Here is a 72,089-nt window from a genome sequence, read left to right on the forward strand (position 1 = left end):
GGTAACAGTTCTCAATTGTCTGAGATAAATAGCAGTGGTGGATTGCCAACAACAATGTAACAATGCACGAGTAGACACTGTAACTTAAACACAGTCCCCTGTCTGTGATCATTAAGTATAGATCAGAGTCAAGCAAAACAATTGCTTTCCCCCTGTTATGATTTTATGTTTGAAGAATGTATTGTGTTGTAATTTCCTGCACTACATTGTTTGCTGGGTGAGTTGGTCATATAGTAATATACAGAAGTGCTAATATGTATCACCAGTACTTACATTTTCTGTCCACTGAATGAGATATTAATTCACAGAACAATAAGGACTCCTGCACATGGGACACACTTGCAAAATGCAAAATAAATCCCAGCATTTTCTGCTTCGCTTTTCAATTTTTTTCATACACCTGTACGCTATACTCATGTTTACACAAGTACTGCTGTATACATGGAGCACATTAATGTCTATGGGCGGCTGTATGCAGCATTTGGGCTGCCTGAACATGGTGGGGGAATGACGGGATTTATCTTGCAAATCTTCAAAATTTTAACAACAGAATAGGTTGCCAAATTTGCACTTAATTTTGCCGTGAATTTGCCACATCCCTGTATACATAGAAATTGTTGAGCAGCCCCCCAAAAGTGGGACTTTAAATTGACAAAACACTAATGAATTTCTTAAAAGATTAATTTTTCATACAAAAAAGAAAAACCAAACAAAAAAAATCATCCCATGATGATTACTAAAACATACACTGACATATAACACAGCTACACATAACATAATATCTTGCAAATAGAATGTGAAGGTACATATACAAAGTATTTTCTCTCCAGTATGGGATAATACTTTCCAGTAACCAACATGCGGGATAAGCTTAACGGTACCTTTTTTGTTTGGTTTTTCTTTTTTGTATAATAAAATTATCTTTTAAGAAATTCATTAGTGTTTTGCCAATTTAAAGTCCCACTTTTGGGGGGGGGGGGGTGCTCAACCATTTCAACTTGCACTACATAGCAGAAGTAGGTTGAATTGAGGATCATCTGAAGGTTTAATTGCATGATTCCTAAAAATCAGAAGCCAACATGAATCACCAGCTTTACTGGCACTGTGCAAAAAAAGCTGGAACCTCAAAGAAATGCAAGAATCACATTATAATTTTGATAAGCCTCCTTTGATGAATAGATGATTTCTACGTTCTTTATAATTGACAATTTTTCCTGCTTTAATCTGCTCCTAATCTTCTTGCAGTGTTGACCTTTGGGCTTGTTGTGATCCCTGGGAGATTACGGCGATATAGTAATCAGAAGATTTCAGTTAAATGCCATGTGAATTTTTACCTTGCTTTATTTGAAGACTAAAGACAGTTAGTTACTTTACTTATTTAAAAGTCAATAACATTCTATAAATATATATATATATATATATATATATATATATATATATATATATATATATATATATATATATATATATATATATATATATATATATAAAATACACCTAGTTCATTCAAATACATAAGAAGATCTCCTGGCACAGCTTTAGAAATGTTATATGTGTCAAGATATTTAAGAGCATTTCATTTACATGACTGGAAACATATCAGAATTTAAGAATTGCTCTTATTTTTGTTTTACAGAATGAAATATGTGACACATAAATGAAAACCTAATTTTGTTTTCCTTTCATGCTATTTTACAAAATATTTTTATTTGCTTTCTCATTATACATGTCTTTTAATACCATTCTTTCAGCAAAAAAAAAACACCTCAGCCTTCCATTAAATTTGTTAGCTCTTAATGGATAGGATTGCCACCAACTGAGATTATTCCTGAGTTGGAATAACTGAATGGTTGTGATACCATATCCCAAAACTACTAAGACTGATACCTGTGTATTAATATATACAAGAGACGTTAAATGTGCCAAATAATCAACTTCTCATATTGGTAAAAAAAATGTTTTATATAATTAAAAATTCTTCATATCAAATCCTCATGCACAAGGAAAGACTAACTTTTAGTGATGTATTATATGAGCATAGAAACCTATATATGACCTAATGACCCCTACATCCCCCCAACCCCCCCCAGTACATGTAACATCATGATGGTAGGCATGACCATTCATCTTTCCAATGCATCATTTGTCAAACCACATAAAGACATAAGAGGAGCGATCTTTTGCCTGAACTAGTTAGAAGAGGGTTTAAGATTAGACATGTGCACTGCCGAAAAATTCCTTTTTTTTTCATTTTCGTTTCATTATTTTTTTAGTTTTTTTTTAGAAATTCGGAAAAGTTGCCATTTTCGAATTTTAGATTTTCGGATTTTGCAATTTCGAATTTTCGAATCTCCAATTTTTGAAATTTCAAACTTACGAAATTCTGAAATTCGAAAATTCGGAAGTTCGAAAATTCAGAATTAAGGAAATCTGAAAATTGAAAAATGTTAAAATTCGGAAATTATGAAATCTCGGAATTAACAAATTTGTCAAAATTCTCTAAAAAAATTAATTCGACACTAAATGAATTGCACATGTCTACTTAAGATAAAATGGAGGATTCACAGACCAGTAATGTGTTTTTTTTGCTTTTTTTGGAAATTCAGGAAATTCGAAAATCCGGAAATTCCGAAAATCAAAAAATTTGGAATTCAGAAATTCAACTTTCCAAATTTCCCATTTTTTTATTTTAGATTTTCGAATTTTGCAATTTCAAATCTCCAATTTTTGAAATTTCGAATTTACGAAATTCCGAATTTACGAAATTCCGAATTTACGAAATTCCGAATTTACGAAAATTTTGAATTTCTGAAAATTCCTAATTTCGAAAATCCGAATTGACGAAATTCGAAAAATCGTAAATTCGGATATCGAAAAATGTGGAAATTATGAAATTTCGGAAATGATAAAAACACCTTTTGTGGATCAATGATTAACAGTGTTGTATCACTCTTGCTGGTGCCTTTATAATCAGTACTATTGGCCCAGCAAAACAGCCATTGATTGTCCTTTCTCTATGATACCAGTAATTGCATACAGCTTGATATCTCAAAGATTCTATCCCCATAGCTGGGACACAAAGCATCTTCCCCAGGATGCCCAAGTATCAATTCTGTGAGCATGCAAAATTGCACTGTTTAGTTAGGACTATTGTCGGAGTCCACGGTAGTATTTTGTGGAGAGCTGGAGCTCATTAGAACACTGTGTGGATAGAATCTATGAATATCATACTGGCACCTTGGAGATTGGAAGATCAATTGCCTCTTGGGAGGTTGTTTTGCTGGACCAAAGTACTGATTATAAAGGCACCAGCTAGAGTGATAGGCTCGTGAGCAGGGAACAACATGGTGTGCCAGCAGCAAAGAACACACAGAGGACAAATGAAATAGAGTATATATATATATATATATATATATATATATATATTGTAGAATGTTCCAACAGGTCACAACTAGGCCTGGCGGGTGAGCACAACCGTCCAGAGCCAATTACAGAGTCAGTAGCAGCAGTTCTGTAGCTTGAGACAATGGCAAAAGCTTCTGCAATGAGGAGTTAAAATGCAGCCTGGCCGGTCATACCCAACTGGGAGGCTTCCAAGGTGGGGATAGCATAGTACCTGCACTTTCCTTACTCCTCTGGAATCTCTTCCTATCACTAAGTGCTGTCCCTGACAGATGGGGAACTTGTCCCTACACTAACCACTTGCAGAATGTGTGCCAAATCAGGGGACCAGGGCCTAAAATAATCTTTTCCCTCACCCAAGATGGCAGTGGAGGTCATGAGGGGCACCAGCATCCAATCTGACAGCTGATCCCCTGGTGACCGCAGGAAATCATAGAGGAACCAAGTTCCCTACAACTTCCTTGCCCTTCTGCATTACTGCTTTGGTTGAGCTCCACCTACAATGGGGAGTATCAATGATTTTTATAAAAAGTATTTTTAATTAAGAAATAAAATTTGTGAGTTTGTTACCAAGAAGATAAGTTACCGTAAGCATTGACCATTGTAAAGTCCCCTGAATGTAAAATACACAATCAAAGTAACCAACTGAAACTAGTTGAATATTTTAAGGTCCAATTGAGGATAACTACGGTATATTCCTATATCTCACAGGAAGTCCAGCAGTAAAATTCGTTCACTGCAATTCCTGATTCTAACCCAAATCCACCAAACTCAGACATGCACCTATCCTAAAACACCTGCATTAAATAAAAATATATTGTGACGGGTATTCTCAACTTCCTAAAATGCATGGCTGTCCATAGCATCAGAACTTTCAGAATCACAGACCTGCATGCTCTTCCAGGTCAGTGACTTCTAAAATTTTTAAGCCCCATCCCCTAATGCACATACCTTAAAAAAATATAGAAAAAAATAGCCCTAAGGCAGACGCTGCGCTAAATATTAGAACGTGATACAATTAATGAGAAACAGCAGCTAGCACTAAAGTTCAGTACAATTTTTTTTAATAATATATAAAACACAATGGAGTGCAGCGCTAATAGTGAATAAATAAAAATGCAAAAAAAACAAATCAATGGTAAACCTGAATGAAATTAAACAAACACAGTGATAGTGCTGAACAAATGTAAGTAATTAATGATAAACACTCTAAAAGAAAAAGAAAAAAACACTCAAAAAAAGAAAAAAAATCAAAAAGAAAAAAATGAGTGTTAAGAATAGAAAACTAAGGCAGTGTCCCATTCATGAAAAGTCCACGTGAAGGGTTAACTTCAGAAGTAATATAGGTGATTCCAAAGAAAACAATGAATGAATACCAATCTTCCCAGAAGAACAAAAGTGTGTGTCTTCAAACACCCATAAGTGTGTTTGCCTGCTTACCAGAAGAAACGACTGTGTAAACCAGTCTCATCAAACACAGGGATATGGGTCTCCCAAAAACCAATCAGGTCAGCAGCTAATAAATCCAGGGATAGCACAAAGGATAAAAGACAAGATCTCTCATAGCGCAATATTTTGATAAAAAGCATTTAATGAAAGAAGTAATGCACTTACATCAACGATGAGTAATCCAGCATGTCAATAAATATAAATCTGCGGCGTCTCCATCTGCTAACTCTCACTTCCTATGTGTCTGTAACACCGCTGTCTCAATGGACAGAACGCAATGATGTCACCAGCACCCTACGCATGTTTCGTCTCAAGAGGACTTCTACGGGGGATTGGCCAAAAAAAACTATGCCATAAAAAAAGTTTTTGTATAAAACAAAAACCATCAGACCCAGCTTTCTATGCTTCCAATAACAGGGGTGACATCAATGATCCTTACAGGGTATAGAAATGACATAAGGATCAGCAGTACCTGGAATTGTTGCTTTCCCAGAGGACTTCAGAGGATAATTTCCCAGGATCAGAGCAGCATTCAGCATAATGGACAGTAAAAAGATGAATATTTACACTCATGTTTTACAGGTTTGCCTTTTCTCAGAAATTTTGAAATTCCAACAGGGACAGGTAAAAGGTATAGTATGGTCTTACGTCAGCCCAAAGCAAATGTAACTATGACTGGGACCCAGGGGCGGATCCAGGGGGGGGGCAACAGGGAAATTGCCACCCCCTAGTGGGGGAAATTTGCTAATTTCTAGTTGCAGAATTTGTGGGCGCCCGAGAGTCCACGGACGGGTGACAGTGTGGGCTGCTGGGTGCCTCGGTGTGTGGGTGGGCAGCGAGTGAGAGTTAGAGAGTGGGCGGTCAGCTGGTCGGCTCTGTGGGAGAGAGGCGGCTGGCCAATCAACAAGCCGGCGGCCGGGGAGCAGAGAGATTACATCATCTCTCCCCGCGCACACCCTGCATCCCTGCAGTAACTTCCGCCCTCACTGTGCAGGCAGCAGAGAGATTACATCATCTCTCTGCTGCCTGACTGACAAGCAAAATACCACCTTAGCACGTGACAATCTGCAAGGTGTGGCAGGTGAGGTGGCAAGTGACAATCTGCATCTGGTGGCAGGTGACGTGGCAAGTGACAATCTGCATCTGGTAGCAGGCAAGTGACATTCCACAATTTGTGGCAAATCACAATCCTCAACATGTGACAGGTGACGTGGCAATCCGAAACGTGTGGCAAGTGGCAATCCGCAACGTATGGCAGGCGACATGGCAAGTGACAAGCTGCATCTGGTGGCAGGTGGCGTGGCAAGTGACACTCTCGGGGCTCCCACTGATTCTGCATTATGGTGAGTTGAACCATTTAATTTTATATTACAATGTAATAATTAAATAATGCGCTTCAATCATCCTGATGCCATAACAACAATGGTGCCGTGATCATTGAAGCGCTAACACCAGTCATTTCCCTGATAAATTGCCCCCAAAAAAGTTTTTCGGGTAGTGCCCCTCCCGAGACTAGACTCTGGATCCGCCCCTGCTGGGACAACCAGACCCTAAGGGCCCAGGAGCAGTTGCACCCTCTAGCCCCCCCATGTTGTTACAAACAGGTTAAAAACTCTGCAGCATAATAGAAAAGGACCTACCTGGAAGCACACTCTGCATTCCTGTCCTTATGAAGCTGGTTTTTCAAGTCAGTAAGCCAAAAGTATATCACATCAAATATTATCCATAACAAAGGATTAAGACGTAAAATATATAATAACACAACGGTTTTCTTATCTTTTGTAAATGTGTAATGGGTATAATAGACAGTAAAATGTCTAAACCATCTGTGACATTAGAGTATATGATTTTTGTCCCTAATCTGTGTCTCAAATTATGCAAAAATAGCCATTAGATGTATCAAAGGACAGAAAAATGCCATTACTCAGATAAAGTGCTATGATAAGAAGATCTTTTGATGTCTTGTGATGGGTTTAGTAAAAGGAGAAAAGTATTTATTCATTATGCAACAGAAATGTGGCACCTCCAGTGCTCTTATTTTCATGGAGATCCATTATGGCATAGATCATAACTAATATAAAGCCATATGAAACCTCTGGTTAAACATTTCCTGTTTAGCTCAGCTGTAAAATATCATCGAAGCAGTCCTTTTTTCCCAGTGGTCAAGACAGTGTACACATGAGCACCAAAAAGCAGGGCTTAAAAAGTACCATTGATTCTCTCCCACCCCCTAGCTTGTGACTGAGTTGTAGAATTCTGCAACCACCACAAACCCACCATCACTACCACCATCCACAACCTTCCAGGAACACGCACATGTCCCAGGATGCAGCAAGCTGCAAGAGAAGTTTGCAGTGGGGAACTGGTTGTGATTCCAGCACCCAAAGTCAAGATGACGGTACCAGGGATTTGCAGCCTTGAGAAGATGTGGCTGCATGAAGACAGGAATCTATGGATCGGTAAGTACCTTATTTTTAGAAGTCAACAGCTCCATTATTTTTAGCTGCTACCTTTTAACCACTTCCCTACCGGCCCATAGTAAAAATGACGTCCACAAAGAACCTCTGCCGTTCAGAGTGGACGTCATATGACGTCCTGGGCTTTGTGGGGGGGATATCTGAATGATGCCTCTAGCTACAGGCATCATTCAGATATCCTTCTCTTGTGCCGGCGATTCTGCACAACGTAAGAACGATCATAGCGGCGGTTCCGCCGCTAGATCGTTCTTACAGGCGGCGGGAGGGGACATCCCCCCTCCCGCCGCCATCCGGTGCTTCTCCGGGCTCTCCCGTGCCATCGGGGGCCCGGAGAACGAATCGTCCGGCGCTCGCAGGAAGCATAGAGATGACTGGTGACCAGATGGTCACCAGTCATCTCTATGACCGTCGGAGGACCCGGGCGCGATGTGATGACGTCACGCCCGGGTCCCCGTAAGTAAACAAAGCCGCGATTGCGGCTGCTAAGCAACGGTAAACATGAGATCTGTGAATTTTTTTTCACGATCTCATGCTTTCAGGTCTGGAGGAGAGATGTGGGGTCTTATTGACCCCGCATCTCTCCATAAAGAGTACCTGTCACACCACATTCCTATTACAAGGGATGATTACATTCTTGTAATAGGAATAAAAGTGATAATAAAAAATAAATAATAAATAAAAAAGTGTAAAAAAATAAATAAATATGTAAAAAAAAAAAAAAAGAAATAAAACATTTTTTTTAACGCCCCTGTCCCAGTAGCTTGCGCGCAGAAGCGAACGCACACGCAAGTCCGCCGAAATATGTAAACGCCGTTTTAAACCACATATGTGAGGTATCGCCGCGTGCGCTAGAGTGCCAGCAACAATTCTAGCACTAGATCTCCTCTGTAAATCTAAACTGGTAACCTGTAAAAATTTTCAAAGCGTTGCCTATGGAGATTTTTAAGTACCAAAGTTTGGCGCCATTCCATGAGTGTGCGCAATTTTAAAGCGTGACATGTTAGGTATCTTATTTACTCGGTTTAACATAATCTTTCATATTTTACAAAAAAAATTGGGCTAACTTTACGGTTTTGTTATTTTTTTAATTCATGAAACAATTTTTTTCCAAAAAAAGGCGTTTGAAAAATTATTGCGCAAATACGTGCAGAATAAAAGGTTTCAATGACCGTCGTTTTATTCCCTAGGGTGTATGCTAAAAAAACATATATAATGTTTGGGGGTTCTGCGTAATTTTCTAGCAAAAAAATTATGATTTGTACATGTAGGAGAGAAGTGCCAGAATAGGCCCGGTATGGATGTGTGTATAAACTGCCCTGTATGGAAGAGGTTAATTTTTAAAAATCTTAGTGAAGTTCCTCTTAAAGCATGTACTTATTAGGTATCCTTTGTACAAAAGGTATGAAATGACCCTAATTCCCCCTAGAACAAAATCCCACCAAAACAAATATTTACCATCAGCCTTGACCAGCGATATACACTGTCTGGCCCTTTCTTCTAAAAGTGGTGCTTCATACTGCACATGCACCTTAGCTCCATTCATTGCTATGGGAAGCCATTCTCCAGGTGACCACTGGAGGCTGCCATGAGTACAGCTTTGCCATAAGAATGAGCACTAACAAAATACTAATGTAAGCGCCTGGCTATTTTCAGAGCTGCTGATCTGACGATATGGTTCCTCCTATCGATATGGTTCCAGTCTTGATTGCGCAGGCGCAATCCATGCCGACAGAAATCACAGAACCTCCAGGGTGACGTGGAATTTGAGGTAAGTGGCCAGTCTGGCTCTTTTTTTAACATCATCCAATCCACAGGGATGTTAAGGAATAAACCTGGATGCCGCCCGAGGTTCAGAGATTTCTGTGGGCTTCATCTGCGCCTGCGCAGTCAGGCAGGGAACCATCTCGATAGGGGAACTAGATCGACAAGACACCAGTGTGCTATTTAAAATTTAGAGGGAGTTCAGAGAGGTAGTTGGCTCTGAACCTGTTTATTTGGTTACATTTTGGGCCTCTGTTTCAGTTTGGCTGTGCTGTTTGTGCATACTGTCATTGTCTGGGGTACTGAGTTCCACCCCAGGTCGAAAGGTGGCAGCAGTAGGGTCAAGTGTAGTTGGATATCTCTTCCCAGCAGCCAATCAGGAGGGTTGATCACCTCGCTGTGCATGCTGGAAGGGTATTAAATGGCAGACGCCATTGGTTCGGGGTTTGCTGTGTTCCCACCCTTGAGCTGGACAGTCGTCCCACCACCCTGTGTGTGGCCCTTCTGGCCAGGGTGTGTGCGTCGCAGTGATCCTTGCTCGGAACCACATTGGTCCGGAGCGCATTCATCCAGATTGTGGATCCAGTGAGTCGACTGGGTCCCTAATTTTCCAGATGGTCCTGGGCTGTCCGTCCAATTGGAGGAAGCCGCCTGATGAGGAGCCTGTCCGGGGCATACCTAGCATGAGGCTGGTGTTTCAGGAGAGGCCTGTCCATTCATCAGAGGACACTGAGAGGCTGGACGCAGGTCGCCTATCAGCTGCTCATTTAACCAAAGCTATGTGAAGGAGAACCAGGTGCTAAATTCAGTCAAGAGGGATTTTGGACCGAAATTGTCTCCAATCTTCAGGAGGGTCTGTGGCAGAGACTTAATGCTATCCATCCGAGTGACACCCTGGCTGCCAGGCCGGTGAGAGGCCTGTCCAGATGCACTATACCCACTCCGTCTGGAGTGGCAAAGTAAAATTTGTCGTTGGAAGCAGGACTGTTTTCCATATCCAGTTACACCTGAATCTGCTGTCTTCTATTTTGCTATCCCTTCACCCTTCTACAGTTATCGTTTTTTACCCGGCTGGGTAATAAAAGCACAGAAAAGACACCTGTTGTGTGGACATTTCTTTACTGCAGCTCTCAACAAGTACCCTAGTGGCTGGGGATGATAGAGGGTAACATGCGCCCAAATCAAATCAGCAGCTCCTTTGGGGGTAGTCTTACACTAACAACAAACTGCAAAGCTATCCAAAATTCTTCCCCCAGAACTGTACATAGTTCTGAAGACAAAATGTTTTTACCTTAATGCAATCTCTGTATTAAGGTAAAAATCTTCCAATGTCTGTGCCCACCTTCAGCCATTCCTAACATTTACCTCTCTCTGCAGCAGTGTTGCTCTACTCCCTTCTGCTATCACAAGAATCTCTGAGAGCAGCTGGAGCCATTGACTTGGGCTGCTGTCAGATTTCGTGAGGATTGACTGGGACTGGGGCGTGGCTAAGCCATGCAGTGTGGGTCTAACGACACATATACAGCCCAGCTCAGGAGCACGCCCTCACAAGAGACAAGAGCACCTGCAGGGGGGCGCCAGAAGTAAGGGGCTACTCCCATACCATTGTACAGAGAAGGTAATTATAGCATGTTCATTATTTTAAGGTGCTTGTAATCTAAGGTCCTTACCTCACATGCATACATACTGTATTCTAGGACCAATGTAGACTTAATTCAGTTAACTTATGAGCAAGTATTTGGTTTGTGGAAATGAAAAGGAGTTCCCAGAGGAAACCCACGCAGGCATGGGAGAACATAGAGTGCTTGAGAAAACCTGGCTAGCCAGAGGAAGCCAATGCAAAGCACAGAGAGAACATGAAAACTCCATTCAGATAGTGTAATGACAGAATTTGAATTGGGGACCCTAGGCTTCAAGGCAAAAATGTTAACCACCAAGTCACTGTGCAACCCAATCACTTCCAGTTATAGGTTGTCAATGTCCTGTCCCTGTCTTCTACTTTTTTCCTGTTTTGTCACCCTGTCATTTGGGCTTCCAACGAGACTATAAGTATTAATTTTAACATACATCAAGCAGGCATTGCCATTCTTGCCAGAATTTGCAATTATGCCCCTCACAAATGTCAGACAGCCATTATAGAAGTGAATGATGCACTATCCACTCTCTATCTTTCAAACTCCACAGGGATTACGCATGCCACAGCCCACATTTTATGGCCCATTCATGATATAAGAGCTACACTGTGTAGCCTGTTGAAGCTCATCGAGTTCTCTCTTCTTCAATCAGTAGAGATAGCTCTGTGATTGAAGAAGAGCTAGTTATATTACTCTGAGAGGTCAAGCGACCATGCTCTCCCTATATTTTTCTACCTCTCTTTATATTCATTTATTTCTATTTATATAAATTGTGTTTTCTGCTAGTGGACCGTGACCTTTGTAAAAATACACCATTGACGTTTTTTTTTAATCAGTTACGAAACTAGATTCTGTTTATCAAGCTAGATTATCCATCTCCGTTTGTATTGTGATTATCAAATCTGACAAATATGGATGTTTAGAAAAGGTGCCAAACATCAATAGCATGCAAGGACATACTAAAGATTTTATGTGGGCTATATATGGCCCATCAACCTGGCTCTCTTGTGGCTACATCCTTTTATATGCTCTATTTAATATCTGACTGGGTGTTAACCTTGAAAATTTTTGGAGCGCATAATAAATACGGCTATAGGAAGAGAAGTTGATAACCAGTTAATCCATTGTTTTGTCCATTCAAGACCATTTTAAAATCTACTTCATCTGTTCATTATCAGCTTGTATATTGGTATCTTAGTGTAGTATCTCCAAAGTAGGAACAGAGTTTGAATCTGAACATTAATTATTCTTTAGAAATAGCATGCAATTCTCCACTGACATGCTTTAAAAATGATCCTTAATAGAATTACTTTTGACAAGCGAGCTTCAGGCCAGCAAAGGTCAATCAACACCAGAGGACTTTTGGACAGCAAATAATGGACATAATCAACCACCTGGAGACATCACTTCATGCTTCGCCTTTCCTGCTGTGTGTAACCGGGTATGACATGTTTGTGCAGAGCAGGAATAAGCAGACTCACCGCACAATAGGTGTTAATGGGAACCACTTTATTTTACGTCTTCTAAAAAACATCTGCCCAGTGAAAGAAGCTTTGAAGTCCCAGATTTTTGTCATTAACAATGCATCCAACAGCAAGCAATAAACCAAAAAGAGTTAACACATGGTGAAAACAGCTCATTGCAAAATAGAGATTAAAAACATTCTAAAATAACACAGAGGAGAGGGAAGCATGGTTGAGATAGTACAGATCTGTCGTCAGATGTCTCACAGACTTACAAGTCACCTAGTTACCTCTGTAATCTAGGATGTGCTGTAGTAATAAAATCATTTTATTTTATTTTTCTTAAATTTAGAGCACCTGATTTTCCTTGGTCAGAGCTCAAAGTAACATTTTTATGTTTTCATGTATTATATAATATTTAATGTATTTATTAATCAGATAACAATGAAATATTAGATATACATATTCTATGTTTAACACTTGTAATCAGAAAGTTACAAACTCTAAGCAAGACCATCAGCTTTCTGGAGGCCTGATAGTAAACAAAAAATGTAGCGCTAACAAACTGAGACTCCAAAAATGTATGATACCATGTGATACCACATGTATCACAGTTGTGAGGCAACAACTTTCACCTATTTAGATGAACTACTAGTATAGGTAGCTCAAATAGTGCTTGATAAAAAGAAAAAAGTCTATATTTTGAAGTTGAGTGAACATCAATTGGATAATTGGTGCAGAAAAACAGGTGAGCTGCTATCCATAATTGGGATACAACAGGTATACAAGTTGTCTGTAGAACTCTATGAAGATCACAATCACATCAAGGTATGGAGTGGATATAAACACGCTTACCAGATGGGTTAGACCTCTAATACTGTACAGCAAAGAGTCAGCCAGACATTGTGGTCTTTGGGAACCGGAAACCGGGACCACTGAAACCGGGATGGGACCATAAGCGGGACTGGAACTCCAAATGACATGGACAACAGGAACCAGCTGTGCTTGAATGGTGTGTTGGGTCAATACCAAGAGCTCTGAATATGATCCTTAGACCATCAGTCAGGAGGTGCAGGAAAGAATGTTGCTCAAGCTCCCAAGAAGTCATAGAATGGATGATATAAAATGGAAAAAAGGAACTCCAATAGTGCAGGTCAATTAAAACCAAAAAGGTTTATTGATAAAAGTCATAAACAGAATATGACATGGATAAAAGTGATCACGTACAAAAATAGCAATGTGGGGTGCTCAATAGCAATACCCTCTGGGGTATTGCTATTGAGCACCCCACATTGCTATTTTTGCACCTCCTGACTGATGGTCTAAGGATCGTATTCAGAGCTCTTGGTATTGACCAAACACACCATTCAAGCACAGCTGGTTCCTGTTGTCCATGTCATTTGGCGTTCCAGTTCCGCTTATGGTCCCATCCCGGTTTCAGTGGTCCCGGTTCCCAAAGACCACAATGTCTGGCTGACTCTTTGCTGTACAGTATTAGAGTCCAACCCATCTGTTAAGCCGTGTTTATATCCACTCCATACCTTGATGTGATTGTGATCTTCATAGAGTTCTACAGACAACTTGTATACCTGTTGTATCCCAATTATTGGATAGCAGCTCACCTGTATAGAATTTAAACTTTTTTCTTTTTATCAAGCACTATTTGAGCTACATTAACTAGTAGTTCATCTAAATTCACACATAGATGAAAGTTGTTGCCTCACATGGTATCATATATTTTTGGAGTCTCAGTTTGTTAGCGCTACATTTTTTGTTTACTATTTTTTACTGGCTTTGTTTGTTGGTATGTAGCAGCTAGGCACCTCTCTTTTTGAATTAGTGCGGTTTTTCCTTTATTGTATCTACTGATACGCCGGCGTACTTTCAAATTACCCGCATCGTATCTTTAGTTTGAATCCTCAAACCAAGATACGACGGCATCTGGGTTCGATCCGACAGGCGTACGGCTTCGTACGCCTTTCGGATCGTAGATGCAATACTTCGTGTCCGCTGGGTGGAGTTTGCGTCGTTTCCCGTGTCGGGTATGCAAATGAGCTTTTTCTGATGATCCAGGAACGTACGCGCGGCCGTCGCATTCTCTTACGTCGTCTCTAGTCTGCTTTTTTCGGCGTATAGTTAAAGCTGCTATTTTGCGGCGTATAGATAGACTTGCCATGTTAAGTAGGGCCGTCGTTCCCGCGTCCAAATTTGAATTTTTTTTATTTTTTGCGTAAGTCGTCCGTGAATAGGGATGGACGTAAGTCACGTCTAAGTTCAAAAAATGACGTTGTTGCGGACGTCATTTCGCGCAAAGCACGGCGGGAAATTTAGAAACGGAGCATGCGCAGTTCAAGCGGCGCGGGGAAGTGCTACATTTAAATGAATCATGCCCCCTAATCGCCAATTTGAATTTCGCCGCCAGAAATACCCTACGGCCGCCGTAACTTACGGCGCAAAATCTTCATGGATTCGACTTAAAGCCAGGTAAGATACGGCGGCGCACCTTATCTCTGATACGCTGCGCCTATCTAAATGTATGTCTGATGAAGGCGCCCTGCTTGGCTCTGAAACATTGCCATATGTGTACCGTGTGACCATGTAAACAATGCTTTGGATCCTTCTGAGAAATCCTTGGTGTTGATGATATTTTTCCATTTATTTGACACACATGATCTCATCCTATTTAATATAGGGCAATTAGACAAGTATGGAGTAGGCATTATTAGACAGAAATATAAAATGAAAATTTAGCTCCTCAAATACTGTATAAAAATGTAACAAATTTGATGTATAGAGCCACATATTTTTTAATCCAAGAACATTTCAGAAACTGGGAGAGTTTTTTCTAACCAAACCATAAGCATGAGACTGTTATTTTGTGAAAACACTAAATTAGAATGGTACTGACAGGTTGCAATAAATCTGCTTTTTTAATAGAAGAAAGTATTTCAGTAAAGCTATAATAAGATAATGTTTACAATAATATATTATAGGGACAGGTAGAAATTGTAAAGATTAAGTGTGGATTTAAAAAAGAAACAAAAACATATTCACCTAGGTGGACACAGCATTGGTCCACTGCTGCATCTGTCCCCGCTGCCGCTTAGACTGAGAGCTTGGTGATCAAAGACAACTGATTGTTCAGTTCATCGGTCTTCAGTGCTCAGAGAGCCGGTGATAGGCAGAATCCATCTTTATTTAAAAAAAAAAAAATTGTATTTGCCCTGGGGTCAAAAGGTGAAAAAATTAGAACAGTTGGTTTCTATTTAAAGACTCACTGTTAGGCTACACTACTATAAAGGCTAAGTTCACTTTTTTTTCTTAATTGCAGCTTCCATACATTCCAATCAACCGTCTATGTGGTTGTAAATCTGTACCAACCACTTTTAACTACAGGTAAGTTTATAATAATCCTTACCTGTAGTTTCCGGCGACCACAGCACCGGAGCCTGTGATACCCAGAAGTGACTCCAGGAACGATGTCGCCGGCCGGAGCTGTGTACTGGGACCGTTGCAGGGGCTTCAATTTAAGGTGAGTATTTCATAATTAGCTAGTCTAATGCTATGCATTCTAGCTCATTATGCCTTTGTCTTTCAGGTTTTTTTTGTGGATTTACAACCAATTTAATGTTTAATGTTGCAAAAAAGAAAATGCTTTCCCTATATTCTATGGCAGGCCATTATCAGCCTCCAGTTTCTTGTAAAGAAAACTCTCCATGACTTTCTGTTATCCATCCTTTGAGACTAAGGAAGTACTTCAGCAGCTGACCTTACTAACACACACCCAGCACATGCCATCATGGCCCACCTCTGTAGTTACATGCAGTCATTGTCAGTGAGCACCATTCTCTTTGAATACATACCCAGTGTTTTCCTCTCCTGATCAATTATGTGGTGCCTTACCTTTTTGCATAGATAATTTATTTGGCAGAGTGTGCAGGAGCTGAGCGATCACATATAAACCGTTGTGGAGAAGAGCTGTAGTATTAAAAACATGAGAAGTGTGTCCCTGGAAGTCTGGAAATATCTCACCATAAACTGTACACTCTACTTGTACAACATATTTTGGATCTGCAAGGCCATGTCTAAATGAATACAAAGTGATTTTATTTTTGTTTGTTTTTTTATATTCAACCAGCTGGTGTTCTTTAATTCACATAAAATAGCATGTAAAGCTGATAACATTGTTGTCAGATTTCAGTTTAGTGCACAAAAGTTGCAAGGACACTCCAATTAGAATCAACAAGATTTTTTCTGTACTTGCAGAAAATTTTCTGATTAAAAGAAAACAAATGGAGTCACCAAATCTAAGGACTGGTAAGCTTACATTTTTTGGTCTTGGGTTTAGATATCCATCTATAGTCATATTGACACTGATAAGCTACCAAGCATGCAGGCATTGCCTAGCTTTGCATGCTAAGTACCATAAATAAACCTTGAATGAAAAGTTTGCATGTATGTGATTAAATTATGGAAGAAATGTCAAAAACCCAAGTTTTACTTTGCAAAGGAGGACATTGTTCAGCTGTTGTGGCTTATTCGTTTTTATTTTTTAATCACGATGGTTTATTAATTACACTATTTTGCAATCATATCATTTTGAATATACAGTATCTCACAAAAGAAAGTGCACACATCCAATTTTTGTAAATATTTTATTATATCTTTTCATGTGACAACACTGAAGAAATTACACTTTGCTACAATGTAAAGTAGTGAGTGTACAGCTTGTATAACAGTGTAAATTTGCTGTCCCCTCAAAATAACTTAACACACAGCCATTAATGTCTAAACTGCTGGCAACAAAAGTGAGTACACCCCTAAGTAAAAATGTCCAAATTGTGTCCAAATTGTCAATATTTTGTGTGGTCACCATTAATTTCCAGCACTGCCTTAACCCTCTTGGCATGGAGTTCACCGTTGCCACTGGAGTCCCCTTCCACTCCTCCATGATGACATCACAGAGCTGGTGGATGTTAGAGACCTTGCGCTCCTCCACCTTTCCTTTGAGGATGCCCCACAGATGCTCAATAGGGGTTTAGGTCTGGGGTCATGCTTGGCCAATCCATCACCTTACCCTCAGCTTCTTTAGCAAGGCAGTGCTAGACTTGGAGGTGTGTTTTGGGGTCCTTATCATGTTGGATACTGCTCTCTTCAGTATTTACAGTACATGTTGGCATTTATGGTTCCCTCAATGAACTATGGCTCCCCAGTGCCGGCAGCACTCATGCAGCCCCAGACCATGACACTCCCACCACCATGCTTGACTGTAGGCAAGACACACTTGTCTTTGTACTCCTGACCTGGATGCTGCAACACACGACGCTTGACACCATTTGAACCAAATACGTTTATCTTGGTCTCATCAGACCACAGAAACATGGTTCCAGTAATTCATGTCCTTAGTCTGCATTGTCTTCAGCAAACTGTTTGCAGGCTTTCTTGTGCATCATTTTTAGAAGATGTTTTCCTTTTGGGACGACAGCCATGCAGACCAATTTGATGAGGTCTGTTCTGAGAAGAACCTGTCCTGAACTCCTGAACATTTGCCATGAGGCCATGTTGAACTTCCAGTGACCTATATGTTCAAGAGAGCGATATGTGACCTGTATTTGAGAGCGATAACACCAAATTTAATTTGCTCCCCATTCACACCTGAGACCTTGTAATGCTATCAGGTCACATACACTGGGTAAAGAAAAAAGCTAACTGATCCAATTTGGACATTAGGGGTGTACTTCACTTTTGTTGCCAGCAGTTTAGACATTAAGGGCTGTGTTGTATTTTGAGGGGGCAGCAAATTTACACTGTTATACAAGCTGTACACTCACTTCTTTACATTGTAGCAGTGTTGTCACAAGAAAAGATATTAAAATATTTCCAAAAATGGGAGGGGTGTACTCACTTTGGTGAAATACTGTATATATATATATATATATATATATATATATATATATATATATATATATATATATATATATATATATATATTATATATATTTTTTTTAAAGAGTCTGCATGTATCTATTTGTATGTCTATATTAAGAGGATCTTACATACTTTATCTGATATGTGGAAGTGCTTCTGCCCAGAATAATCAGTTTGAGGTGGTGGCTGGCCTGCTTGTCTTCTATCTCAAAATACAACATAAGAGATTAAATGAGCCTTTACTTTTTCTTAACTGTAAGTCAAATATGCTATTGATTTTGTGTATACTTGCTATCTCTTGCAATTAGACATGGAACAGTCCACGAAGAAATTACAATTCAGTCCAAAAACTCTTTGTTTCTAAAATAGTTTCTCTAATTATAATCAAAGCTTATTTGTTCTACCACCATCATGACATACTCAGATTGTCAGTCCCAAGATCAGATACATTCAAATAGAAATAGAAATACAATGATTGTCACAATTACCACCTCTTCAGAAAGATGGAAATTACAGTTTTTCTGACCAGCAGTTTCCAAAGTGATTTTTGGTGTTTACGCCATAAGAGAATATCTTGTCCAAGGATCTTGCAAGGAATTTCAAACTTTTACATTTCAAGTTAAACATATGTTATAATTCAATGTAAGTATTGCATGTTTCAAGCAGCTTAGTTTCAAGCCTTTAAAAAACTCAGTTCCATTTTAGGAAGTTAAATATAGATCTTACATAGATCTTAATGGAGCGTTGACTGTCACAATAAACAAGCAGCTATCACCTGAATGCAACTGAAGCCTGCTATCAGCTTATTAAAAATGACAGCCAGCACTCCCATTAAGATCTGTGTTTAACCTCCCAATGCAGAAGCTAACAGTGTCTTGAAAAAATCTTCATACCCCTTGAAATTTTCCACATTTTGTCATGTTACAACCAAAAACCTAAACTATTTATTAGGATTTTCCGTGATAGACCAACACAAAGTGGCACATAATTGTGAAGTGGAAGGAAAATGGTAAATGGTTTTCCAAATATTTTACAAATAAATATCTGAACAGTATGGCGTGCATTTATATTCAGCCCCCATTACTCTGATACCCCTAACTAGAATCCAGTGGAACCAATTGCCTTCAGCATTCTCCTAATTAGTAAATAGAGTCTACCTTGTGTAATTAATCTCAGTATAAATTCAGCTGTTCTGTGACACCCTCAGAGGTTTGTTAGAGAACTTTAGTGAACAAACAGCATCATGAAGGCCAAGGAACACACCAGACAGGTCAGGGATAAAAGTTGTGAAGAAGTTAAAAGCAGGGGTTAGGTTATAAAAAATATCCCAAGCTCTGAACATCTCGAGGAGCACTGTTTCAATCCATCATCCTGAAAATGGAAATAATATGGCACAACTGCAAACCTACCAAGACTTGGCGTGTCCACCTAAACTGACAGGCTGGGCAAGGAGAGCATTATTCAGAAAGCACCAACTGCTCCTCTCTGGAGGAGCTGCAGAGATCCACCGCTCAGGTAGGAGAATCTATCCACAAACAACATTTAATCATGCCTTCCACACATCTGGCCTTTATGGAAGAAGAGTGGCAAGAAGAAAACCATTGTTTGAAAGAAAGTCATAAGAAGTTCCGTTTGAAGTTTGTGAGAAGCCTTGTGGGGGACACAGCAAACATGTGGAAGAAGGTGCTCTGGTCAGATGAGACCAGAGCATCCCCACTGTTAAACATGGTGGTGGCAGCATCATGTTGTGGGAATGCATTTCTTCAGCAGGGACAGGAAATCTGGGTTAGAGTTGATGGGAAGATGATTGGAGATGATTGGAGTTGATGGAAGATGATTGGGGCAATCTAGAAAAAAAAACTGTTTAGAGTCAGCAAACGGCTTGAGACTGGGGCAGAGATTCACCTTCCCAGCAGACAACAACTCTGAACATACTGCCAAGCGAAAATGGAATGGTTTAGATCAAAGCATATTTATGTGTTTGAATGGCCCAGACCTAAATCCAATTGAGAATCTGTGGCAAGACTTGAAAATTGCTGTTCACAAGATGCTCTCCATCCAATTTGACAGATCTTGAAGCTTTTTTGCAAAGAAGAATGGGCAAAAATTTCACTCTCTAGATATGCAAAGCTGGTAGAGATATTCACAAACCAACTTGCAGCTGTAATTGCAGTGAAAACTGTTCTACAAAGTATTGAATCAGGGAGGCTGAATAAAAATGCACACCCCATTTTCACATTTTATTTGTAAAAATAATCATCTTTACCTTCCACTTCACAATTATGTGCCACTTTGTGTTGGTCTATCACATAACATCCCAATAAAATACATTTATGCTTTTGGTTGGTAAAATGACAGAATTTGGAAAATGCCAAGGGGTATGAATACTTTTTAAGGTACTGTACATGGTACTTAAACTGTAATTCCACTTTTCCAGTAAAATTTAAGAAAACTCCACTATATGTTTGTTATATGTTCCCTATTTCACAACATAAATAGTTTCTTACCTTGAGATGTTACTGAGCAGAAGCATTATGAACTGGCTAAAAAAAAATTTGAGCAGTCTCAACAGTGTTTCTGTCCCTACACAGACAAGGGACACTCTATCCTTCATTAACATACAACATAGAAGCTGTATATGTTTTACTTATCAGTTAGATCTCAACTTTACATACTGTACATACTTCAATATCTTTGTCCCAGTCGGCAAGAACGCTGTCAACCCTCGCCCACACATATCATGCCCTCCTTTGGTGTGGTCCTGCCTAGATCACACCCACTTCGCAGGCAGCCCTGCGTGACTCACATACACTTTCTGTGGGGCTCCCACTGCTAATTAGGAGGTACCAGGCACAGTATCCTGCATGGTACATGACCATAACTTCTGCTAGATCCAGCAGGAAACAAACTTTGACAGTTACGATGTATTACAGTTCCAATAGTCAATGATAAATAACCCAAGTAACACTTAAACCTAGGTCTAGAGACTCAATGCTTATGTTAAACACCTAGTTTGAGCAGGTTCCACCTTCAGGAACCAGTCTGAATATCACTTGCCTTATAGAGTGGACAAGATCAATTTAGCTTATTGCAGCCTGCCTGTAAAGTCCCTGGTGCAAGCATGCAAATTAGCAAAATTTTGGTGACAAACAGTCTAATATTAAGGTCCAGAACACACATCACTTGAGCTAACTGCCTTGATTTTCACTGCATAAAACCATCATGAACCTATTTCTAGCCAAAGTTATCTTTATTGCATATATGCAGTCAGAGCTTTAGGCCCTGTACACACGATCAGTCCTAACTGATGAAAACGGACTGAAGTTCAGTTTCATCGGTCCAAACGGACCGTGTGTGAGCCCCATCGGACAGTTGTCCTTCGGTCCAAAAAAAGAGAACTTGCTTTAAAATTGGACCGATGAACGTCTGACCGATAGGTCAAAACCGATGGTTAGTACGCAAAAGCATCGGTTCCAAACCCGAACATGCTCAGAATCAAGTGAACGCATGCTTGGAAGCATTGAACTTAATTTTTCTCTGCACGTCATTGTGTTTTACGTCACAGCCCGCGTTGGACTCGATCGTTTTTTGAACTGATGGTGTGTAGGCACATCAGACCATCAGTCAGCTTCATCGGTTTAATCGATGAAACGGACCTTCAGTCCGTTTTCGTCAATTTGGACTAATCGTGTGTACAGGGCCTTAGAATCCCCACACCTAGTCAGAGAAAGGGATAAAGAAGGATAAAGCTAAAGTCTCAGTTGCAAATGTCTCCAAAATAACCTTTTAAAGCCAGGACAAAGTCCTACCCAAACGATGCAAAGCACACAAAGTGCTGTATATTTGTATTCAGCTCCCGATTGGTTCTCTCAAACAAGTGCATCACTTTTTTTCACATAGTTCAAAATGGCCAATGTCATCCTCCTCAGCAAATTCATAAATGTAATCACCTACACCTTACACACACACACACACACACACACCTGTATGGCATCCCTAAGCACAGGTGTGTATAGTTGCCAGGGTCTGTTCAGGCAGTTAGTCCCTATAAGTCCACAAATTCAGGTTCTACAGAAGATATGGTTCCAAATAGGTTAAGAGACACTGGCAGGTACATTGTAAGCTAGCAAAAAATGTTATCTGAGCTCTAGGATTTTATTAATGTGCTGAAAAAGACTGGAGAGGAGGGCTACGTGGAGCTCTGTAAAATATTACTACTCATCCTAAAACTTATAGACCATTATTAAAGTATTATTTTTCATTATGGCATTTTAACTTTAAGAAATATTAATTATAGGTTTATGGGTTTAAATCTAACTCATCATACAGCAGCTAGCAGCATAAGCAGGCACTGTGTGCCAAAGATATCATCTAATGCTTTATTTCTAGTCATCTCAAAGACAAAAATGATTAATATCTCAAGGATATTACAGATGATGCCATAAATGAATCCGTATTGTGAGGATATAAAATTAAATTTGACATTATTGTGTATTAGTGGTACATTTCTTCCCACAAAGGTCTTTAGAATATTGGATGTTACAGTCTATTGAGTCACGAAAATTTTACTCAGCAAACGCTTTTTGAATCTCAGTAACATTGTATGACAACTTCTTAAGGATGTCGTTTTGTTGCTTAAAATATATTTCCTGTTATTAATTCACAGCCTCAAGCAGGATGTTTGCTGCATAACACAAACACACAGGGACTTGTATCTTATTGTGTTGAACAATAATTCTTCAATGCCATATAACACATACTGTATGACATCATTATTTTCTATCTACTGCTACCTCTGTAGGAGCTGCTTGGTATATTGGTTCTCTGTTCTTAGCCTCGACAGTGCACAACCTTGACCCCTATGAATGCACTTGGTTAACAAATAGTCATTGCAAGCATAAGGAATAAGAATATAATTATCCTGCACACAACTGTATCCCAATATCAAGAAACAGGCACCAGACTAACTGACTGTAAATTAAGTGCATATAATATCACAGTTTTAGAGTACAGTAAATGGCAACACTTACATATATGAGCAAATAAAGGAGAATCATTTCTCATAGTACACTGATCAGTGGAATTTCTAGGCTGTACCTATCACAAACAGTGATTGCAATGAATGAAATGATCCTGCAGAAAATCCTCTGCAACCAGTAGCCTATACCCACTTTAAAGTAGGTATCCAAGTAAAGACTATGATGGTATATGCAGCTACCTAAAGAGGTAACTCTGACTAGGGGCAACCAGGGCAAAGTTCCTGTAAAGCAGTGCTTGGTATACGCTCCTTAGCTCTGAGTCTTTAGCCGGCTAGTGTCGGGGTCCAGTCATTAAGTTGATGCACATAAGTATAGTCCTCTTTAAAGTCTGCATGCAGAGATTCAAACTGCTAGTTAGATGGTCAGCTCTCGCTAGTAGTGGTAGAACAATCACAGCCTGTCACCAGTTCCAGTGATGCAGCAAGTCTTGACCGAGGTTCTTAACAGAATTGTTTGTTGACAATTCTTCTTGCCATTGCACTCAGGGCACTCCAGTCACAACACCCTGCTCCTCATTGCCCCGGTCCTCTTTTCCTGGTCGCAGGGGGTAGCAGGCAAGTGTACACACAGTGATAAAGGTGTGCACTCCTCCGGTCTCCCCACAGCAAGATGACATCTTGTGGTCTACAGCCCGGGAAAATGCAACTCCTCTCACCTCCTTCTAGCAGTTATTTCTCCTGAGGATGTTTAGACAGAATACAGCTGTACACAGTCCTAATCTTCAAACAATGTTTTTTTTGGATAAAGATTATTCTATATGATAGCAGACTGTATTTGTCCACTGTTGTTTATCCACTAAAGTGATATCAACAATAACTTGTTTGGGTGAAGAATGCTACATTGTTCCAGCAGTCTCAAAACAGGCTTATAAAGTTTTAATGATTAGTGCATTGAGGACTTGGAAAACATGAGCTTAGGTGTTTTTTTTTAAAGGTTTTCCAAATAGCAATAGTTCATTTCATCTGTTTTTGAGGGCTAAGCAAACCTCACCTTTTTGCCAGTGAATTATATAATATATTGGGCTCAAATTCTCAAAAAAGCTGCCTAACTTAACTTTCAGCAGTTAAGTTACACTGACTTAAAATTTCTACCTAAGTGCCTGATCGTCAAAGCACTTACCTAGAAATTTCAGGCCGTGTAACTTAAGTGCCGCCGGTCGTAAGGCGGTCCTCCTCTCCTGGGGGCGTTTAAAATTTAAATGAGGCGCGCTCCCGCGCCGGCCGTACTGCGCATGCGTGTGACGTCATTTTCCCGACGTGCAGCGCGCGAACGTAATTAACGCCGGGCGGCTTTGAGAATTTCAACGGGACACTAAAGTTGCGACGGGTGAAAAAAAAAAGACGCGCCGGGAAAACAAATAATTATAAAAAAAATGACAGCGTCGCTCAGCATGCATTTCTGAGAGGGAGAACTCCATGCCAATTTTCAAAGAAAAAACCGGCATGGGTTCCCCCCCCCAGGAGCATACCAGGCCCTTAGGTCTGGTATGGGTTGTAAGGAGACCCCCCCTATGCCGAAAAATCGACGTAGGGGGTCCCCCTACAATCCATACCAGACCCGTATCCAAAGCACGCTACCCGGCCGGTCAGGAAGGGAGTGGGGACGAGCGAGCGCCCCCCCCCCCCTCCTGAGCCGTGCCAGGCCGCATGCCCTCAACATGGGGGGGTTGGGTGCTCTGGGGGCAGGGGGCGCACTGCGGGCCCCCCCACCCCAGAGCACCCTGTCCCCATGTTGATGAGGACAGGACCTCTTCCCGACAACCCTTGCCGTTGGTTGTCGGGGTCTGGCGGGCGGGGGCTTATCGGAATCTGGGAGTCCCCTTTAATAAGGGGCCCCCATATACCGGCCCCCCACCCTAAGTGAATGGATATGGGGTACATCGTACCCCTATCCATTCACCTGGAGGCAAAAAGTAAGTTAGTAAACACACAACACAAGGCTTTTTAAAATAATTTATTATTCTGCTCCGGATACCCCCCCTGTCTTCTTTATTAGCTCTTTTACCAGGGGGGGGCTTCTTCTTCCACTCTCCGGGGGTCTTCTTCCGCTCTCCGGGGGGGGGCTTCTCCGCTCTCCGGGGGTCTTCTTCCATCTTCTCCCCTCTTCCGCTGTTGACTCGGCGAACCCCAGTTCTTCTGCAGATGTCCGGTGCCTTCTTCTTCAGCGCTGGCTGCCTGCTATCTTTGTGTGTTAGCTCAATTAGTAACAGGCAGCCGGCGCGGTCTTCTGTGACGTCAGGGTCTTCTCTTCTGTTCTTCTCCCCTCTTCCGATGTTGCCTCGTCGCCTCTTGTCGCTGTAATGATGAAAGCGCGCCTTGCATCCCATTTATATAGCCATCACTGTCCCATCATGCTCCGGTAGGTACCCACGTGGGTAGGCACCCACCACGTGGGTACCTGCCGGAGCATGATGGGACGGTGATGCCTATAATAAATGGGATGCAAGGCGCGCTTCCATCATTACAGTGACAAGATGCGACAAGGCAACATCGGAAGAGGGGAGAAGAAGAACCTGACGTCACAGAAGACCGCGCCGGCTGCCTGCTAGAAATTGAGCTAACACACAAAGATAGCAGGCAGCCAGCGCTGAAGAAGAAGGCACCGGACATCTGCAGAAGAACCGGGGTTCGCCGAGTCAACAGCGGAAGAGGGGAGAAGATGGAAGAAGACCCCCGAGAGCGGAGAAGCCCCCCCCGGAGAGCGGAGAAGCCCCCCCCGGAGAGCGGAAGAAGAAACCCCCCCGGAGAGTGGAAGAAGACCCCCGGAGAGTGGAAGAAGAAGCCCCCCCTGGTAATAGAGCTATAAAGAAGACAGGGGGGCATCCGGAGCAGAATAATAAATTATTTTAAAAAGCCTTGTGTTGTGTGTTTACTAACTTACTTTTTTGCCTCCAGGTGAATGGATAGGGGTACGATGTACCCCATATCCATTCACTTAGGGTGGGGGGGCCGGTATCTGGGGGCCCCCTTATTTGAGGGGACTCCCAGATTCCCGATAAGCCCCCGCCCGCAGACCCGACAACCAAGCGGGCAAGGGTTGTCGGGAAGAGGTCCTGTCCTCATCAACATGGGGACAGGGTGCTCTGGGGTGGGGGGGGCCCGCAGTGCGCCCCCCTGCCCCAGGAGCATCCCAACCCCCCCATGTTGAGGGCATGCGCCTGGCACGGCTCAGAAGGGGGGGGGCGCTCGCTCGTCCCCACTCCCATTCCTGACCGGCCGGGTAGTCGTGCTTTGGATACGGGTCTGGTATGGATTGTAGGGGGACCCCCTACGTCGATTTTTCAGCGGTGGGGGGGTCTCCTTACAACCCTTACCAGACCTAAGGCCTGGTATGCTCCTGGGGGGGAACCCATGCCGGTTTTGAATTTAAAAATTGCCGTGGAGTTCTCCCTCAGGAATGCATACCAAATGCCGTCGCTTGAATGGGCCTTTACAAGGTTTGACTAACTTTCCACATTATAAAACCAGCCCTAGTTTGCGCAGAGGCAAATTCAGAACTTACACAGAAATCACAGTGATGAAATGCTTTGAAAATCTGCTTAAGTCCTCATTTGCATACGCAAAGCTGCATTTCAATGAGAAATGCCCCCAGTGGCGGATGCGTACTGCATCCTAAAATCTGACCGTGTAAGTGTCTTACACATGTCAGATTTTCTGCCTAACATTGGGAAAAAGCCATTTTGAGAATCGTTTCCAAAGTTAGCACAGGGATACGCAGGCTGAACAGCAGTTAAGTCTGCGTATCTCTTTTGAGAATCAGGCCCTATATTTCTTCACAACCCACGACAACTATCTTGCCATTGCTTAATGCTGACTCTAAAGCCCTGTACACACGATCGTCCCATCCGATGAAAACGTCTGATGGACCGTTTTCATCGGTTAACCGATGAAGCTGACTGATGATCAGTCGTGCCATACACACCATCGGTTAAAAATGTCAGAACGCGGTGGCGTAAAACCAACGACATGCTGAAAAAAAAGAAGTTCAATGCTTCCAAGCATGCGTCGACTTGATTCTGAGCATGCGTGGATTTTTAAAACCGATGGACGTGCCTACAAACGATCGGTATTTTTTTATCGGTTAGGTATCCATCATTAAATTAAAACAAGATTGCTTTTTTTTAACCTATGGATAATTAACCGATGGGGCCCACACACGATCGGTTTGGTCCGATGAAAACGGTTCATCAGAACATTCTCATCGGTTTGACCGATCGTGTGTACGTGGTATAAGGGGGTTCAGGTATAGATTAATTAAAACAATAAAGATCTAAACTGCTACAATATTGTCTAGAGTTTGTGTTTGTAACTCTTTTGTCTAGAGATTTGTGTTTGACTCATACTCTCTTTGTTTCTATATGTACATATTGCCATCTACTTTGATCCCTTACAATGCACTGATTATTTATATATTTTAAATATTTGTATTTCTGCTAGTAATAGCAGTGTAATATCCTCTTTGCATATCCTGGTGTGTCAGTCGGGCTGAGGTCAATCACTAAGTTAGGGCAAAGAACAGAGAATGCAATTTACCAAGTGGCTCCTGCAAGGGTAGTGCTACATATATTCAAGGATCCACCCATCAAAAACTACCACTTTGTTAATCTCATAGGGAATCTGGTAGAATCTGAGCCTGTTTTCACAGGTGTTGTATATGAAAGTATTATGCCTTATTCCATGTTTTGGGGTTAGTCAGAGGTTTAGGCCCCTTTCACACTGGGGCAGGATGTGCGGTGGCGGTATAGAGGCGCTATATCGTCGGAATTGCCACGGAATTGCCGTAGATGGTGCGGTATTACCCTCGCTAGCGGCCGAAAAAGGGTTAATACCACCTGCAATGCGCCTCTGCAGAGGCGCATTGCCGGCGGTATTACCGAAGTGTCCCATTGTTTTCAATGGGAAGGAGCGGTATAGACACCACTAATCTCACCACTCCAAAGATGCTGCTTGTAGGAGATTTTTTTTTTCATCCACCAGCGCATCGCCTCAGTGTGAAAGCCCTCGGGCTTTCAGATTGAGAATGCTGGGCAGGGAAGAGTATTTCAGGGCTTATTTATGCGCTATTTTTAGCGCTAAAATGCTGAATACGCCTCAGTGTGAAAGGCCTAGGTTGATTTTAAAGTGTATGTAAACCTTAAAAATAAACTTCACTTATTTGCTCCATATCTGGTCTTGTAAATATGCTATTGAAAGAATTTTCAGATATCTGTTTGATTAAAAGAAAAATGAATAACTGATCCTGCCACAAATATTGTGAGCAGCAGAAGTTTAAAACACCCTGTTCTTAACCCCCCTGGCGGTATCCCGAGTCTGACTCGGGGTTAGATTTTTATGCTAGGATCGGTAACCCTGAGTCAGACTCGGGCCTCGCCTCGCTGGATCCACAGGAAGTGTTTACTTACCTTGTCCCTGGATCCAGCGATGCCACCGCGCGCTGTGTGAGCGAGCGGGACCTCGCTCGATTCACACAGCGTCCTCCTGTGCCCGCCGATCTCTGTTCCCTGCAATGTTACGACGCACGGGAGCGGAGAATGGCGCCAAATTCAAAAAACAAAACACAATACACACAGTATACTGTAATATTATAGATTACAGTACTGTATGTAAAAATACACACCCCTTGTCCCTAGTGGTCTGCCCAGTGTCCTGTATGTACTTTTATATAATAAAAACTGTTCTTTCTCCCTGCAAACTGTAGATTGTCCATAGCAACCAAAAGTGTTTTTTTATGTCAAAAATGGTTTTAGAGCAGCTAGAAAACAGCGATAATAAATTATAATCACTTGCAGAATTGTGCGATAGCGATTTGTGGGGAAATTCGTCATAAAAAAATAAAAGTAATGACAGCAACAATTCTGCAACTGAGGAAATTTCAGTGATTTTGAGTTGATTACATTATTGAATAATTTTTATTATAATTATATTATTATTTGTTATAATTATTTATAATTATTTATTATATTATAATTTATCATTTTGTTTTAAAAAAAAATGTCATACCCGGGATGCCTACAAGACTCTTGTTTGGTCAGATTTAAGTGAGTTATTCCTAAAAATTACAGGCCTACAGTATAAAATGCCAAATTTCCTTGCAAATAATGGTACCGCTTTCAGCACCTTTTTTCTGAAAGAATCATACCACCAGGGAGTTTAATCAGAGGTAGAGCTCCTCTGCCAGAAAACTTATGTGCCCTGCTGATTAGAGAGCTCAGGAAGTGGAGGTTGGCTTCTCAGTCATGTGATCACTGTGACTGCAAGAGATATGTCACCAGTGCACTAGGGAACACCATAAGAGGGTCCAGTGATTTTTTTGCATGATCAAATCACAGTAGAAGATAGCAACGTCTGCTGTGATTTGATCATACAAAAAGGCGTAGGACCCTCTTATGGTGTTCCCTAGTGTGCTGGTGACATATTTCTTGCTTTGAAGTCTTTTCGGTCTCCATCCAGTGGTCGCTACAGCACCCACTCCCCCTTCAGCCATATTCAAGAACATGTGCGTTGGTAATATTGCTTTGGCTATCAAAGCAGTCACGTGATCAGGAGACCCTCCGACCACCCCCTCGTCGTAAATAGTTGCCAGGAGTTGTTGGTGCCATTTTGGTCACTATGCTGGGAGTGACTGACTTAAATCTAAAGTTAATACTGGACTACGAAGACATCAAAAAATGTGAGACTTCATTTGTGCCTAAGGCAATGGCATGTTCTTTAGCTGCACCAGACCTACATTTAGGACCTTCTTTTTTATAAAGAGGGTAACGTTACACAGGAAGCACAGTACATCTCTAGTATGGAAGTCCTTTACTTTATAAAAGATTGATAAAATATATATTTTTTTGTATCTGCTTTCATTTTTCCCCTGCAGACTTTATGCTAGAAAGAGAACATTTATTAAGCACTACTTTTACATTTGCATAATGTTTATTTCCATTTTTCTATCTGTTTGAAAGCATACTTTGCATTCTTAGTAATTTTAAAATAGCTATGTCTCTGCCTTCAGATTAAACCTGCTAGCAAACATACATCTTAATGTACAAAATAGCCTTGAAAAATACCATAGATATTTGTCATAATATTACAAATATTCATTTCTTTTTTTTGTGAATCAGCAAAAACATGATGCTGAGCATTGTTCCTGTGCTAGGTTAGGAATGCGATCGCTGGGTTTTGCAATTCACAAAGCACAATGTTTTACTTCTATTGGTTGCCATAGCAACTCACTTTTATCGTTTGTAACCTAAGTATAAGAAAAACACTTCACAAACACCTATGATACATTATCCCAGCGATTTCAACATGAACCCTCAAACCAGAGTCTGAACACTCCAGATTAATCATGATTCACAATCAATAATGAATATTTGCTACACAAAGAAAACATATTGGGGGTTATTTACGAAAGGCAAATCCACTTTGCACTACAAGTGTAAAGTGCACATGGAAGTGCAGTCACTGTAGATCCGAGGGGGACATGCAAGGAAAATAAGAAACAGCATTTTAGCTTGCACATGATTGGATGATAAACTCAGCAGAGCTTCCCCTCATTTCAGATCTTCCCCTCAGATTTACAGCGGCTGCACTTCCAAGTGCACTTTGCACTTGTAGTGCAAAGTGGATTTGCCTTTTGTAAATTACCCCCATGGTTTGTCAAGATATGTGCCTTCTACATACTGGGAGCTCTGATATTAAGCTGAATAGTGAGACCTGATAACTCCATACCTCCATACCTCCTAAACGTCCCTTATTTGGAGGGACTGTCCCTCTTTTAGAACCAAATCCTTCTCAGCTGGAGGTTAGGATTGTTATTCCTGGCAGGATGACGTGCACGCGCACGTGAGGAGATGGCGCGCTCGTAGGTGGGGGGTGTAAACAGCTGGGGGACGGCTGGGGATGAGGACGGACCGCGCCAAGTGAAGGAGGAGACGACAGCTTCCAGCCGTATGCCGCACGCCGCATACTGCACACTGCTTCCCGGAGGCTATCTCCTGGACAACATTGCGGCGCAGCGGTGGAATAGACCGTGGCACGGACCGGCCCGGCTTGTGCCGTCCCAGGATACCGATCCGCTCTGGAGTTCACAGCAGCTGGAGGGAAGGAGATGGACGGGAGAAGAGGGGAGCGGATCATGCGGCGGGAGGTTTGAAACAGGACGGAGCACTTGGAGGACGGTAGAGTACAACAACCCTCACCCACCGCCACGGGGGATAAGGTTGGCTGTTGTTTTCTTTTGCTTTCCCCAAAAGTATCTAGAGGAGTAAGATATGTAGAGGTAAGGCAAAAGCAACCCCCAAAAACGATGTTGATGTTGTAAAAGTGCTGTCAAAGGTCTGACTTCATTCAGAGACATAGCTCTATCTACCTATATAGAAAGTAAGGACATGTAAAGGATATTGCTAAGGTGCTCTCAGGAGGTGGTAAAACTAACCATAAGCCTAGCTGATAAACCCTTTTGCTTGACTCTGATGCACTAGAGCAAACGGGACCGTCCTATTCAATAGGTTTGGAGCACGGTGAGATATAGTGCGGCAGGGGGGGAGCGACGCAGCGGCTCAAGGGAGGGGAAAGGCTCTTCGGTGTCATCCCCTCTCTTGCACAAAAGGAAAAGTGAAGGACCCCTAAGGGAAGAGGGTCAAGCGTCTGCATGGTCAAATGAGGTAAAATACAGCGTGGGTCTGGGCAATGCGTAGCTGCTATTTTGATTACCAGGAGAAGTAATGTCTGTACAAAATGTTCACTGTACTAAAGGATAAACTGTAATTAATAACTCCCCATTTTACCATAAGAGACTGTCTTGGCTAAGGGATATCGCAAAAACTGGTGGAAAGGGGACTACATATCTTTATTGGAAGGGATACCCCTCATTGTATACAGAGGCATTTTATAAGTTACAGATAAGGGGACCTAAAGAAGCCGGACACCTATAGGAACGCCACACATACCCCATACCCCCGGCTGTACCACACTAAGTTGGACCGGGTTAGGGTCCACAGCAGCTGAAGACCTACAAATAAAGGGGTGAGGTGGAGAGTGGGACATGCGGCAGGAAGTTCTGAAACTTGAACAGACCACACGAAGGGCCGGTAAAACTTTTGTACATGAATAAATCCATCGCCACAGGGGATAAGGTCGGATCTCTTGTTATAGTCCCCTATTTTCTCGGAAGTATCTCTTGTAAAGAGAGTCCTATAGAACTTAGGCAGAAGAAACCCCTAGAGAGCCCTGATAAAAACCAATGTTGGAGGAGTGGGGGGTATCTCTCCTTTTTTCTTTTTCCTTTCCTTTGTTTCTTTAAGAATTATTAACCCTTCTCTGACCCTACAACCTCCGTTCACAGTGCACATATAGTGCTGGTAAAAATTGGATAAATACAGGACGAGATCCCAAATATCCAGAGGACTACCCCAAGATCCCTGGGAGGAGGCGGATAATTATACATACAACAACGTCAGGGATAGTTTTTCCCCTTGGGCGGAGGGAGATTTTAAGGCTTGACACCTTTCATATCAATCTCCACCCAGTATCTCGCCCCTCGCCATCTGGAAGGAAGGGGGGGACTGGGCGGAAAATTTAGAGAAGATCAAGGGATAGGAGGGAGGCAGTAGGCGATCAAACTGGGGAAAAGAATCAGGAAAAGAGAGAACAATATGAGCAGAATGACGAGTAGATCTACAAGGGGGGGGCCCCCGAGAACTCCGAGTAATATATCAACAACAAGCTCGATTAGACCTTTTATGACCAAAGGTGCTAGCCCACAAACACAAGGAGCCCAGGGAGGAACAAAACAGCAACAATCTAACAAAGATCCAAAGCCTGTAAACAAGAAACCCCAGGGAGGAAATACAAGTGAAACATTAATAGAGACAAGAGAAGAAAGCAATACAGAATACGGGCCTGAAGGTAATGGGGACAAGGGACATCGACCAGACATGCAGTACCCCTTAAACGGAGAAATCGCAGAGATGCTGCGAAGGATGGAAACGGCGATCAAGGAGGAAATTAAAGGGGAAATACAGAACCTACGCACAGACCTAGGACACTTTATGTCCAGAATTGCAACAATAGAAGAACGAACAGAGACGGTAGAACAAGAAGTTAAAGGAATAAAAGACCAAATAGACCAGACACAACGACAGCAGAGACTCATCCTCTATAAAATAGAAGATCAAGAAAATAGAAACCGTAGACAAAATCTCAGGAAAATAATGCGGAAGATTTTCAACCCCCTCCTGGAAAAACCAATAGAAGACCCCATCAGGATTGAAAGGGTACATAGAGTGGGGAACCCACAAAGAGCCAGTGCAGAGCGAACAAGAGATGTCATAGTCAGGTTCAGACTCTATGAGGACAACGAAAAAGTGTGGAAGAAACTGAGGGGCCAACCCCCGATAGTCCTCGAGGGGATAGAGTTACAGATATTCTCTGATCTATCGGCTGAGACTTTGGCAAGGCGACGAGTACTGAAACCACTGCTAAAGCAGATGATCGACCTAAACATAAAATACACTTGGGGTCACCCAGCATGCCTAATAGGCACAAAAGAAGGAAGATCGACGATACTTAGATTCCCGGAGGACCTAGAAGAATAGAGGAGAGGGAGTAGGGGAGAGAGAAAAGAGTAGAGAATTTACAATGACTCAGTTTCTAGAGAATTTAGTTCTCGATAGATTTTTTCTTTTTCTTTTTTTTCTCCTCCCTTTACCTTTTTGATTTTTTGGTTTTTCCCTGAGGGGATGCCCGGTGGTTTGGAACCTACCCGTCCCCCCTCTCCCCCGCTCCAGAACTGGAGCGGGGGGGAGGGTACCCCAGGACCCCACTTAGAGGAAACTGGACCAGACATAGAGGAAGGTCCAGTGGCCAACAATTGGCCGGAAGGGGAGAGAGGAGGGAGGGGGGGAGGGAGTAGAGGGGAATGGGAGGGGAGGGGGGGGAGGGGAATGGGAGGGGAAGGGGGGGAGGGGAATGGGAGGGGGGAGGGGAGGGGACCTATCTCACCAAAATAATCAGATAAAAGGAAAAGATCAAAGATGCCACAAATTAAATGTATATCTTATAATGTGAAAGGTCTCAATAGCCCAACCAAGAGACACAAGGTCCTCAAGGAACTGAAGGGATATAAAGCAGACATCGCCTTTCTTCAGGAAACACATATCACCCTGGGATCAAATATTAGACTATATGCTCCAGACCTCCCTACTTGGTACCACGGGGATACCATATCTAAAATAGCTAGAGGGATAGCAATTGGAATATCTAAAAGGATATGGTTTGATGTGACCGATAGACTGACAGACCCAGAGGGAAGATTCCTTTTCCTGAGAGAAAGACTGGAGGAACTGGAATGCACTCTAGTAAATATCTACGCCCCGAATGTCTTGCCTATAAAATTCATGTTGGGAATACTAGGGAAACTAACAGATTTTAGGAGAGGAAGAGTAATTATGGGAGGAGACTTAAACCTATGTCTCAACCCAAAAATAGATAAGACATCCCAGACATCGAGTATTCGGTGCACACAGTTAAGAAAGCTTAGGGATGCTTTGTTTAGGAGTCAGTTGATTGACACGTGGAGAGTCTTTAACCCTGACTTACGGGATTATACATTCTATTCCCCGGTCCATGGGACCTACTCAAGGATCGACCATATATTGGTGGACCACAGGACTTTAGATACAGTGGTAGAGACAAAAATAGAAACCATGACGATTTCTGACCATGCTCCAGTAAGTATTACAATAGACATCTCAGGAATCCTGAGACCTAAACAAAACTGGAGGCTAGATGAATACTTGTTGATAGAGGAGACCAGTTTAACAAGGGTAAAAAAGGAGCTGGAAGAGTATTTCATGTTAAACGATATAGAGGGACTCTCAGCGGCAACATTATGGGACGCCCACAAGGCAGTGATAAGAGGAACCTTGATCTCGGAAGGAGCAAGGAAAAAAAAAGAAAAGAATAGGAAAAAAGAAGAACTAATTAAAGAGATTTTCCTTATAGAACAGGAACACAAAAAAATAGGGAAACAACGCGATCTGTACTTGAAATTGGTCAACAAACGAAACGAATTAAAGGATATCATGGAACAAGAAACCCGAAAGGAATTTAAATTAATTGCTAGGGAAAGATATTTGTGGGGAAATAAAACCAATAAACATTTAGCAAGAATAGTCCAGAAAAAAAAATCAAAAAACTATATAGAAAAGATCAAAAATGAAAAAGGAGAGACGATGCATACAACAAAGGAAATTGCGGAAACCTTCAGGCTTTATTATGAGAGACTCTACTCGGTAGAACAAAAGAAGGAGCAGGAGGGAGAAAAAATAAAGAAAACTGTAAATTTCCTGAGGGAAGCTAGACTCCCAAAAATAAACAGAAGTGATGCATCTGTCATGGATAGACCAATATCGGAAAAAGAGATTAATACAGCTCTAACCGGCACTGCAACAGGCAAAAGTCCGGGGCCCGACGGCTTTACTATCTTGTATTATAAAAAATGCAGGGAGATTCTTCTTCCAAAACTATGTCAATACTTTAATGGCCTGGGTAAAGATTTTTTACTAAGCCGGGAGGCCTCAGAGGCTATTATAACAGTTATCCACAAGGAGGGTAAGGACAAAGGGGATTGTTCCAGGTATCGACCAATATCTCTGTTCAATACAGATGTGAAACTGTTCGCAAAGATATTGGCCGAGAGAATAAAACAAGAAATGGCAAAAATGATACATCCAGATCAGACAGGATTTATCCAGGGAAGAGAGGGGAAGGATAATGGAGTCAGAGCACTGTTGATAATGCAAAAAATGAAAATGACCGGATCCCCCAGTCTACTCCTGTCGATAGACGCGGAAAAGGCGTTCGACAGGGTAGACTGGGGTTTCATGCTACGTACCCTGGGGGAAATGGGGTTCGGACAAAGGATGAGAGAGTGGATAACAACCCTCTACCAGGAACCGAGGGCAAAAATAAAAATAAATGGTAGTTTATCACAAGATCTGATAATGAAAAATGGTACTAGGCAGGGATGCCCCCTGTCCCCACTCTTGTTTGTACTTTCTCTGGAGCCACTATTATCCAGGATACGCAGGTGCTCAGACATAAGAGGAATTAAAATAGGGGAGGACGAACACAAACTCTCGGCATTTGCCGATGACATCCTCTTCTATCTATCGGACCCTAAAACCTCAATACCAAATTTATTAGATCTATGCTCGCTATATGGGAAAATATCAAATTTCAAAATTAATGTAGCCAAAACCGAGATCTTAAGTTTCAATGTTGACGGACGTGAAGAAAGAGATCTAAAACTGAAATACCGATTCTCATGGGTAAAAGCACTCAGGTATCTGGGGATTTTCCTAGTAAAATCAACCAAAAAAATGTATGAGAAAAATTTTATCCCCTTGTTAAACGAAATCAGGGAGGAAATGGGGAGGATAAAAAATAGACCATTATCCTGGATAGGACAAATAAACTTCTGTAAAATGGTAATTCTACCAAAGATTACCTATAAGTTCCAGATGATACCTATAAGTTTGCCTAGGATACTCTTCTCAGCTCTCAAAAAATTGATTATGAATTTTATTTGGAGAAATAAAAAACACAGAATATCTTTCCAGATCCTAAGACAACCAAAAATAAAGGGAGGACTAGCAGTATCAGACATTAGAACATATTACGAGGCGGCGATCCTGTCAAGGGTTGTTGAGTGGGCTAGGGCCAGCAAGGAAAAGAGGTGGGTTAACATAGAAAATGAATTGTCAAAAGCAAGTCTTAATAAGATTATATGGAACCCCCCTCAATATAGGACACTTGATAAGAACACACATGAGATCACTAAAAATGCACTAAAAATTTGGGACATTAAGTATAAAAAAATTTGAAAAGGAATTTAATTCACCACTATTAGCACTAAAAAATAACGATTATTTTGCACCGGGTAAAGCACAGGTTGGAGGAAACTGGATAAAAAAAGACACGACCCAATTAAGAGACGTAATAAAAGATGGGCACATTGCAACTCTGCAAGAATTAAAAGAGAAAAAAAATCTATTTTTAGACATTGACGAGTGGAGATACCGTCAGCTGGCCCACTTTATACAAAGACTCCCGCACCCACTGAGGTCAGGGGAGCGGCTATCGGACCTGGAAAAATTATGTACATCAGAGAGGGTCAAGGGAACCATCTCAAAAGTATATAAGATCTTATTAAAGGTGGACGAGCCGATGGTCCCTCCTTTCGTCAAAAAATGGGAGAGGGAATTAGGATCAAAACGGGATAGGAACACAATAGAGAAAATGCTGACACTGACCCACTCCTCGGCAGTAGATTGCCGCACAGCTGAGATGAGTTATAAATCCTTGACTGGATGGTACATGACCCCGGATAAATTATCTAAATTCAAGGACGAACAAACGGGAGAATGTTGGAGGGGATGCAGGACTCTGGGAACTATGGCTCACCTGTGGTAGAAGTGCCCTAAAGTAGAGGAATTTTGGAGAAAATTTTTGGGATGCATTGAAGAGATCATTAAAGAGAAAATTAAATTTGATCCTTGGGTGGTACTGTTTCATGGGGGAGGGGAAAATATTAAAAATTACAAGAAAACCCTAGTTCCACATCTCTTAAATGCTGCCAAAAGGATTATACCGAGAAAATGGCAGGAGGTTGAAAAAAAAAAAAGACAAAAAAAAAAAAAATAGAACCAAATCCTTCTGTCTTTTTTCCTTTTCAGTCGTTTCCATAGTTGATCTGATGTATAAACCTCTATAGAAAATGCACCATTTACAGCCTAACTGTGGAAAAAATGAAAGTTCTCCCTTGATCTCTCATTTATTAAAGGAAAAAGGAAAAACACGGGGGTTGATTTACAAAAGGCAAATATACTGAGCAGTTTGCAAAGTGTAGTTGCACGCTGCAAGAGCAGTTGCACCAGAGCTTAGTAAATGAGCAGAAGCTCTGCTGACTTCCATCATCCAATCACGTGCAAGCAAAAATGCTGTTTTTTTTTTGTTGTTGTTTACCTTGCATGTGTTTGGGTATTCTTTGCAAAGTGAAACTTTACCTCATTTACTAAGCTCTGGAGCAACTGCACTTGCAAAGTGCATAGTCTATTTGCCTTTAGTAAACCAAACCCATTGACTCTCCCATTGATAGTTTTTGAGGATATTGATAACATGTCCAGAGTTCCTTATATAGGAAGGATGGTTTTAAACAACAGGCTAAAGTAACCGATCTATAGGTCCACCAGGGGGATTCAGGAGTGATTTGTGCACCTTTGGAAGGTGGTAAAAATATGGGATGCTACAGGGAGTAGGAGTTAGAAACTGCCTTTCCTTATTGCTCAGAATTCCATCTCTGGTGACACCAAGAACCAAGTTTTGGAGATCCAAATGGAACTCTGGGAGCGAATCTTCAGACAAAGCGCGATAGGTGTTCTTGTCAGATAGTAACCTACATGACTCATTGAGATATTCAGTCTGATCTTGAATAACAATGCTACCCCCTTATCAGCCTGTTTGATGATAATGTGAGGATTGGTTTTCAGGGCCTTAAGGGCAAGCCGTTCGGACAGTAATAAATTGGACTTGTGACTTAAACTATTATCACATAGTTGGACACAGTCTCTGTAAACCACTTGATAGTGAGTGTCCAAATATGAGCCTCGGGACTGAGTGGGATAGAAGTTGGAACAGGGTCGGAAGGGGTGTGTAAGAATGGAGGGTCGAAACACTCTTCCAAAGGTTGACTATCAATATGACCCTCCTCCCATAGGTCCCATGTCATGTTAGAACATGAATAATAAGAAGGAGCCAATAAAAATAAAAATAAATGCGTGAATATAAACATGATACTTAAACCTATACAAAACACAATTAGTAAATTAACTCAAAAATAAATTGTGCATAAACAGTCCATTAAGACAAGTGCAGGTAACTGGATTGATTGAACTGATGAACACCTGTCCTCTCGGGACCTTCACGCAATGACGTCAGCACACCACTCCTCTTGACGCACGTTTCATCACAAGCTGACATCGTCCAGGGGCACGGACAATGTCAGCTTGTGATGAAACGCGAGTCGGAAAAAAGTGCCATGCTGACGTCATCGCGTGGTGGTCCCGAGAGGACGGGTGTTCGCTAGCCGGCCAGCTTTTTATATTGATGGTACTTTTTTATGCTCCATATGTAAGTGCATTCTTTAAACCTCAATAAATCCTATGTGTTTCTGATTTACACTATGGTGAGATCTTCTCATTTTTGGGTATACTTGTCTGGTTCATACCTATAACCGTTGAACAATCGAGTTGCCTTGTTTTTTGGTGTGTGTCCTGTCTAATCACTTAAAGAAACCCTCTGCGAGCTGATATCCCAATATCCCCAAGATAAAGGCCCTGGCTGGGTTGATAGCTGCAAGCAAGATTAGCTTGCCTTCTGGTAAGCATGCACTCTATGTGGAGGAGGTGCACACATCTGTTGTGGCGTTTTGGAACTGTGCATCGGTTCAATCAATCCAGTTACCTGCACTTGTGTTAATGGACTGTTTATGCACAATTTATTTTTGAGTTCATACAGTATACAAATTGTGTTTTATATAGGTTTAAGTACCATGTATATATTCATGCATTTATTTTTAGCGCGGCTCCTTCTTATTATTTGTGTAACTGGGGTGTGTATCTCACTTTGAGCTGCTGGTTTTTTGTATAACTGTATTTATTTTTTCATTTATTCACTTAGCATGGTATCTTTTTAGATTCATTTTCATGTTAGAACATGACATGATGTGTTTTTATTTTTTCATGTTTTTTTTTATTTTTTTTTAATGATAATTAGTATCATATATTTCTCATTATTCATTTTTATTATTATATATTAATATCTATTATATTTTCCATTTATTGGGGGGGGGGTAAAAAAAACTGTCAGTATCTGGTGTGACCACCATTTTCCTCACGCATTGCAGCACATCTCCTTCGCATAGAGTTGATCAGGTTGGGTGACATGTCCGGTGAGTATGCTGGCCATAAAAGAACTGGGATGTTTTCAGCTTCCAGGAATTGTGTACAGATCCTTGCAACACGGGACCGTGCATTATCAGGCTGCAAAATGAGGTGATGGCCGTGGATGAATGGCACAACAATGTTCAAAATGCCATCAATAAAATGCACCTGTGTTCGTTGTCCATAGCATACGCCTCCCCATACTATAACCCCACCGCCACCATGGGCCCACAACGTTGACATCAGCAAACCTCTTACCCACACAACGCCATACACTCTGTCTGCCATCTGCCTTGTACAGTGAAAACCGGTATGGTTACACATGTCCTGCAGTTGTGAGGCCGGTTGGATGTACTGCCAAATTCTCTGAAATGCCTTTGGAGATGGCTTATGGTAGAGAAACTAACATTCAATTCAAGGACAACAGCTATGGTGGACATTCATGCAGTCAGCATGCCAATTGCCAATTGCATGCTCCCTCAAAACTTTCGAAATCTGTGGCATTGATCTGTGTGATAAAACTGCACATTTTAGAGTGCCCTTTTATTGTGGCCAGCCTAAGGCCCACCTGTGCGATAATCATGCTGTCTAATCAGCATCTTGATATGCCACACCTGTGAGGTGGATGTATTATCTCGGCAATAGAGAAGTGCTCACTAACACAGACTTAGACAGATTTGTGAACAATATTTGAGAGAAATAGGCCTTTTGTGTACATAGAAAAAGTCATTACAGATGACTAATTCCGCGTACACACGATCGGTCAATCCGATGAGAACGGTCTGATGGACCGTTTTCATCAGACCAAACCAATCGTGTGTAGGCCCCATCGGTTATTTATCCATCGGTTAAAAAATGTTAAACTTGTTTTAAAATTAACCGATGGATACCTAACCGATAGAAAAAAAACGATCGTTTGTAGGCACGTCCATCGGTTAGAAATCCACGCATGCTCAGAATCAAGTCGGCGCATTCTTGGAAGCATTGAACATTTTTTTCAGCACGTCATTGTGTTTTACGTCACCGCGTTCTGACACGATCTGTTTTTTAACTGATGTGTGTAGGCACGACTGATCATCAGTCAGCTTCATCGGTTAACTGATGGAAAAATCCATCAGACCATTCTCATTGGATTGACCGATCATGTGTACAGGGCATAAGAACATCTTGTACTGAAGTGTAATTTTCTACAATGAAAATTAGTATTGCAGCCATTTGCATTTTTATATACTGCTGGGGGACAAATGTATTAAAAAACAAAAACAAGAGTTAGGCTTTAACACCTCTTTAAAGTAATTTTTTTGTGAAAGCAACATTAATACCTGAAATTGAGCTGTTTTTTTAGCACTTTTATTCCTATTACAAGGAATGTAAACACCCCTTGTAATAGAAATAAGAATGACAGGTCCTCTTTATGGAGAGATCTTGGGTCAAAAAGACTCCAAATCTCTCCTCTACCTTGTATGCAGGTTCACACTAGCACGATGCAGGAACCAGAGCAAATCCGGTGCCGGTTCCCGCATTGCATAGGACTCTCAGGCAGTTCACACTGCCCTATGCGATCCGTTGTGGGTGTCAATAGAAAATTAATAAACACCCATGCGATCCAATTCCGGTGCGGACCAAAAAAATGGTCCTGCACCATTTTGGTGCGAATGCAATGCAAATTCAGCCATACAATCTGTATGTCTGAATTTGCATCACACAGACATCCCATGCGATCTGCACAGCAGTGCGGTGGGAATCACATGCAATGTCTAAGCTCGCACCAGTGTGAACCCAGCCTTAAAAGCAAAAGATCAGAAACAAAGTTTTATTTTTTTTTTTTTATTGTTTACTTCCACCCTGGACCAGAAGTAACGTTGCTCTGGTCCTCCAAGGCCATAGAGGTGATCAAAGACAATGTACTCTTTGAACACCTCTGGGACCAGCCGGCCGCACCGTTGGATAATTTTTTGGGCAATCCGGCAGAACTGGTAAGCCTGAGGCCCCATACTCACGACCAAACATGTTTGCTGAAACTGGCCCGCGGACCAGTTTCAGCATACATGTTTGGTCGTGTGTAGTTACGAGCGTACAGAATTTCACCGTACATTTGCCCGCCGGGCCGTTTTTCAGCAGACATTTATTTCCAAACTTGTTTTAAAACCGTCCGCTCAAATCCTGTCCGAACGTACATGTTTGGTGGTGAGTACACAAAACCAACGTACAAAAACCCCGCGCATGCTCAGACTAAATGAGGCCACGGGAGCGCTCGTTCAGGTAAAACTCACGTTTCTTTGGGATATGGCACATTCGTCAATAGAAAGATTAATTCTAGCAATAGAACACTGAAGCAAAACACACAATAACCAATGCTTGATGCCGTCGTTTTATTCATTCTTCTCTTGCTATAACTAATCAGTTATTTAGCTCATGTTATTTCAACTGAGTTGTTCCATACTGAAAAGTGACATTTGTTAGCTGTGATGTAGTAAGATTTTTGCAAACTTTTATTGGCCCGACGTATCATATTTTTAGTGGTCCTCCACATTTCAAATTTTTTGTTTTTAATGTTTAATGGTTATCTTTCCCACTTTCTTTAGGTGTTTATAGTTATGTCACCATTTAGAATAATTTAATAGGAAATAGTTTTGATTTAGCTTTTGTTTGTATATTTAACATGATTTTTTTGAAGGTTGTTTAAATTGTCTACCATGTTGGCACACCAAATGACCCCCCCCCCCCCCCACATGAGTTAGTGAATATTTTAGATTAAACATTTTATTTGTTTGTAATGTTTGATGCCTAAAATAATACCCACAGTATTACAAACAATAGGCACGTTTTTCAAATCAACAAAAATGCTTTTATTTGAGCAAATTATAAAAAGGATCAAAAACAGAATGGCAGCACTTGAACAGCTAGCAACATACATGCAAACTTGCATTTGAAACATGGTGAAGGATAAACTAGCCAACCTCAGGAAGCACACAAAATAAAATCTGAAGCAGCAGCACATAACCAAAGGAACCCAAGCTGTGGTAGTCCAAACAAGATGCCATTTGTGGGGGATCAAATGGAAGGCAGGGCATCAACGTCTCCTCTTCCTTGCAACCTTCCTTCCAGGCTGCCTTCCAGCGGGTCTTCCCTGGGCCCTTGCAGGTGGGGATGATGTGGCAGCAGGAGTATGATGTTCAGCAAGCCGGGCCGGGTCACATAGCCCAGTGTCTGGGGTCAGCAGCTCCCTCTGCATCCACCAAAGGGCCTGGTTGATGATGCCCTTGGCCAATTGCCTCTGCTCCTCCGTGCCTTTATTGAGGTCATGTGCCACGGAGGCACTGTAGGCCTCAGTGGGGTTGAGGGGGGCCCTCATGATGGCACTCGCCTCCTGAATCATTTTCAGGCTGGCTTCCTCCACTGCCCCCAATTTCTTCTTACGGCCTGGTGGCCTAATATAAAGGGGAGGAGCCTGGCTGGTGGTGCTTGTCCTGGGGAGCTGCTGAACGCCACTGGGCCCGGCCTCCTCCTGGCTGCCACTGACCCCTTCGTCCTGGCTGACAGTGAGGAGAGGATCTGCCACCTCCTGGCTGGTCTCTTCTTCCTGTGTAAAAAAAAGGGACATGTTGTAATATATTTAGGAATATACTCACTCACATTTTCATGCTTGAATCTTATTTTTTGCCTTGAATTTAAACTTGAAAACAGACTCACCCTCTGACCCCTGCAGTTGTCATCCCTGACACCTATTTGTTTGCCCACGATTTTAGATTTTTACTTCCCAGCTTGTATTTTATTAACCAATATCAAGTCAAGAATCAAACAATAATTAAGATTATTACATAAATAGTTATGAAACTACTATACCTCATCATCGTAGAGGCGCAGATCTGCCTCTCTGTCAGCCAGGCCCTCTTCATCCGACTCTGCAGGGCTGTGGTGATCTGGGGAAGTCCCGCTGGGAGGTAGCGTGGAGGAAAGGTTGGGATTCAGACTTGACATTGATGCCCTGCCTTCCAGTTGATCCCGCAAAAATGACATCTGGTTGTAATACCACAGCTTGGGTTCCTTTGGTGGTCTTGCTGCTGCTCCAGATCTTAGCTGCTTTTGGTGAGCTTTGTACGCTCTCCTATATGTGCCCCTGAGGTTGGCAAGTTTATCCTTCACCATGTTGGCACTGCATTCTGGCACCCATGTCCTCATGTATGCTGCTAGCTGTTCAAGTGCTGCCGCTCGTACGTCCTTGTTATGATAATGGTCCTGCTTTGAATCCCACAGGATGGGCATTTCCCTGAATTTATCCAGCAAATGCTGGATAATGTCTTGGCTCTGCAGGAGATCCATTGGGAAATTAGGATTTACTCTTTTTTTTTCTAGATTGAAAAAATAAAAAGAAACCAAAAACACTATTAAAAAAAGCCTCAGCATTTACATTGATAGAATATGTTGTTTAAAAAGTAGTACCTATATAGAAATACAAACACAGTGTCTCTTGTTTAGAAAATGCTGGCCAGCTCTGCCCCATTGGTTGGTTTTAGCTAACATTTTTTTTATACATGCCGCCCCTTTGGTTACATTGCAGGAAATAATATAAATCTACAACCATACACAATTATTACAAATGACAGCATTCATCAAGGCACTATTGCATGTGTAGATATCCTGCCCCTCAGCATTGATTACATGAAAGAAACTTCCTAATGACCTCTGTCCAACCAACACAGAACAATACTTGGCCTGATCTGAATACACCCTACATAATTGATAATGAGTCACAGCATTTTTGATCTCTCTATTTTGTGATGTCTACAAAAGCATTTGGGTATGAAAATCACATTCTGGTATCCAAGAGACATAATAGCTTAATAAAACTGTGCAACCAACAGACCAAACCCCCATCCCATTGCTCTACATTTTAGAGCCCGCTGCTGATCCCATGTTTAAATTTCTTACCTGCCTCTCTCACAATCCTCGTTTCTTCCGCTCGCTGAATTAACACGTAACCTACGTAATCACGTCAAGCGCCTTTTATACACTCCGCGTATGTATGAAACGCCGCCCTCGTCACCTTTGCCATGCCCCTAATCAATTGAAAAAGTAAATATGGCGTTAACTGTGTAGGTTCTGGAATCGCGCGAATATTCTCCGCGTAACCTACGTCAATACGTTGTTGGCATTCGCGACACTCCGCATATGCAATAATCCCCGCCCTCATCTCCGCCCCTGACGGGACATTTCCTCGTTTCCACGCCCCTAATCTCTGTGGGAAGGAAAGATGGCGATGTCACACGAGCGGGCACGGAGCTCTCATGGCGCAAGTGAAGGGACAGAGGCTGGACCGTCCCGATCCAGGCCTAAAAGATATAAAGCCACTAATATGGCGTTCGAAGAAATGGTGGAGTTGGTTTACATCATGAGGAGGAAGGATTATGATGGTGAATGTGGGCCCTACAAAACACCGAACCGTAGGAAGTCACACATAATGGACAAGGTGGCAAGGAGAATGAGGAGAATGTTTGGTGTCACCAGGTCAAAGGAGCAACTACGGAAGCGTTGGTCCGATTTAAAATTGAGGGAGCCACATCACATGAAGAAGATACTCAAAATTCTGCGTAAAAGTAAGTCCATATTATTTAAGGGGGGGGGGAAATGTCTGCAATAATGTGTTGACATGTATTTTTTCACATCTGCCTCCTTGGCCTGCTTGTACTTTTGAACACGTGTAGATACTGTATTGTGTTTATGTCAAATAACAACCTTAAACAAATTTTGTGAAATAGTAAACACGCGTAATATGACATTGTTTAGCAAAAATGTGACGTTACTCCAGGAACAACACACCTGGACATGGCTGACTGGCCCCAAACTTGGTTTTCCAACATTGTTGACTAGCAAAATCACAGAAATTAAATTGAGTGAATGTGACAGGCAAACAAGATTCATTCTCCAAAATGCAAATAAAGCTGATGTTTTAACATCTTGAAATGCAAAGCACCTGTGTCTCAAAAATCTAAGTATATTTATTTGGAGGGTCGACGAGAATTAATGTTTTGGGGTGACATCCATTTGTGTCACTTCTTTGCAAAAAAGGGGCAGGATCAGAGCTTGGCCTAGAACTACGCCAAAAATGGAGGATTGCTGAAAGAATAAACAACCAAAAATCATCATAAATGTATCGTCTATGCAATGTGTGCGATTTATGATATCCAATATCTGTGTGCTGATGAGTATACCTTTTGTTTTTTATTATTTCTTATAGGGGAAAGAAGACGCCAGCAATTGGAGGAGGCAGAGAGGGCCAGACACCCGGAAAATCAAACACCTCCACATGTTGAGCAGGAGGAGGCTGGGGAAGGAAGAGAGGAGGATGTGGAAGGAGAAGAGGATGTGGAAGGAGAAGAGGATGTGGAAGGAGAAGAGGATGTGGAAGGAGAAGAGGATGTGGAAGGAGAAGAGGATGTGGAAGGAGAAGAGGATGTGGAAGGAGAAGAGGAAGGAAGAAAGGAGGAAGGAAGAGAGGAGGAAGAAGTTATTTTGGACTTAGAATTTATATCAGATGAAGGGCAAGTGGCGGAAGAACAATTTGGCGAATTGCAAGAAGGTGGATTGATGGATGAAGGAGGAGTCGAAGATGATGGGGAGGTGGTGGAAGAAGGAGGAGTGATAGAAGATGATGGGGAGGTGGTGGAAGAAGGAGGAGTGATAGAAGATGAAGAAATTGGGGATGTGGAAATTATCAGGCCATCAGGTCAGTGTCACCCCTATATTAATAGGGCCAAACATATGCAGATAGGCTGGAAATTATTTACATATTTTGAATGCCAATTTGTTTATTTTTAGGGGATGAAGATGGAGTAGCACATTTTTCACGTGCAAGTGCTTCTATCATTATACAGCAACTAATGGAGTGCAGCACGGAAATGGACATTATGCGGGAAAGGATGCTAGTCATGGAGCAGAATGTGCGAAATGTCATTTCAGAGTGTAGCACGGAAATGGAGAACATGCGACAAAGGATGCTAGTCATCAACCAAAATTACAAAAATATCATTGACATGATGGGCCGTGTCAAAGACTGAACCACAGAAGCCCATCCCCCGCCCATCCCCCGCCCACAAAACCCTTTTTAATTTTTGTACTTTATAATACGCCAAAATTTCTAAATGCACACACAGTGTGCCAATATGTGCTATCTGCCATCACAGACTATCTATTGTCTGTGCTTTGTGGGTACAAACCCCTCCTCGATCCTCAAGTAGTTGAGAGGAAGGGTTTGCTCCCACAAAACACAGACATTGATCACCCATGATGTCAGATAGCACATGTGGCCATTTGTCTGTTTAACCAATGACATTTGGCGAGTTTGCACTGAATGTGTGCATTTAGAAATTTTGGCGTGTTCCAGTGTGAAAGCACACCATCCATATGACTGACTGCTGTTCTTTTTTTAAATTTTTGTTTGGTGTTGATCTTTTTTGGTTTGTAAATGTTTCCAGTTTCAGATCACAAAACGAACAATAAATCTCACCTAAAGAAAGAAGTTAACTAATTTTGGTAAAAAATTAAAAAATTTTTGTGTTGTGTTAAAATCTTGTTGAAAAAATTAGACACAAACAAATGACAAGCCCAAAAATTCTTGCGTATAGTTTCAGTGAAATTATTCTTACATTGTGTTTCGATCATTATTATTGATAATCACTGTCAATAAAGACAAAAAAATAAATAATTAAAAGCCAATATTTTGTCTCAAGAATTTGCAGGAAATGTTTTCTGCCTAAAAATACACATTTCTTGTTAAAAAATGAATAAAATAAAAAAAAAAATATGAGACATCAAAAGCAGAAAAATGAGTGGCTTCTTATTTCTAGACTGAATACCCAGTTAGTAGATGAGTGAATAATGTGCAAATGTGGTTAGTTAATACATCTGAGTAAGTAAATCTGGCACTAGAAGTGCACTATTTTTGGAGATAACCTGGAAGACAGAAAAATAGAGAAAAAGCAGTAATGACAAACAACTGTATAAAGTCCAATGGTCTAATTATTTATTAGTTGTGAGAATATTCCTTTCTTTGGGGGCCGAATTAGAAAGAAATATGATCTGGCATAGCAATGGCCCCCCGACCCATGAAGTACTCAACATATTTGTCGCGTACCTCACGAGCAGATTGGGGGGCCAAGCCAGCGCGACCAGTGTCCAGGCCAGGAATGTTCTCTGAGGGTAGTCCTGCCTCAGAGCCCATGGAGGCTAGGTACGTCTGGGAGTGCCTGCGTAGAAAATTGTGCAAAATGCAGCAGGCAAATATAATGGTGTTCAATTTATATTCCGCCAAATGTATCGATGTCAGGAACAGGCGGAACCGGTTGCTGAGGATCCCAAAGGCATTCTCGACTACCCTCCGAGCCCTGGACAACCGAAAATTGAACACACTCCTCTCTAAGGTGAGGGTCCTCTGGGGAAAAGGCCGCATTAGGTGAGGTCCAAGGCCGAAAGCCTCGTCCGCTAGGAACACAAACGGAAGTCCTTCCACATTATCTTCATCTGGTGGCAATGCCAGACCACCAGTTTGGAGACGATCATAGAAATCAGTCCGTGCGAACACTCCCCCATCTGACATCCGGCCGTTCTTCCCCACGTCCACATATAGAAACTCATACTGTGCCGACACCACCGCCATCAACACAATACTATGATAACCCTTGTAATTATAATAGTAGGACCCCGAGTGGGGTGGGGGCACAATGCGGACGTGTTTCCCATCTATTGCTCCACCGCAGTTTGGAAAATCCCACCGCTCGGCAAATTGGGAAGCCACAGACTGCCATTCCTGTGGTGTGGAGGGTAGCTGTGGGGACAAACAAAAAAAGAGATTTAGTACTTTGGCACATAAACATTGCAAACATAATCCTACAAGCATCCTTGTGCAACTTTACATTTTTAAAAAAGCATTTGCAAATTATGAAGGGAGAATTTCGGGGCACAAATATATAGGCCCACTTAATTAATAAGAGACTCCACAGCCCTCTGATGGGGACAAAAACACTTTGAAGGGGGGGTGGGGGGTGTTAAAACTGTTTTTAGAAAAAAAAAAAAAAAAGTGGCATGGTGGGGGTTGGCCCGAAGATAGCATGCTGGACAGGTTAATATTGGGTAAGATCAAAATATGCAGGTAGGCCAAAATAAAAAGAACATGTAAAAGCTGATATCAACATGCATAGTGAGAAAAGGGAACGTTAGTTAAACACACAGCATATCTGGGAAATAAAATAAAAAGTTAGTTTGCCACATTATTAAAGACACATTGTGAGGTTAAAATGAGGAAACTTACCTTCATATACTCCTCGTGCATAACTTTAATGATGGCAGCACACGTGTCCGGTATGATGACCCCAAGCGCCTGCGGAGAGATGCCTGTCGAGAACTTGAGGTCCTGCAGGCTCCTCCCAGTCGCCAGGTACCGCAACGTGGCAATAAGCCTCTGCTCGGCCGTGATGGCTTGGCGCATCACAGTGTCCTGCCTCGTGATATAGGGGGACAGAAGTTCCAGCAGACTGTTGAATACGGGGTCCGTCATGCGGAGAAAATTCCTATAGTCATTAGGATTATTCTCCTGGAGTTCCCTAAGCAGAGGCATATGTGAGAACTGGTCACGCTGGCGCAACCAATTCTTGGTCCAGAAACGCCTCCGCCCCCTGTTTCTGGCCAAAGTACTGGAATAATGAACATATCCAGCAGCCATCCCATAAACAGCACCAACTCGCGAAAATTGACGCTGCTGCTCCATCATGGCTTCAAACCGGCCGGCTGGTCAGTCAAGAACACACTCCAACAGAAAGCACAATCAAATCCAGCGGTACCTGCAAAGAACGCACGACACACAGATACGAACGCACAGTACGAATCTGCTAAGCAGAACGAACTGCACGCCTGTACCCGAATGCCAACTACGTACCCACAAGCACACGCACTGAACGAGAAAATACTACCTGCTAAAGCCTGGAGACCGAGAAGCGCGAATCAGCTCTAACCAAACCTTCACTAACACGAGCAAAGCCGTAACTAGCAAAAGCGGAACAGAGGGCGTCGCCATTGACTTTGGCCTTTCCCTTTATAGTGACGTCAAACGTGGATTACGTGCACGCGTTCAGGTCCGCAGGGAAATATCGTCCGCTGGTGTGTACAAGCCAGCGGGCCAAATGAAAAAACAGCCTTGTACGCCGGAAACAGCCCGTCGGACATTTCGAACGGACATGTTTGCTCGTGAGTACTCGGCCTGAGAGATACCAGCGTGCTGCAGGAGGATGGGAGACGTCCTGTTCCACTGCTTCTGAAAGCTCGGAGCACTTTAACCTCCCTGGCGGTATGATTATTTCAGAAAAAAGGTGCTGAAAGCGGTACCATTATTTGCAATGAAATTTGGCGTTTTATACTGTAGGCCTGTAATTCTTAGGAATAACTCACTTAAATTTTTTTATGATGAATTTCCCCACAAATCGCTATCGCACAATTCTGCAAGTGATTTTAATTTATTATCGCTGTTTTTTAGCTGCTCTAAAACCATTTTTGACATAAAGGGAAACTTTTGGACAATCTACAGTTTGCAGGCAGAAAGAACAGTTTTTATTATATAAAATGACATGTAGGGCACTGGGCAGACCACTAGGGACAAGGGGGGTGTGTATTTGTTACATACAGTACTGTAATCTATAAGATTACAGTATACTGTATGTAAGGTGTTTGTTTACCTTTTTGAATTTGGCGTCGTTCTCCGCTCCCGTGCATCGTAACGTCGCAGGGAACGGAGATCGGCGGCACACAGAGGCACTGTGTGAATCGAGCGAGGCCCCGCTCGCTTACACAGAGCGGTGGCATCGCTGGATCCAGGGACGAGATAAGTAAACCAAGCCTGTGGCTGCAGCGAGGCGAGCCCGAGTCTGACTCGGGGTTACCGATCGTAGCCAAAAATCTCACCCCGAGTTAGACTCGGGAATACCGCCAGGGGGGTTAATGAGAAAGCTAGCCGTCGGCTGTAAAAAACAATACTGGTGGTTTTGGCTGATATCTCCAGCCATGACTTGTGGCTTTCAAGTGGAAAAACCACTGGAAAGCCGCAACACATATATAAATATTGCGGCCTTGAAGTATTTAGTGGTAGAGGAATAAGTTGTAATACTTACTTTATTTCTCATTCTGGCAGGCTTTGATGCTCTTCTCTTCTCCCTGACTCTCCAGGCTATGAGTGGACCCTTGCCTTCTTCACATACAATGCAGGACTATTGGGTCCACATATTACTCAATGGCATTAGCATGCTACCTCCAGCAGAAACATCTTAGAGAAGAGGCTTCAGAGAACCAGTGACACAAATGGAAGGAGCCTACCAGGGCAAGAAATAAGGTATTGCACTGTAGTCCTCTACCCCTAGGCCTATCAAACATTGACACGTGCAGGTAATTTTTGTATTCATACTACATATCTGTTTTTAATATCTGTTTTTGTAGCCATAATTGCCATCTATATTAAAGTGTCACTAAACAAAGAAGTGTTAATTGCCAAAATTCCTTTACAGAAATCATATATATCATTTTGGAGTTTTTTTAACCAGATATATTTCACTCTACACAAAACAAATCTTTTTAGTGGCTTTGTGAGTGCGAACACTGTTATGTTATGTTATGTAGCATGTAATGAGTTTTTCAAAGTCTGGGTTTAATGACACTTTAGTGTAACTCACAGATTTCTCAAAAACATTCTGAATTTGTGCCATGGACAAATGTCTGACATTCTTTCTGCATCATTTTCCTTCTATCATCGGACCAAGGGAAACGTGAGATAATGAGGCTTTTCCAGGCCCTCTCACACATGTTTACTGTCACAGATTATTTGGATTGATATGCCGTGCACACTCCAAGTTGTAACTGGTTTGGGGAGAGTAAATGGCATATTTCAGAGGGTTATGGAAGCGGAGAAAGTTGATATTTACATATACTGTATACAACATCAAAAATACCTCCGCTTAGACAACTCATATTGAAAAGAAGGCTTCATGTGCAGTTAGCTGGAAAACTATACGATAAACTTTTAAGTTTTACTTGACAGCGCATGAGTTTGTGACAGACAGGTTCACTTTAGATTACTTTTGAACGTGCAGTTGTTTTTTTGCCTGCTTATGCATGTCATACAGAGTTTTGTTAGAAACTGTGTCTTCTATTGATGCAATCAATTTGATGCATAAAATTAAGTAAATTACAAAAACTGATTAAATTGCACAGAAGACATTGATGCATGAAATCATTTTGGCTCATACATATTACTACGTGCTAATTGAGGTGATGAACACATTTAGCTTAGGGTTTTTTATAGGGCTCCAATGAATCACTTTATTACATTTCTATTGCCAGGCTGATTAGAAGTGCATTCTGATAGTGGCAGATTGAAACATTTTGATGCAAATAATACAACTGTTTCTCAGAGAAAAATTACTAGAATTTGAGTAAAATAATCCATAAAAATTAGAGGTGGTTAAATATCCCTATCATGAAGGCAAACCAAGGTTGTATCTACAGTTGACAATGTTTCTGTTTGTTGCAATGAAATATTTTTATTACAGGTATACAGAGGTCCCTGACACATACAGTTAGGGTATTCTGTTTTCTGGAATGTATAAATGAAGTGCAAGAAGCCTCAAATGGAAGCTTCCTCTCTTTGGATATAACTTAAGTACTGTATATATACTAGGCTGAATAACTTTAGAAAGCAGTTGATACAGATTCTTGCACATAAAGCAAAATAAGAAAACTATTTTACCACTGAACATAAACAAGTACAAGTATAATAAATTAATAATTATTACACATCAGGATGTTTACCTACCGTAGTTCACTTTCCAATAATAAATGTGTTAGAAAGGTGAACTAAGGTAAATAACTGCAAAAAAACAAAACAAAAAAATACATGAAAAGGATACATTTTCCTTGTCTGATCACTTACCGTACTTGGGGCATTATTAACGTTCTTGTTGATCACATCATAACATCATGACATCACCTTATCTTACATTGAGTGATCTAAGTGAGTTTTTTTCTAAAGTTAAAAACTTTTTTTAAATCTTTGTAATATGCCATGAAAATAATATAGAAGCAATGGTTGTTAGTAAGGAATGTGCTTCTGAGGCCTCGTACACATGACCGGTTTCCTCGGCAGAATCCATCAAGAAACTTGGTGGGAGAGCTTTTTTGCCAAGGAAACCGGTCGTGTGTACATTTTTCATCGAGGAAACTGTCGAGGAACTCGACGAGCAAAAAAGAGAGCAAATTCTCTTTTTCCTCGACGGGAGTCTCAATTTGCTCGTCGAGTTCCTCGTCGGGCTGGTTTTCGACGAGAAACTCGAGCGTGTGTATGCTAAGAAACCCGCGCTTGCTCAGAATAAAGTATGGGACGGGAGTAAAAGTAGCATTTGTAATGTAGATAACACATTTTTCAAGCTGTAACAGACTGAAAAGTGCAAATCGTCTCTTAACAAACTTTTACTTAACACGCAAACACATGAGATTAGCAAAACCCGCCCCAAGAGTTGTGCCAGTGGAATTGAACTTCCCCTGCTGTTGTATGTGTTGTATGTCACCGCGTTTGAGAACAAGGAGATTTTGTCTTGACAGTGTGTACGCAAAGCAAGCTTGTCGAGTTCCTCGACAAGCCTAACAAGGAACTCGACGAGGAAAACTATGTGTTTCGCCCGACGAGTTCCTCGGTCGTGTGTACGAGGCCTGAGTCTTCACTGAATAATGCAGGACAGCATTAAACTTATGAAGAATTTGTCAATAGTCAAACCCAGAGCTACAGCAGATTTTCACTATAAGGTTCCTGAGATGCTGGACAGCTCCTTTCCTTAAAGGGTTAGTAAAAGAAAAAAAATGTTTTCTTTAAAATAACAAACATGTTATACTTACCTCCACTGTGCAGTTCGTTTTGCACAGAGTGGCCCCCGATCCACGTCTTCTGGGGTCCCTCGGCGGCTGTCTCTGGTCCTCCCCGCAAGAACTCACCACATTTATGCGAGAGAGCTCGCATGGTGATGAGTCCTTGCGGGCGCGCTCCCGTGATACAGCGAGGGGCCATAGCCGCTCACTGTATCCCTCGGCCCTGCCCCTCGGCGCGCCGCATCACTGGATGTGATTGACAGCAGTGCCAGCCAATGGCTGCGCTGCTCTCGATCCATCCGCTCTAGCCAATCAGCGGCCAGGCTGAGCGGCAAAGAGGATCTCGGGACCGAGCGCGGGACTTTCGACGGGTCAGGTAAGTAAAACGGGGGCGCGCGGGGGGGGCCGGCATCATCACATGTTTTTTCACCTTAATGCTTAGATTGCATTAAGGTATTAAGGTGGGAAAAAAAATCCTTTACAACTCCTTTAACTCTGTAATAGCTTTGGCAGCTTCTTGAAAAATAAAGAAGAGTTGGTGTACTAAAACGGAAGTTTGCAGAATCTGGTGCAGCTGTGCATGGTAGCCAATCATATTCTAATTTCAGCTTGTTCAATTAAGCTTTGTCCTACAACCCATTGTCTTGTCTCACAGCCCAGAGTCTTGTTTTACATCCCAGTGTCCTGTCCCACAACACAAAGTTGGGTCTTACAACCTAAAGTCTTGTCTCCCAACCTAGAGCCTTGTCTCATAACCTAGAGTATTCACTTACAACCCAGAATTCTCTTTCACAACCCAGTTTTCTTTTATTACCCAAAGGCCTTGTACACACGATAGGTTAACCAGAGGACAACAGCCTGAAGGACTGTTGTCCTAGGTTAACCTATGAAGCTGACTGATGGTCCGTCGTGCGTACACACCATCAGTTAAAAAAATTATCGTGTCAGAACGCGGTGACGTAAAACACAACGACGTGCTGAAAAAAACTAAGTTCAATGCTTCTAAGCATGCGTCGACTTGATTCTGAGCATGCGCAGGTTTTTAACCGATGCTTTTGCATACTAACGATCGGTTTTGACCTATCGGTTACCAATCCATAGTTAAAATTTTAAAGCAAGTTCTAATTTTTTTAACCTAAGGTTAAATAACCTATGGGGCCTACACACGATCGGTTTGTACTGATGAAAACGGTCCTTCAGACCGTTGTCCTCTGGTTAACCTATCGTGTGTACGAGGCCATAGTCTTCAGTCTCCACTCAAAGCCTTTTCTCACAACCAAGAGTCTTCTCTCACAACCCAAAGTCCTCTCTCACACCCAAAGAGTTTTGTCAGAACTCTGAATGCTCTCTCACAACCCAAAGTCTTTCCTCACAACCCAGAGTCTTCTTTAACAACCTAGAGCAGCTTTTTTCAACCAGGGTTCACTCTGGGGTGCCTTCAAGTTCCTTCAGGGGTGCCTTGTCTAAAAATTGCCCAAAAATGGTATATAAGCCAGCAGGTAGATGAAGCCTGTCTATTAGTTACACAAAGCTACAGGTTTCTATTGTGCATCATTACAACCATCTGTTACCGGCATCCTAACAACCAATGATGTCATCGGTTGATAAGGAGGATGTCAGGTGCCTAGACAGCATCCTTGTTTGCACCTCTCTGTCAGCACTGGAGTCAAATTGGCTGAGTGAGGGAGAACAAAATAGGGAAAAGAGAAAAATTGCACTACTAGTCTGATTTATTCTTTCAAAGCAAACACACCTTTACACACTGGTACTGTGTGTAAAGGTGTGTTTGCTTTGAAAGAATAAATCATTTGTAATGTTGGGTGTCCTATGTGCATGGATGTTGCATCCTTATGTAAAACTATCAATTTAAGTTTTATACACTTTAGAATGGGGTTCCCTCAATATTGTGCAGAACTTTAAAGGGTGCCTTGATGGAAAAAAGGTTGAGAAACACTGACCTATCTGTCTTATTTCATATCTCAGCGTCTTGTCTCACAACCTGGAGCATTCTTCTATAGCCCAAAGTTCTCTTTCACAACCCAGAACATTATATCACAACCCAAAGTATTCTCTCACAACCCAGAGTCTTCTGACAATCCATTGCCTTGTCTCACAACCCAAGGGTTTGTCTCTTAACCCAAAGTATTTTTGTACAACCCAAAGTCTTGTCTGTCAATTCAACAGTGTAATTGTTTACTGGCCTGGTCATCTAAAATTGTCCACATTTCTAAATGGCCACATTTGTTAAATACATACAGTATAAAGGCCATATTTTGAAACTGCAAGGCTGCCAAAACAGAGTTGGGGGAAGGGATTAATAAAAAGTGCCTGAGGCAAGTTCTATCTCAACTGGTCCCATTGCTCATAGCAACCAATCAGTTGTGTTGAATTTCAGAGCTAATTGGCAATGCTCTGAACACCCTCAATGTTCTTGGTAGTCAGAGATCTTGTGATCAAGGCTTGGGTCCAAAGATCTTGGTTTCGTGCTGGCCATATTTGAATTCATAACTACTTACTTTCAACCATTCAATTGAATGAAAAAATGGTGTGTGCATTCAGCATTAGGTGACATGAGAGAGTGCAGGAACAGGGTTTCTGTATTATTAGCAAGGAAAATATACTTATTTGCTTACATAAATAATTTATCTTGGTAATGAAGACATTAAACCTATATGATGTGTTCATTTTACTGACAGATCCACTTTAAGTCATTAAATAGGTCCTAAAGCATAAGTGAACAAACAAGCCCATGAAAGTCCTTGACATCACAACAGAAAACATGGAAACATGAATAATATAGTTAAAACAGTTAATTAACAGTACCAAGCCATAAACATTATTATTATGACACATTGTAATTGTACATTACATTACAACATTTGTGATAAATGAAACTCGTGGGCTATGTAATGATGATAATTATTAAAAACAAAAGCCAATCATTTCTGAAGCAGACCGAGCAGCACAAAGTTCAGCCTGTACTCACCGCCGGTCTTGTAAACGCTGTCCGCTCCACTTCACTGAATTTATCGGCACAGCGGAGCTGGGCTGTGCCTAGCATATCAAATAAATAATTACTGCTAATCGATTTTTTTTTCTGGCTCATCTCTAGAGCTTGTGATATAAAATCTTTTAAAGCGAAGGAAAAAAAGAAATATGATCATACATATTTATTTTGCATTCTTGTTTTTTATGTTTTATTCAAAGAGGCAGCATCACGACAAGGGCCCGGATTCACAAAGCACTTACGCCGACGTATCTCGAGATACGCCACGTAAGTGTAAGTATGCGCCGTTGTATCTATGCGCCGTGCCCATAAACTGAGATGCGCCTGAAAATAGGCTTCATCCGACCGACGTAACTTTCCTACGCCGGCGTTTCGTGGGCGCATATTTACGCTGGGCGCATTTGCCGCTCCCATTGATTTTCTATGCACATATGCAAATGAGGGAGATACGCCGATTCACAAACTTACTTGCGCCCCCGCGCATAATATACGCGGTTTGCGTAAGACTTACGTCCGGCGTAAAGTTATTCCCCATATAGGAGGTGTAACTCATGCAAAGATATGGACCAGGCAACAGACCCGTCGTATTTTACGTCGTTTACGCAGTACAGTATGTGAATAGGGCTGGGCGTAGGTTACGTTCACATCGTAGGCAGTGATCCGTCGTATCTTAGGGAGTAGTTCCGACGTGATTCTGCGCATGCGCACTGGGATGCGTCCACGGGACGGCGCATGCGCCGTACGTTATTTGTATCTTTATGATGCTCAATCCATCATTTGCATGGGGTCACGCCTCATTAGCATGGCTCACGCCCACTTCCACCTACGCTGGCTTACGCCGAGGAAACCCAGCGTATCTTTAAGAGCGAGTGGGAGCGAGTGCTTTGTGAATCCAGTGCTTGGATCTGTGCGCTGCGTCTGCGTAGCGTATATTAGATACGCTACGCCCGCATTAATATGTGCCGATGTATGTGAATCCGGGACAGTTTTCACCATTAGAAGAGCTCATTAAAGCAGTGCAAGGTGATAGGATGCAAAGTACAAGTGTTGGTGACAACCAGTCAGGTAAAGCTTGCTGTAGTTATATAGATTATATATGATTTCTGATTTGGTTTTTAATACATATGCACATTGCATATTATTACAAAGCCAGTATAGGAGAGTGAAGTTGAGCTTGTTGTATCCCAATAAGATATGTGATTTAATATATAACATTTCCATCACTAATATGAAATAATACAAAAATACTTTATAAAGAGGTTCTCTATAAAAGAGTCTAAAGATTCACACAGTGACAATCTCATGTCTTGGGTCACAAGCACAACCACTATCACTCCACTTTTGTAGAATAAAAATGTATTATTACCTAAGAAATTTCCTAATCTATTTGTAATTTACTTAGATCAGGCATGTCCAAAGTCTGGCCCGCGGGCCAATCGCGGCCCGCGGCCCGGTTTTGAACGGCCCGCCGGCCTGGTTATCTAAAACATCTATTTTCAACCAGTGTGCCGTGGGATCAGGGGAGAGAAGGGCTGTCAGATGAGCCCATCCCCCTGCCGAACTATGCATGGCACTGTGAGAACCGTCAGTCTCAAAAGTGAAAGTAAACAGTGCAGGGGAATGTGCTGTGCTCTCTGCTTCCCTCTACAGTTCCATACCCGGCTGAACGAGGAAACAAGGTACTGTGCTAATGTTTAAGTCTGTGAAACCTGATGTATTGGGGGAGGGGGGCTCTCTGTGAACCCTGATAAATGGGGGGGCTCTCTGTGCACCCTGATGTAGGGGGGGCTTTATGTGCACCCTGATGTATGGGGGGGCTCTGTGTGCACCCTGATGTATAGGGGGGCTCCCTGGGGACCCTGATGTATGGGGGGCTCTCTGGGTACCCTGATATATGGGGGGGGCTCTTTGTGCACCCTGATGTATGGGGGGACTCTTTGTGCACCCTGATGTATGGGGGGGCTCTCTGGGGACCCTGAGGTAAGGGGGGCTCTCTGGGGACCCTGATGTAAGGGGGGGCTCTCTGGGGACCCTGATGTAAGGGGGGCTCTCTGGGGACCCTGATGTATGGGGGAGTCTCTCTGGGGACCCTGATGTATGGGGGGAGGCTCTCTGGGGACCCTGATGTATAGGGGGAGGCTCTCTAGGGACCCTGATGTATGGGGGAGGCTCTCTGGGGACCCTGATGTATGGGGGGAGGCTCTCTGGGGACCTTGATGTATGGGGGGCTCTGGGGACCCTCATGTATGGGGGCTCTCCGGGGACCCTAATGTATCGGGGGGACTCTGGGAACCATGATGTATGGGGGGGCTCTCTGGGAACCCTAATGTAAGGGGGGCTCTCTGGGGACCCTGATGTAAGGGGGGCTCTCTGGGGACCCTGATGTAAGGGGGGCTCTCTGGGGACCCTGTATGGGGGAGTTCTCTGGGGACCCTGATGTAAGGGGGGCTCTCTGGGGACCCTGATGTAAGGGGGGCTCTCTGGGGACCCTGATGTATGGGGGAGGCTCTCTGGGGACCCTGATGTATGGGGAGGCTCTTTGGGGACCCTGATGTAAGGGGAGCTCTCTGGGGACCCTGATGTATGGGGGGAGGCTCTCTGGAGACTCTGTATAATTTGTGAGTGATAGAAGTCTTTGTGTTGGTACAGTATCTATAACACAGAAACAAGAGATATTTGCTAAAATCCTTGTGGCATGCACAACTCCACTAAAAAAAAAGAGTAACCGATCTACAGGGGTACTCAGAAAAACAAAAACTGCTGTTACAATTTTACGAACTGCTAAATATATGTGATTATTTTTTTGTCCATCGCTCCACTTTAATTAATTTGTATATACAGTCCTGATCAAAAGTTTAAGACCACTTGAAAAATGGCAAAAAATCATATTTCACATTGTTGGATCTTAACAAGGTTCCAAGTATAGCTTCAACATGCAACAAGAAGAAATGAGAGTGAGACAAAACATTTTTTGAGCATTCAATTAATTGAAAATAACGATTAAACTGAAACAGGCTGTTTTTCAGCTGATCAAAAGTTTAGGACCACATGCCTTTAAAAGGCCAAATCTGTGCAAAGATGTGGATTCATTGTCATTTTATGTCAGGTAGTCACACGTTGTGATGGCAAAGGCAAAAAAACTCTCCCTTTTTGAACTTGGTCGGGTTACTGAACTGCATAAGCAGGGTCTCTCACAGCGCGCCATCGCTGCTGAGGTGGGACGCAGTAAGAATTTCTTAAATGATCCTGAGGGTTATGGAACAAAAAAGTCAAGTGGAAGACCCGAAAAAATTTCACCAGCACTGAGCCGGAGGATCCAATTGGCTGTCAGTCAAGACACTGGACAATCCTCGACCCAAATTAAGGCCCTCCTGGTGCTGACTGCAGCCCCATAACCATCAGACGGCATCTGAGACTGAAGGGCTTCAAAAACAAAAAACGTCTTCAAAAGCCTCGTCTCCTTGAACACCACAGAACTGCTCGTTTGGACTTTGCAAGAGAGCACCAAACATTGGACATTCAAAGGTGGAAGAAAGTGTTATTCTCTGATGAGAAAAAATGTAACCTTGATGGTCCTGATGGTTTCCAACGTTACTGGCATGACAAGCAGATCCCACCTGAGATGTTTTCTACGCGCCACAGTGGAGGGGGTACCATAATGGTCTGGGGTGCTTTTTCCTTCAGTGGAACAATGGAGCTTCGGGAAGTGCAGGGGCGTCAAACAGCCGCTGGCTATGTCCAGATGTTGCAGAGAGCATTCCTCATGACTGAGGGCCCTCATCTGGGTGGTAACGACTGGGTTTTTCAACAGGACAACGCTACAGTCCACAATGCCTGCAGGACAAGGGACTTCTTCCAGGAGAATAACATCACCCTTTTGGCCCATCCTGCGTGTTCCCCTGATCTAAATCCAATTGAGAACCTTTGGGGATGGATGGCAAGGGAAGTTTACAAAAATGGACAACAGTTCCAGACAGTAGATGGCCTTCGTGCGGCTGTCTTCACCACTTGGAGAAATGTTCCCACTCACCTCATGGAAATGCTTGCATCAAGCATTCCGAAATTAATTTTTGAAGTGATCAACAATAACGGCGGAGCTACTCATTACTGAGTTCATGTTTGGAAGTTGGATTTCTGTTTTGGGGGGGGTTATTTTTTTTTTTTTGGAGGTGTGGTCCTAAACTTTTGATCAGCTGAAAAACAGCCTGTTTCAGATTATTCGTTGTTTACATTAAATTGAATGCTCAAAAAATGTTTTGTCTCACTCTCATTTCCTCTTGTTGCATGTTGAAGCTCTACTTGGAACCTTGTTAAGATCCAACAATGTAAAATATGATTTTTTGCCATTTTTCAAGTGGTCTTAAACTTTTGATCAGGACTGTATGTCTATTTTCAGATTGACCAGTGCTCTCAAACAGGCTCCAAACAGAATTGCAATATCGTTCTGTGCAATGTGACATTCCTTCCTAAGATGTAGTTTCCTCCTATACTGTCCTATGTCAGTGGAGTAAGACTAGAGCAAAGGCTAACTCTAAAAAGAAAACCATGGCCTTGGCCAAGCAGATTGTTTATCATAAAGATAAGAATATTTTTACAAGATGTTGGCAAAGAACCACTCTAGCCTCTCTGGGCAAAAGTTAAAAAGTATGTCTCACTGAGCATGTATTTTATAAATAATTTGATATCGTTGATTAGGTTGTTGAAGACATTGCAGTGTTTTGGAGAAGCGTTTGCTATCTATGGTTGGTTACCTGATTAGGATACAGGTGTGTATGCCTTATACATTTTAAAGGATTCCTATCCTCTTCACAGAGAGTCTTCTTGTAGAAAGTAAATGACAATAGGGAGGCCGTGCAGAGGGCTGAGGTGTTGCAAAAAGAGACACACTGTGTTAGGGCCCTTTCACACGGGGTGGATCAGTAATGATCCGCCTCCGTGTGTCCGTACAGCTCAGCGGGGATCCTCTGTAAAATCCCCGCTGAGCTGGCAACTGACAGGGCGGTCCCTGCACACTGTGCAGGGACCGCCCTGTCTTTCCTCCGCTCTCCCCTATGGGGAATCGGTTGAACACGGACCGTATGTCCGCGTTCATCCGATCCGGCAGACTGAAGAAAAATAGGGTTTTCTTCCGTCCGAAAATGCGGATCTTTGCGGAGGGGGACAAATTACGGGTGTCAGCGGATGGTCATCCGCTGACACTCGTAATCACATAGGGACCCATGTATGTCCCGTTTTCATCCGCAAACGGACGGATGAAAATGCGGACATACGGTCTGTACGTGTGAAAGGGCCCTAAGGGAGCAATGGGAGGAGGGATACCGCACTAGGAAGGGTGTCTGGATATATAACTCTCCTCCAAATGGGAACAGCAGGTGCAAGCTAAGCTTAGGCAATTGGATGAAGAGAAAAATCTGGACAGCAGCACTCAAAATCAATGCCTTTATTAAAAAAGAGGTAATAATCCAAAAATACAAGCCACACCAGCAACGGAATACAGGAGCTGACGCATTTCACACTTTCAAAAAATGCTTATTCATATGTAGCAGCGGATGTCAATGGTAACATGTCCGCTGACACCCACTGCTATCCGATCCGATACTCTTCACCAAAACCAGACGGATGGTGGTCCTTATTTCCATTCATCTGGTGGATCGGATTGTATGGGATTGGATGAAAACAGACAGGCTGTCCATATTCATCCGATCTCCCTATAGAGGAGAGCGGGTCTCTGCACAGTGAGCGGAGACGGACCTGTCATCCGCCTGCTCAGCAAGGTTTAGCGGATCGATCCCCGCCGAGCAAGCGGATTACGTCTAACGGAGTCGCCTGTGTGAAAGGGCCTATAATTTGCAGTACATAAGTATTTCATTAAAGTGTTACTATACCCAGGACCCTGCATTCACTATATCTGATTTCCCACCGTACACAGAACATGGAAATGTAATTATTTTAGTGATTATGAACTGCTAAATACCTTTTCTCATCAGAAGTATATAGCAGGCTTGTGACTTAAATTGGTGTCCCAATTAGCAATGGTTAAAGTTTGTAGGAGGAGTTTTCATTCTCCTCTGACTGTCCTATGAGGCTGCATGACCCCTGACCCTCTGTCTGGACAGTGCTGATTGGCCCTGTGCTGATCACATGCACGCTCCCAAGAAAAAAATCTTTTGGGAGGAGTTTTTATTCTCCTCTGAGTGTCCTATGAGACTGCATGACTTCTGACCCTCTGTCTGGACAGTGCCGATTGGCCCTGTGCTGATCACATGCACTCTTCCAAGAAAACAACTCTCTAGCAATACACACAAACCTGATCATGTGCAGAGTGCCTTCTAGTGCTCTGTGCTATTAGCAGCTGGATTGGGGACAGTAAGAGAAGGGGAGGATCAGAGAAGACGGGGTCAAACAGCCTTTTTATTAACCCCTTAGGTTCCACAGTGAGTATAACAAGCATGCTATACTGCATACACAGACTAATTTTACAGTTCTGGGTTTAGTAACACTTTAATTTCTATTGCAGCATTGTTATACACCTGCAACACAGCACAGGACTGAACCAAAACCCAATGGCCAGCAATGGGTACGTTTCTGCTGCAAGAGCCTAGTGAAGCCATGTTCTAAGACCCTTTTTGACATTTTCGCTTTTTACCCACGGAAGCAAGAAGAAATCCCTTGCCAACCAGTCTTTTAAAAAGTTTACTTACCCTTTATACTAATCATATTGTCAAAAATAAAAATAGTTTCCCTTTGTCTAATACCCTAAGGACTTTTTGTCCTTTTTTACAATTGCTAAGCACAAGTTAAAAAAAGAAAGTTTGGCCAGTTGAAGGCCAAAGACACATCAAACTGCATTATCCATCTCCACTAAAGACAGATCTATACCAACCACCAATTATCTCAACGCAGCACCAGCTGCTGCCACTGAATAACAGCCGGCTGTCATTATGCAACTCGACATCCCTCACATTTCACAACCATCACAATGAATTACAAAGGCATTAAATAGAGGAATAATTTATGAATTATAAATGCCAGTTGGCAGCCAAGGGATTCATTGCAGTTCATAAACGCGCACATTTACATAGAACAGAACAAATATTTCATTGTCGGAGCTGTGTGGGCAACAAGTTTGTGATAAGGCTTTTATCGCAGCTGTGCGGAGCGTGGAGTGCCATGACTTTCTCGCCACCAAGCCCTGTAATTATTGCCACGCACGCAGGCATTAGATGGCCAATGCTGACCCCGTTCAAAACAATGAAAACTGAGTTTGTATGTACTTAATGATGCATCAAATTCCATTAACTTGTCACTGTATTCATGGGGCCAAGTGTTGTCAATGCCATGGTTGTATTTGTCAAAATGTTTGAAATAATTGCAGTCTATAACGTGCTGCGGAAAAGGTTTTAGCAATATTATATTTGTCAGTTTTGCCATGTGGAGTGATAAGTTTCAAGTTGACTTTGTTCAAGTGACGTGAACAATCCAACAGATTGTTTTTATGTAACGTAGCAGGGGCGTTTAAAAGAAACACTAAGCATTAAATAGAAAATGTCAATAGATCAAAAATACAAACTGAATAAGAAAAGGCATCCTAATAGAAGAGAAATATGGAGGCTGCATTGCAAATCTTTTGTATTGTATATGCTGGTTACCTAGCTGTCACACTGATTCCCTCTTCTTCAATACCTTCATGAGGAACTAAAGTGTATCTAAGAACCACAAATTGAAAACACTCTTTAATTCATTTTTAATTTTCAAAGCAAATTCGTCCATTCATACATGTCTCCATGCTTTATGTTATTGTGAAGTCGCCTTGAAGTAGTACAGGAACCTTTTCTGAAGTCGGAGCGACTTTAGTAGTGTGCATTAAGACGGCTCTCATTTACTTCAATGTGCGCGCGACTTGGGGCGACACAAGTCAGGTCCCAAGTCGCGGTAGTGTGAACAGGCACTAACGTTGAACTACACTGTATCAGAGGAACACAAAACAAAAATCACTCCCCTAGCATTTTCTAGCCATGACGATCTTGAGGAAGGGCAGGTGATTCATGTAGCATTTACTGTATTTTTTGGCGTATATACCACTCACTTTTTTACCCTGAAAATAGAGGGTAAACTGTGCCTGCGTGTTATACGCAGAGGGCTGTGGAAAGTTTTTTTCCTGAAACTTCCCTCTTAAAGTTAGGGTGCCTGTTATACGCCTGTGCGTGTTATACGCAGATAAATGCGGTACTTCCTGGAACCCATCTGCCCTTAGTTTAGGCATGCAGGCAAGAAGGTGTGCTTACCCAAGAAAATCCATCATCCCCTCCTCCAGATGAAAGAAAAAAAATGCCCATGGAGACTCATGGGATGTATAACATCATTTGACCTAGGCCAGAAGCTAGCAAAGCAACAACAGAAAAAAAAAGTTTAAAACAAGTACATATAAGATGCATTCCTAGCTATTTGCTAATGCTAGCAGCATAAGGATTAAAAATAGTCAAAGCTGCTGTAAAAGCATATTTTTTTCCCTAAAATAATAAACATGTTATACTTACCTACTCTGTGCATTGGTATTGCAGAGAGCAGTTCCAGTCCTCCTGTCCTTGGATCCCCCACCAGCGTGTCCACTCCTCCTCTTCTCTGACTACCCCCATAGCAATGTGTGTGCTGTGGGGGCACTCAAAACGTACTGCTGCCTCTGTGTCCTGTATCTAAGTTTACTCTGTCTGTTACTTAAGTGCCGGTTCACACAGAAGCAACACGACTTCCAGCGCGACTTTGCAAGACGACTTCAGCGCGACTTTGCGAGACGACTTCAGCGCAACTTGGAGCGACTTACAATGCGACTTCAAGACGCCTCCAGGACAGGCAACTTTGCCAGTGGCCAATCAAACAATAACCAGCTCTGTGGGAGGGAGGGGTTTGCCTGAGAAAACTATTTTCTCTTCCTGTAAAGTTGCTTCAGTTAAGACAGTGATCCGACTTTGGAGGCAACATCCATTGAAATCAATGGGTACAAGTCGCCTAGAAGTCGCCTTGAAGTACAATAGGAATCTTTTCTTTTCAGTAGTGTGCATTAAGACGGCTCTCATTTACTTCAATGTCATTTCTCATGACTTGAGGCGATTTGGGGCGACACAAGTCGGAAACCAAGTCGCGGTAGTGTGAACGGGCACTAAAGTTGAACTACACTGTATCAGAAGAACACAAAACAAAGCGCTAATTCATTTTTAATATTCAAAGCAAACTTACCCATTCAATTATGTCTCAATGCTTTATTTTGCTTTGGACACACTGAGCCGGATCAGGGGCGAGCCCACACGAGCAGCTTGGTATGGTGGGCATTCGTGGGGGGAGGAGCAAGTAGCAATGGCAGAGGACCAGAGAAGAGGTGGATTGGGCATGCTCTGTACAAAACCACACAGAGCAGTTAACGTGGTTGTAAAGGCACAAGGTAAAAAAAAACTTCTGTGTGCAGCAGCGCCCCCCCCCCCCCCCAATGCTTACTTGAGCCCCCTCGTGATACAGTGATGTCCACAAGAGCCTTGCCTCTCCCGAAACTTGCACTCCTGATTGTCAATCACAGCCAGTGAGCCAATCAGGAGACGGGAGGGCGGGGCAGAGCTGCGGCTCCGTGTGTGAATGGACACACAGAACCGCAGGCCGGGAGCGTGCCTGCCTGGGTGCCCCCAAAGCAAGCTGCTTGCTCTGGGGGCACCTGGTAGAATCCAGGAGCACCAGCGTGTGACCCAAGAAGAGGATCCAGGCTGCTCTGTGCAAAACCATTACACAGAGCAGGTAAGTATAACACGTTTGTTATTTAAAAGAGAAAAAAAAAAGGCTTTAATATCCCTTTAAGCATAACATGTTTGTTATTAAAATCATTGTTTACAATCACTTTAAGACCCATCAGCAGCATATATATTCATATGGCTGGTGGGAACAGGTTAATTCCTCAATATAGCCGTCCCCACAGTATGTGTTTGCTATGTGAGCTCTTGAACTGACTTTAGTACTTTGCTGCGATTGACGCTATGTTGTGTAGTGTCATCTCCTGAAGAGCACTATACATCACATGCAATCACAAATATGCTTTTACAAGCTTTCTCAGTATATGTAATGTTCTCTGTAACCCCAGGAACCCACAGAATATTTTCAAGGTTGTTATTCCTCTGCAGTGTGATATTTCTATATCTGTGTTTAACTAGCAAAGCTTACAGATTTTACAGAATGACAAACACAGTTTATTTTTCATGTTTGGTCCTAAAGGCTGTGGTTGGCTCTCAGCAGAATAGATAGAGGTCTGTTTGCTAGAAGCAGCGAGAATGGCTCACGGTCATTTATACCTTCAACAACAACCAACAATTTGAATAGTTTCCAGTCCTGATTTGTAACCTGAGAAGAATAAGATAAAAAATATACTTCAGAAGGGAAGACAAACCCTCAGTTTCAAATGCATATGTAATTTTACTGAAGAGCCCTGGGGTGGTGGCAATAAAAAAGAATTTGTATGTTAGTGTTGAGCTGCCACTTATTATCACTCCTCCAATGCACAGATCCATCCTGGATGCAACTAGATAACATCTCAGGATGTTGGCATATTTAAGTTCCTTGAGATTCTAGATTGTAAGCGCTAATAAGCAGGGCCCTATGATTCCTCCTGTATTGAATTGTATTGTAACTGTACTGTCCGCCATATTGTTGTAAAACGCTGCGCAAACTGTCGGCGCTATATAAACCCTGTATAATAATAATAATGTGGTTGATTTGCTAAAGGCAAATAGGGAATTTTGCAAAGAATACCTGATCACGTACAAGGGGGAAAAAAGAAAATGATTTTTTTTATCTTATTATCTTGCAAACTGAACAGCCCTTTTAGTAAATCAATCCCAATATCTCAATAAGCTTTAATATGCCAACTTTCTGATATAGAAACGTAGACAAGGGGATAGAGAAAGGGGGCAGAGAAAAGAGCAAGTGGTCTATTAATTCTGCTCGCCTTAAAGTGGAAGTAAAACCTGTTTTTGAACTTGTACCTACAGGTAAGCCTATAAAAACGTACCTAAAGGTACAGTGAATATCTCCTAAACCTGCACGGTTTAGGAGATATTCACACTGCATGCGGCCGGTGGGCGTGTTTTGGAAGTCTGAGATGCTCTAATAAGCTTGCCAATTACAGCCTGTGGGCTTCCAAATGGTTAACCAGAGGACACACAGGCTGTGTGTTCCCTGGTTAAACAGTGCTGTGTTAGGGAATCGCTTCCCTAACACTGCCCCGCCTCTCAGCCAATCAGTGCCAACCACTTGTACACGCATTTTATGCCAATCAGTGCCCATAAAGGATGCAAATCAGTGCCCATCATAAAATGCCTATCAGTGTCTCCTCATCAGTGCTGCCTATCAGTGCCACCTATCAGTGCCACCCATCAGTTCCCATCATTGACCATCAGTACCGCCCATCAGTACCCATCATTGCTGCCCATCAGTGCTGCCTATCAGTGCCCGTCAGTGCTGCCTTTCATTGCCCATCAGTGCTGCATATCAGTACCACCTATTAGTGGCCATCAGAGCTGAATATTAGTGCCTCCTCATCAGTGCCATCTCATCTGTGCTGCCTCGTCAGTGCCCATCAGTGCTGCCTCATCAGTGCCTGTCAGTGAAGAAGAAAACTTACTTATTTACAAAAATTTATAACAGAAACAAATAAACCTTTTTTACCCCAAATTTTCGGTCTTTTTTTGCTTGTAGCGCAAAAAATAAATAAGCCAGTGGTGATCAAATACCAACAAAAGAAAGTTCTATTTGTGGGGAAAAAAATATGAAAAATGTCATTTGAGTACAGTGTCGCATGACCGCACAATTGTCATTCAAATTGTGACAGCTGAAAAGCAGAAAATTGGCCTGGCCAAGAAGGTGATAAAAGTGCCCAATATTGAAGTGGTTAAGTAGTGCACTGCACACATTAAAGTGAACCTGTTCTTTTGATCTGCATACTGTAAGCAAAGCACAAATTCATTTTAGTATCACCAAACAATATTATTATTATTTTCATCCTAGTGGGACCCAATCTAACCTTCTAATCCATCTCGCTAATATCTAGTGCCTGTTAAAGTTTAAAAAGTGACACGTTTAAGCAGGGCTTCAGGAAACCCTTTGAGTTCTTCAAAATCCAGACAAATCCAAATTGGGTCCCAAATATTACAACATTTTATTTCAAATAAAACTTTTTCTGGTGATCTAGATGAAAATATGCTTTACATATTCTGATTGCAACTACTCTCATTTAAAAAATCTGAAAGGCTCTCTTACTTTAATTAAATTAATTGGTAAAAAAATTAAGGCACATCTTTTAAAAATGTAATTTTTTTTCTAATCATGTTATATTTAATTAACAGTATGAAGGCCCACATTTAGTTGCTAAATTTAACACAGGCATAAAAGTACACATGTTTTTATATTGCAATCGTTAAGTCCATCTGTTCATTGATTTTACTTATTTATCTAGTGCTATTTTAAATGCGGCAGTTGCTCTCAGGAGATAACTTGTCCTTTATTCTCCTTGTATTTTAACAAAAATTACAGAACTTTTAAATGACACAGGACAGCACAATGTTCTCACAAAATGTGGCAGTCCTCATAGGCAGATGTTGTTGAAGAGGAAATGTCATTAGGACCTATGGCAACCATTTGAATCCCATGTCATTTTTGTTAAGGAAATCTTTTAATCTGAACTTTGTTGGGGGGGGGGGGGACTTTTGCTGTGGTGCTCCCCCAGAGTTGCAAGAATTGCATTCTTGTTTTGTTAAGGGGAACAGGAAAATCAACTTTAACCACTTCAGCTCTGGAAGGTTTACCCCCTTAATGACCAGGCCATTTTTTTTTATACGACACTGCGTCATTTTAACTGACAATTGTGCAGTCGTGTGATGCTGTAGCCAAATTAAATTGATGTATTTTTTCCCCACAAATAGAGCTTTCTTTTCGTGGTATTTGATCACCTCTGCGTTTTTTATTTTTGGCACTATAAACAAAAAAGTGCAACCATTTTGAAAAAAAAAAAACAATTCATGAAGGGGGAATGACAAAGCCTCTGAAACATGTTGGCTGTTTGCTTTTACCCTAGTATGAACAATTTAACTTTGGACTGTGGTGTGGTGCTCCTATAGCAATATTATATTATAAATGTTCTAATCTTTCCTCACGCTATCAAAAGCAAAAAAGTTTTGCCTTACATACATTTTAAACATGTAGCCAGCACAGGGGGGAGCCCGAAACAGCACTGCCTCCAAGACATGTAAGCTTTGCATATCGATCCCAGTTGTAGGCAGGTTAAAGTGTTTATGGTTTAGTGAGCCATCGGCCAAGCCCAGGCTGGGAAAGGGTTAAGTATTTCTAGCTTAGTTCCTGGGCCTTTGTACTTAGCCAGCCTACCTGTCATCTATAAAATAGGGGGGCAGTTGAGGCCCAAAGGTTTTGGTGGGTCCAGTGAGTTCTGTGAGCACAGTTGTTTGTTCTACTGAAGAAACCGGGTGTTTGGAAGACATCCAAGCCAAGAAATTATCCCCCACACCATTACACCACCACCCCCAACCTGAACAATTGATATAAGACAGGATGGATCCATGCTTTTATGTTGCTTATGCCAAACTTTGACCCTACTATCTGAATGTCACAGCTGAAATCGAAACTCACCAGACCAGGCCAAGTTTTTCCAATCTTCTATTGTCCAAGTTTGGTGAGTCTGTGTGAATTGTAGCCTCAGTTTCCTGTTCTTATCTGACAGGAGTGGCCCCCAGTGTGGTCTTCTGCTGCCGTAGCCCATCTTCTTCAAGGTTCGATGTGTTGTGCATTCAAAGATGGTATTCTGCATACCTTGGTTGTAACAAGTGATTATTTGAGTTACTGTTACCTTTCTATCAGCTCAAACCAGTCTGCCTATTCTCCTCTGTCCTCTGACATCAACAAGGCATTTTTGTCCACACAACTGCCACTCACTGGATATTTTCTCTTTTTCAGACCATTCTCTCTAAACCCTAGAGATGATCATGCGTGGAAATCCCAGTAGATCAGCAGTTTTTAAAATATTCTGACCAGCCCGTCTGGCACAAACAATTGGGCCACATTCAAAGTCACTTAAATCCCCTTTCTTCCCCATTCTGATGCTCGGTTTGAACTTCAGCAAATCGTCTTCACAAATCTAGATGCCTAAATGCATTGAATGTCTGCCATTTGATTGGCTGGTTAGCAATTTGTATTGATAGCAATTGAACATGTGTACCTAATAAAGTGGCCAGTGAGTATATAGCCCTGCAATCAGCAATGCTCATGCTCTCCCCTGATTGAAAAGCTAGTACTCTGACTCCATATGGAGCTTGTTGGATCACAACATAGAGACCGCTGCTTCCACACAGAAATCAAGGAGCTTTCTCTACAAAATGCTTACAGAGAACAGGCTTCTCATTGCTTTTTTGTTTGCTGCACCTTGTTAGTCAAGAGATGACAGACCCTTGGAAGCATCTTGGATGCTTATCGGATTTTCCGACTTCTCAGGCAATCTCTGCAACTCATAAGCATTTGTTCTCTTCTCTATGTTTTCACTATGCATCTGACAAATTGCAATGTCACTGCAGAGAGTGAGAAAAGTTTAGCAGGTCCCGGTAATCCAAGGTCAAGGCAAAGATTTGCCTATCTTTCAGCACCCGCTTTTTCATTCTCTCCACAGGCAGCCTACACTGAACAAAACAGAAAATATCAAAATCACATCAGTAAAAGTTAATGTAGTCTTGATTAAAATTACATTTCTAAGTACAGGTGATTACAATAAAGCTTTCCGTGGAACTCTGTAACATTTGTCCTGTGTAAAATCTAATCTTCAGCTGGTTAAATTAAGCAGAAACCCCACAGATCCAACCTACACAAAGAAGGTTCACTTAGCTATAATTAACTTGAGGTCAGTGACTGTAGTGCAAGTAGTGATGAATATTGATTAAAATATACAAAACACTTGTAATGAGATTTCTCTTGCCATTTTCTACCCCTTTTCAATGCTCAAAGAGAA

Source organism: Rana temporaria, chromosome 5 (assembly GCF_905171775.1).
Source record: "Rana temporaria chromosome 5, aRanTem1.1, whole genome shotgun sequence".
NCBI classification, from domain to species: Eukaryota; Metazoa; Chordata; class Amphibia; order Anura; family Ranidae; genus Rana; species Rana temporaria.